General features: G+C 38.5%; 1 protein-coding gene across 2 annotated transcripts; it reads right to left on the bottom strand.

Annotated features, from left to right (window-relative positions):
• Positions 1 to 9456: 9456 nt before the first annotated feature.
• On the bottom strand, positions 9457 to 56284 carry klhdc3 (kelch domain containing 3). 2 transcript variants are annotated; one of them, XM_041251971.1, is made up of 12 exons: positions 55997 to 56284; positions 52274 to 52520; positions 50914 to 51090; positions 48978 to 49093; positions 48634 to 48705; positions 47149 to 47362; positions 44823 to 44909; positions 43570 to 43678; positions 43178 to 43231; positions 12814 to 12887; positions 11492 to 11570; positions 9457 to 9686 (listed from the first exon to the last, which is right to left on the bottom strand). In XM_041251971.1, exons 2-12 carry the CDS (start codon positions 52425 to 52427, stop codon positions 9620 to 9622), a joined length of 1203 nt encoding a protein of 400 aa, XP_041107905.1. In that variant the 5' UTR covers positions 52428 to 52520; positions 55997 to 56284; the 3' UTR covers positions 9457 to 9619. The 2 variants fall into 2 exon arrangements, with proteins under 2 accessions (XP_041107905.1, XP_041107906.1); XM_041251972.1 differs by lacking the exon at positions 43178 to 43231 and having other exon boundaries at positions 9458 to 9686; positions 55997 to 56283.
• Positions 56285 to 72089: the final 15805 nt, after the last annotated feature.

The raw sequence follows: 72089 nt of genomic DNA on the forward strand, positions 1-72089 counted from the left end.
TTAATATATATATATATATATATATATATATATATATATATATATATATATATATATATATATATATATATATATATTATGTACTACAGTTTTATTACACTTTTTGCAGTTTTATTGTTGATGTTTTAAACGGTTGTATTCTGTTAAGCTCCTTGAGATGGCTCTGCCATGAAAATGAAAAGCTCTATACAAATAAAGTTTGATTTGATTGAATCTGATTTGCTTCTACCAATTGTATGCCCTTCTAACTAACAGGTAACTAGCCACCTAGCACGTACAGTACCACCAAGCTAAAAGCCTAGGGCCTACTACAATGCTTTGCCTTATGATAGTATCCTTAACAGTTTCTATAACATTGGCCTCACCCTTGATAGTTTACACATTTATTGCAATCGTTTTAAAGTATTTCCCACACGTGCGATTTAATTCAGGTTGTTAGGGAGCACAGTTTGAGGAAGGTTTAGTCAATGTGGATTTCACATGCTGTTGCAACCCATACACTGATCTGCAGTGTCCTGCACCCTGAGACAGGTTTGCGAAAGCTGCGGCCCTCTCCATGGGTGCTGCCTTTTATCTACAAAGGTGGTTCTGCAAGGTATTAACCTCTCGTGCAGAGGGAGTCCTTGGCACTATGGAGAGTGACCTCCTGCCTGCAGAGATAAAGAGGCACAAGCTGCTTGTATCACAAGATAAGATATTGGAGGCAAATGCTGAAATCCAGGAGCTGAATAAATCACTTGCATACCTGATGGGTGGGCAAGGCTACTGTATATCATGATAAGTTTCTTCTACTGCTTCCCACTAGTAATACAGCCACAAATCCTGAGCTGTTTCTTCCTTCCCCAGTCTTCACAATAATCCTCCTGCAAAACCTTTTTGGCTGGATTTTACAAGTATGTTGTGTATGCATTTGCACTTGTCTACTGTGACGGGAAAATATAATGAGGCTCATAGCCTAACACATGAATATGCATTTTCATAGAAAACAGCGTACAGCCAAGCATAAGTCTGTGCAACTATTAACGTGATTATATGATTCTTAGGTTTTGCACCACTTTTTCTGAAAGGAAAATAAGGTTACAAAACTAGTAAGTATCAACTTTAGTTATTTATTTGTACATACAGATTTCTTTTGACAAATTAAAACATTAATTCAAATTATTTTGATTCATGCAAAATTAATTTGGCAATGCAACACTCAACCAGTTTCTTCCATGTTTTTTTTTTTTTTAGGTCAAAACACTAGACTGGATCAGAAAGACAAGGTTAAATTCTCAAAGCTACGTGTAGTTTTTTTGTAATTTAATAATATATTGGTTTGCACCCTCTGGGGTACAGATGTGCTTTTTATGTCATGTAAACAGTGCTTGCCACAATAGACTTCCATCTGTGATCTATACAGTCAGAAAGCAATCACCAGCATACTGCAGAGATTGCTTGTTTATTATTCTGATGTCTTGGTGTTTAGCCATTAGGGTGGTCCGTGTGTATTTTGTGCATCCAGTTCAATTAACAGCATGATCTGATGACAGTTCTCCTGGATATAGTCTGTATGCTGTGCTGCCATCCCTCCCAATTCTTTAATGGTTGTGACTATGGGTGTCCACAGGGGGGGCGACTAGTGAATGACCCAACGCCTTCACATTCCATTTCAGCGATTACTCGTCAGGAGCATGTGACCACTGTACAGTACGTTAAATCCTTACCACACATCTCTGGCCTGAATTAAATGTGGGCCTATGAAAATACAACAGAAAGATAATTGAATCGCTCATTCAGATTTTATACTGCTCCCTTTGTTCATCTGATGGCCCTTTCAGCTTAAACTGTAATTTTTAATTTGAGAATAAAATACAGTGCGATATTCATTACACTTACTAACTTTCTTTAACAGTCTAGAACAGTTTCATGAATAAACTGTATTGTATTCATAAAATAGACCTTAGCAAGTTTCATCACAACTGGATAAGCAGTTCTTTAGACATTACTATAATTTACAATTTATTTTGATAACCCCCTTCATGTTGGCACCTTCCAAGTGCATTAAAACAGGGAACATACTGTCATTGGCTAGGTCCCAGTACACTGAGCATCTGAAGTCTTGAAACACTACCACTATAATTCAAAGGCTTAATTTAATTGACCCCTCATTATCAACTCTCAGTCTTGCCATGTACATTGTTTCTGACCCACCTGATGCTGTAAAATAAGGGGCCCTTTTTTAAACTACCTTACTAACATGTAAATAACTGCTGTTTATTATGTATTGATAGTGAGTAATTATTTATTATACTACTTATAACCCTAATACATACTTATAAACTAATAAAACCTGAGCTAATTTGCTTAGCATTACTTCAGTAACATCTTCAAAAGTGCCTTTGAAAAATGCAACAATGTTTCATGTATGCCGTGATGGCTTAGACCCCACTACCTGTCCGTAGTTACCCCAGGATTATCGGGGGGGATTTTAAGGGGGTATTTTGAAGTTATGCATCAATGTATGTTGAACGATTCCATCTCACAGAGGAGGTATGGGAGGAAACCACTGGCATTGCACTCAGTCAATTTACAAAAGTTCACAGCTGGATTCTTTCAGCGTTTTTTTTTTGCACTGGCTAATCACTGTTGCTCCATCTTCTTATCGGTTGTTTTTCTATTATCTGTATACAGGCGTAATTTACATGGGAGACAGGGGGACATGTCCCCCTCACGTTTTCAATGACGGGGAAGTGTCTCCTCACATTGCATTGCAGTTTTATTCCTCAATCATGTATTCCTATAATCAATAGTCATTTAACAGTGAGATTTCTCAGTGGTGACTCGATTTCCGATGTCTCTAGTCTCAATACTATAGCCTACGAATCTTTTCTATTGGAACACTGGGAGCTTATTGTCGTAGAGTGGTTGTGAAATACCCCCTCCTGTCCTCCAAAGAGGGAGTTCAAGGCGACAATTGATATGAAATGAAAGTTTATTTTTTATTGTTATTGCAACAGAAACTGCCTCCCGCCTGTATAGATATACAGTATATATACAAACACACACTTCTGAAACAGCTGTACAATGATTCTTGAGGAGGCAGACCTCTGGCCAAGTCTTAAGAAACTGCTTACTAAGTTAAACAGGCTGTATTTAATCACTTACATTTTTTCCCTGAAAAAGAAAAAGAAAATACAAAACCACACCTAGCTCTTTCAAAAAATGTTTACACCTGCATGCTTCTGTCACTTAATTTATGCAAAACCTATTTAGGAAAATTACCATGTGGCAGTCGAATAATACATTGGGAGAATACTTTGGGATTCTCAACTCATAACTTCTTCTACTTTGGTATTTATAAGAGGATGTATTTTAGTACTTAAGCAATTGTAACACTTAGTATTAATGCCTACAGTAGGGTTGTATTTGAAGAAAATTATGTCTGTTGCACTCATTAACCTTGCTGCCTCAGGTTCATTTTAAACAAAGGCTTTATATTTTTAGTAGCTGATGACATTGCTGAGAGTGTCTGGTTTTCACAAAGTCCCAGATGTGTGTTTTTAAAATGACAAACCCCCCGTTATTAACAAATGCTCGTCTTATGAAATTCTAGTCTGGCGGTATTTGTTGATAGCTGTCAACCAAAATGCTGACGGCATGAGCACGAGCCAGCACACTGTCAGGCTTCAACTTTAATGGGATGAAAGAAAAAAATATGCTGATTTATGACTTCATTAAAAAAAAAAAACCCACACATTTTCAATTAAAAATGCTTCTTTTTAAAAATGTATTTGTATTTATTATTACTGAAAATATTTAAAACAGCAAGCAGTAAGATCTGGTTAAAGATATTTAACAATCCTTAAGAAACCAGGGCATAAGTTTGTTAAAACCTTGCTCAGTGCCCCAGTTAAAAAAAAAAAAAAAAAAAAAAAAAACAACAACCACCACCAAACACTTACCAGAGAGCAAAAACTTTGAAACTTAACAGCCTGTATATAATTACATGGCATGCATTCTCGATACAGGCCTGCAGGTTGGCTTTCAAACCAAAGGGAAATTACAAAGCAGTCGTCTCTATACGTACTATTTTTTTAACACTTGGAATGGCCACTCTGATTGGCGCTTGATAGAGTTGGTGCAGGCCCACTTCCTCTGTGCCGCAGCGAGTTGTTAAAATGGGACTGTGTGTCTCTTTAGCCAGTCTATCTGGCCTCCCGTCTGCAGCCTGCTCTTAACACTGCAGATAACAGTCACTTTACAGCACCACCCCGGCTCTTAGCACGCGGATAGACACCAACAAACTGCTGCATTCAGACACACTGGTTTTCTACGGGGGGGGGGGGGGGGGGGGGGGGGGGGGGGCTGGGGGGGGGGGGGGGGGTGTGCTTTATCAGTAGTCATGCCGGCTGGCTTACAGGTTGCATACGCGGATAGACTACCGAACAAGATGCATGGCTGCATTCAGGACACAAACTTTTTGCCTTTTACAGATTTTATCGAGTAAGGGGGTGGGGGGGGCGGGGGGTGGGGGGGGGGGGGGGGGGCGGGGGGGGGGGGGGGGGGGGGGGGGGGGGGGGGCTCTTGCCATATTTTGTATCTTGCATGTATGACCCATGTGCAAGGCCAGACCGGCACTATGCCTAACCCCAGTCTGGTGTCAAGACGTTGAATAAAGATATGAACACTTCAGACAACACACCTCTCACTACTCAAAATCAAAAGATCACAAATAAACCTAGACTACTTTTTTTTTTTTTTTTTTTTTTTTTTTTTTTTAAATGGCATTCTGTAAAATAAAATTGTAAATTGTATAACGTTTTTTGTATTTATGAACTTGTTTTTCTTTTCAGGTTATTTTTTGTCAAGCACTTTGAGGGCTTCAGCTGTGAAAGGCACTGCAAATTCAAGATAATTGTTGTAATAAAAATAAGTCGTTAAGGACTGCAGTCAGAACGAAGGAAGTTACCCATGTCGTCCCCAACGTCCTTACTAATATTTGCAAATAATGTACACAAACTATTGAAAAGGGAATCCCTTATATACATACATACATACATATACACACACACACACTTCATTGGGCTTTGTACTGATTTGCAGAAATTATTTAAAAAAGTTACCCAATAAATAGAAAAAAAACAAACATGTTATAAGTGTAAAAGTCCTTCACACTGATCTGGAATCCTTTTAACAATCATGACGGTTCTTATACATGCAAGTGGTGCATTTTTTTTTATTAATCTTTTAACTAAACTTTTTTTTTTGTGGGGGGTGGGGGTGGGGCAGATAGCTACATTATTCTACTTACTTCAATCAGCACTACAATGCAATTATTCTAACGTTTAGGCTATTAGGTTAAAGTAATAACCTGGCAAGGCAACAGTGGACATCGTGCAGCAATTTAATAGGGCACAGGCAGCAACCATCAAGAAATAATGACATTGCCACTTAACCTTTAGCTCTCATGCTGAAAACAAATTGTGGACACAGCAGCCGTAATCCCAAGCATTGCATTAGTGATTTCTTCAATTCCACAATTCTTCGAATCATACAGGTGCTATTTCAGGTTTCCACCACATCAGTTAGAAGTATAATAAGCATACTTACAACGCTGCATCGATTTCGCTAGGCCTTCGTTGTTCTGATGAATTTTAATTTAAAAGATTAATGTACTATTCTACTTTTATGAGCTTTCACATCATTTCACAATATACTGCCAATTTCATATACTGTAAACTTTACTTAAATTTGCCAAGACACCAACATGCTTTCAGTTACATAGAGAATAATAAATGGCAGGCAGTGAATTAGAGCACTGTAATTCCATCCAGGAAGAAATGAAACAGCAATCCCAGAGATGGAATTGCACTGTTAAAACACTGCTTGTTGTTTGTTATTGGTTATATACCGTATACCTTTTAAACTTCCCTGACTTGCGCAGATCACTTTGTTACATAGCAGAGAGCAATATGAGTTCCATAAATAGTAGATACTAGTCTCATCGCAAGGTACAGTACATAGTAGAGCCAAACAAGTTGTATGCCCACATACAGTATAATATTAAACTCATTAAGATGTGCTTAAAGATCAAACACCTTAACATCTAGAGCAAAAAAAAAAAAAAGGAACAGAGAAACAATTTATTAAAATCGAATCCTTTTATTGATTATACAGTTAAATAGTATATTGCACTGTAAAACTTGTTTCAACTTGGCTGACAAAAAAAAAAAAATCAACTGTATGTCTCATGGGCCTACTAGCCAATATTTAACTGGAAGTACCGAGACAGAGTGGCTCAGACCTGTTTATCTGGCACATTTCCATAAAAATGCTTGGATACAGAGGGCTTAACTTCCCTAAATTTGTAGATTTTACAGTGGAGAGTGAAAATATGTATTTTTTTGCATGGCTACCTTATAATCTCTCTGGGCATTATTTATATAAAAACTAAATCACTACTAATGGAGGCTTCCCACTTAACAACTCAGGTTACAGATCAGATAGGAAAATTGATCAAATTTCACTGTGCCCAGTTAAGTTTAATTTACTAAATTTCCACTGGAACTTAAAACAGGCCTCAAAAGGGTCACACAGTCGTCTTAATACACTATTATACCATAGTAAAAAATTATAATGTGAAGCATTCTGTATATTTAGATATCCGTTTGGTTTCAACCCCCCCCCCCCCCCTCCAAACGTTTATTGACGAGGAACAATTTGAACTAGCTACTAATTCTTTATTGTTCACTTCTTTTTCTCTTTTTTTATGCAGATCAAAGAAATTAAACTATGCAAGTAATTGCAAAGTGAGGTAATCCAAGACAATTTTCATTTAAATAATAATAATAATAATAATAATAATAATAATAATAATAATAATAATAATGTGAATAGTAAACAAACATAAATGACTAGGATATACCCACATGCTCCATATGGCATTTTACTGTACTTTGTACATTCATCATACAGTACATTCATATTTACTATACATGTTAAAGAACCATTTTAACTATCACTTGCAGAACTGAGCAAGATCCACCTGGTTGATATGGATGAATCTGTCAACTTAGTATAGTATTGTCCTGTACCGAATGTCACCAACCTCCATCAAAACCTATTAAACATTAGGAATTTTGGAAGCATAATCATGGAGAAAAAAAAAAGTGAAATGGTATGTTCAATATTCAGAAGAGAACCTACTTGATACTAAGCACAATTTACATTTATCAAAACCACAGGATATTTGTGTGGGATGATGATGAAATACTGTATAAGCAATATCTTCCCTTGAATAATACAGTGAGAAAGGAACATGTGTAACAGGAACAAAAATTGACACAAAGAAAAGTACATGAACTTCTGCAAGCTTTCGTTTTTTCCTTTTCAGATTATTATTATAATATTATATTATTTTTTATTGTTTTAGCCAAGTCTCTCTTATTTTCCCAACTTTTTTTTAGTAGCAAAAGCACTTGTTTTTGAAGACTGCATGCAATTTGTGAAGGTCTTTTAAACTCCAAAATCCACTTTTATATAGGCTTTAAGTGTGTTGACACTTTCAAAACACACAACATAATCCTAAAAGTGTAGCGTTTGCCAAAAGTAAAAAAAATGTAACAAAAATAAGGAACAAAATAACGATAACAGGTTTTGAGATGTTAATAAATTAAAATGCTGTAGAAAATATTGGAAAAGGGAGCAATGGAGATTGTCATGAAACATTATTTTGATCAAGGACTTATTCTTTTCTATTTTTAATACGCACATTGAAAATATGTATTTGTAAGATCTGACAATACTTGCTTTTGTACCAGAAAGGCACTTGAACAAATTCAATCTCACTAATGTACTCACCCAATGCTAGGGCATTAGTTTAGACTTGGAAACAGTTTGTACTAAAATACCGACATGTTTTATCCCACTGAGTTCTTACTTTTTCAGTGAGCAGTATCGTTTATTGCTTTAAAAAGGTCACAGACCCTTTGAATATTGCTGTTCTGGTATAAAACTGCATGTGTATAACATGTAGAATAGTTTTAAATGAGACAGTTGCAGTAAATGGATTATGCTCACCCAGAACACAAGGATTCAGTTATTCACAGGTGGGTCGGAAAGCCAGATTAGTTTACAGGCTCATTGCTACCTCAACAGGCAAGTCATTTACCTTGATAACTACTGAAAGGCAAGAATGGCTGGTAAATCACAACTAAAGTAAAATCAACCAAAACACTCCTTTAAACAACTGTGTGAAACCTTGTCCATGAATCAGAAAACTAACTAAAAAGTACTAAAACCAAGCAAATTCACAAATGCATTTGAAGAATGCCCCATAACACAGTATAATATTTACAGTACACTGTGTTAACTCAATAGAAATCCAAAGTTTCCTGCTGTGGATTTCACATTCAGTATTAAACAATAGAAAAGAAGATTACTTGATGTACAGAATGTTACGCCCTAAAAGTGAATTACAGCAGGGCAATGTATAGGTTCAATGTAGCATTTGCATATAACCAGTAAGTAGGTGTATTCAAGGCAGATCTGTCCGAATTTTATGGAAACATGCATGTTCACAGTTTCATCTTGTGTAAATATCTGTTAACCCAGTTTTATGAATTACTACTGTAATTTACTACAGCACAAAAACAAAACCTTTTAATAAGCTCATATATTTCCTTAAAGAAAAAAAAAATCATGTTTTATTTGTCTGCATACTTCTTGCAAGTCTTGATTAAGTGAAATACTCAAGATCAATAACCACGGTAGACTGAATACTGCTGTTCCTTAAATGAACATGGAAGGCAACACACCCCACCTCAGAGTGTGCCTAGGGCTTCTGTACACAGCCCATGTACAGTATTCACTAAACTGTTACTATTCTGACACCAAAGAAATGATGCAAAGGGTTAGTGCAGGTGTGCTGATTAATAGCACCAAAACGTGCAAGAAAAAACAAAGAAAACCATGGCAATCACAAAAGATGCACGTTTTAGGTGTACTTTTTTTTTTTTTTTTTTTAATTACGATATTATTTATTTCAGTGTCTTCACAATCAAAATGCAATGTTCTCATCATTTACCTTGTTTCCTATGTATCTTGTCTGCAATCTATAGTTGTGTATGCTGGTCTATTGGATGAGTCAGTTACTCAAGTGGGTGACTTGTGCCTATTTCCAGAAACACTGAGGTTCAAAAACTCAATTTTGTCAGTTAATTCCCACGTAAATGAAATAAAACGAAACTAAACTTCAGCTCATTTTACGAGGTTGGGTTGAGAACACTTTTTGTTAGAACTTCAACACAACAGAATATATGAGAAGACACAAAGTCAGCTCAGTTTTGTTCAAAAAGCACTGTCATACTGAAATATTATCTTTTATATTAGACCACACTCCTTGCTTTTCATACAAACACACACACATATATATATATATATATATATATATATATATATATATATATATATATATATATATAGACACACACAAGCTAGAAATCAAACCTTGCTTTAAAAAAAAAAAAAAAAAAAAATTCAGCATGAACAGCAATTTTGCCATGAATACACCCCAAAGTCCACAAAAGTCCTCATGTGTTTCTTCTGGTTGGCGTATTGTTGCACAGGAGTTGCAGGATCAGCCGTGAGAAGAGAAGATTGGCCGGCTGATGTTACTGTTGGTTGTCATAGCTGTCAACTCCCACCTGAAACAACATAGAAAACAAAAAGGAATAACATCTATCGAAATAAAATTGCAGGGTCTCTTCCTGCAAGAAATTCCAACTACTCCCAGTGCAAAAAAAAAAAAAACTGAAACAGATTAACAAAAAACACACATAAAATACTGTATTTGCTTTAGAAAGGCTAACCTACAAAGAGTTTGGGATTTATATTTAATGTAATGTACTGGTAGCAGACTTTTTCTACAGGTGTTTGATCATATTGATTTTTGCCAACAGAGATAACCAAGGAAGACGGGCAGTCCCTGTTGCCGGGAGAGCGAATCAAATCCACAATATGTGCTGTTAAAAATCTTGCTGGAACGGCATTGGAATCTATGTACATGGCCAGTGGCAAAAACTGAAGATATGCAGGATATGCTAGGCCGTGTGGTGGATTAGACTAATGTTGCCCCACATCTTTTCACTCACTAACCTTGCAAAACACAAGTCAGCACCAAATACAACCTAGCAAAGACAGTTCTGAGAAGCCCAGGCCAGATGAAACCCTTTTCACATCTTTTTTGTGGGAATGTGAACCCTGTGTATCCCATCACTCCACTAACATTAGTGGTTGTTCTTCTGGCTGGGCAAAATCTATCTAGGGCTGTCTCCCTTGGAGTACCGGCACATTGTTCATGTTTTGCTTTGCATGCAGTGTAAAATGAATGCAACCTAGGAAGAGAAAGTAAAGTTTAAAGTAACAGCCAAATATGCAAATTGACAGAGGTAACGCTCAGATATGACTTGGACTTAACATAAACGTACCTGCATGGATATAAACCCACCCCTGCCTCTCCTTTTTAAAACTGGGTGGCCTTGTTATTGTTTTTGTGACGTAAAGCTATGTTGTATCCTGTAGTGTTGTCTGTTGTCTTTCTGGGCCTTGATAAACAATTCAAAAATTGGCACAGCAATTGAAAAACACAGCGGGGGGGGTGGGGTGGTGAGTAGCAACCACTTTTCTTGTTGAATAACTATCTGTGGTGGGTTAGACACATTGCCTGCCTCCTTGTCCACGTAACATTTCTGGAAAGCTTTAACACTAAGTTGCTGTAATCCGATAACCAGAAGCTGACTTGCTGACGGGGTCTAGTGGTGACCTGATGAGAGGTGAAAGGTCGGGGCTCAGATTGTTATCTATGGATCTGGTTTCAGATTCCCTCAAACTCACTGTGTGTACAGTGGCCCAGAGGACTGAGGGAGTGGGTGCCCCTTCAGACAGGTTAAGGAACGGTTAATAAGGGCGAGGGGGTTAATTGGACTCTGACCTCATGCTATGTCACAGCATCTAAAAGCTTCTTAAGGTTGAAAATACAGTTGACACCGTGTAAAATGTAGTTTTGGTTTTTGTCTTTTTCTAATTAAATTGACCCAATAAAAGTTCCACATGCAAGACATTTATGTATTTTTTTTTTTAGGTGAATTAAATAGGGATGTGCTTTTGGTATATTTTTTGAACATTTAAATGCTATGCAGGTGTCAGCGTTTAAACATTTAAACCTTATCTACATGCACACGATTTTTCATTTAAAATTTGAAAACAGTTTGTGTAAACTAGGAGTTCCAGAGGTTGCCCTGCCAAAACTTTGAAGAAACATGTATGTACTATAAAATGTAATGCATTTCGAGAGGAAACTTATCATAGTACAATTATGGACTCTGTGACAATGATATACAAATAAGGTTTCCATACATTACGTTAAGAAATTATCATTAAGCTATTTATTTTATGAGTATGGGATGACAAAGCAACATACCACACTTTTCTTCTGCAATAGTTTCCATACCTGATGTCATGAGGGAGGCAAGACTGATCCAGGCTATACTGAATGACTGCTAGTTTGCATAACGTCTTCAGACTGGGACCTAGAAAGACAAACAAGGACTTCAAACCGCCTTGACATACAGTGGACATACAGGGTTTAGACAGAAACTCCCTACATTTTTAACAATGCTCGTTTGCATTCATGCAAAACATTATTCAGCCTTGACACACCAAGGCGCAATAAACAAGATGAGTCTTCCACGGCTTTTTACAAACTGCCAGTGGTCACCAAGTCCCAAGTGCAGTTTTGTGGATGAGTGCAGAATACCGACAACGGCAAAATAAAAACACTGGTGTTTTAACACAGATTAAAAGGCATGTTTTAGTGGAACAATTTCCAGCTTATCAACATAAAATTTGCTATTTTCAGTTAGCAACCCACAGCAATGGATTTTGCTGAATTGCAGATGGACATTACTGCAACAGGACAGCCATTTGTAGTGACCCACCATGGTAGATTTTGTTTATACTTAAAACGATGCAGCATTTCTAATGGGGTGGGCAGAAAAAATGCATAATGTATTCAATGATGGGGTGATTTGTAAATATGCAGTGATTAGTTTCATGCCCCAATGTACATACCATTATGTTTGTCACAAAGGATTTACAACCTTATACTGCCCCAAACAGTTTTAGATACTACACTGGGTAGGATAAGGCTTTCTAAGGAGTGGCTGTTAATTGTATCCAGTTTAAAAGTCAACATTATAAATATTAATTATTTTTGAGATGTACAGCAATCACCATGTAGTCAGCCAGAACAAATCAATATTGCAACTTTGGGCCCATACCTGGTGAATCACACCTTTCAGACAACTGATCATATAAATGTGGCAGTCAGGCGCTGGGTTGAACTAGAAAACGTTTGCAGGAACTGTATTTCTTATAAATGTAAAAAAACAAAAAAAAAACAGAAGATTTGCAAGGATTACCTGCATACCTCTGTATGAGGGATAATTACTGAAAGTAAATCACAGCAACAAAAAACCTCAGTGCAATCATACAGAGTACGAGATCAATTCCCCCAAGCATGCATATTGAAACAAAGGTGTTTAAAAATGACTACAAACAGTCCCAGAAATGCAATTTGGACACAGACCGTCGCCTGTGTCTTGCTTACATTTAATCCATATATATTATATCTAAGGAGGATATCTATATATATATATATATATATATTTCACTTTCATTTTCCTGACGACACTGCTGTCTCGGCCCTTTCTATTAAGGGCAGATAATTAAAAAACAATATAAAAGAAAATTAAAAAAGGAGAATTCACATACTGAAGTCCAGGATGTAGAAGTCAGAATGATCCATGAGGTTAAATTCATCTCCCATTCCCTGTTCTGGACACGGGCTGAGGGGGGGGGGGGGGGGGGGGGGGGGGGGGAAAGAAAGAAAGAGAAATACTGTCATGTTTGCATTTCATAAAAGAAAGGAGAGATCGGCAAGGAACTAGAATTTCTTCTCAGGGTCCTTTTTGTCACTACCTTGTGCAATCTTAAGTGTTTCAAACTTTTCATGGTGATCACAGATTTCTATGAAATTTACCCATTATCAACTATATGTAGTTCCCTGTGAAAATTTGAATCGTGTAAATATACATATTTGTCATTTAAAAACTCAAACAGAAAACATTTGCCTTATAGACGCATTACCCGTTACACTGCATTTAGGAACCTGGCAGCTGCTGGTAAATGATTGATTGAACACTGTGTTCTGTAACCAGCTGCATCAAAGACAAAAAATACTGCTAAAGATCACTCTGTCCAGTAGAAAAAGGAGAAATTTCACATGTGTGTTATTTTTTCACATTTACTTCTGTTTATTTTGTTTGATAATTCACCGCTGGTGAAAAGATTGTCTTTAAAAAGGTGGACATAAAAGGAAATATTATACAATTTGGCATTTACTGTGTTTCAAGTAAGCATTTAAATATTTAGGAACATTTGTTGCATAACAACGCTAGAGAAAATTATCAATTTTAATGTGACAACACTATTTTTCTGCTTTAATAAATATGTTAAATATACAAAAAAATCAAAGTATCTTACGATTTTAAATAAATGTTAAAAAAAATACAGCCCTAGTAATAATGTTCAGACAGTTATAAAGATCATATCAGGTTGCATTCATAGGATTTTAGGGTACACCTAAGAAAACATTTGGCAGTACCAGCTTTTCTCCATACTGACCAAGCTCAGTGAGAGAAAAAAAAAAAAAAAACATTACAGTAAGTGAAAATATTTTTAGAAACATCAGTGTTATCTTAAAACTTGAGACAATCTTTCTGTTTAAATAGCCTTTTTTCACTAGTACCTTGAGCACTTAAAGAAAATATTTTAATGACACATTCACATGGACAAAATGAAAGTAAATGTCACAAAGCATGCCGATCAAAAACGGCAGCATTGTGCATTACTGAGGAGCACTCAAGCGTCAATTTGCATAAAATATTCCTTTCCAATGTTAAAAAGCCCCTGTCCTAAAAATGGCAATGCTCTAGATATAAAGCAGAATACATTTTACTATTGTGACGTCAAACTTCAGGGAAAAAAAGATTAGTCAATGAAAGGACATATAAAACAGAAACAGTATGGCATACAGTACGTCAAACATTTCTTATTTTAAATGAAGACCCAATTATTTATTTTTTTTATTTAAAAACAGAATAAAATAAAATAAAAACAACAACTTTTATGTCAGTAATATCTTCAGATGTATGTTTCCAGAATAAAAAAAAGTGAAGCTTGAGTCATTCTTGAACGTAACTGATGTTTACACATGCTGTGTCACCATCCTCTGTCTTTAAATGGCTCTGGCGCTACCAGCACGTTGATTTTTATAGCAGTTTGCAATCCTTAGTCTTTCTATTCTGGACAGCAGTTCATGCTGGGAGTGACGTGTCTTTCCAAGTGGATGGGTGACATCAGCAGAGGTGACTTTAGACACTTAAAAACAAAAAGGCCTCCAAACAAAGTTTTTACTCAGTGAAACAGACGATACACATCCTTCCTTAAACAAAAAAGTAGGGCTGCAAGACTATTTTTGATTGAAAACCCTATTATTCTTACAGGTAAGTCATATACGTGGAATAAAATGTTCACATGTACTTTAAAAATATGTTATATAAAACAGTAAACCGTGTTTTCATAATAAAAATAAACAAAAAAAAAAACACATTAAGTACACGTAATTGCTGCTTGCGATATACTGTATACAGTAAGCTTGCATTGCAGCAGTACCAGCTGCAGTGGACTAAGGCAAAACAAAGCTGTATTTAACAGTCACTGTTCCAAGCAGGTTATCAGTCACACTACTACTACCACCACTACCACTATCGGAAACAAGTAACCACGGCCCCTACATTTCCATAAAGACTGACAGAGAAGAGTCTGCACCTGGTTTAACCAGCCAGCCAGGAAGATCCGCAGACGAAAGGTGCGCCAGGCTAAAGCCCGCCAAATTGCCCTCTTGTAATGTATACAAGGGACTCCGGTATTCAGCTGAACTTTTTATTTGTCTGTCTCGCTCACAAATCAGCTTGCTACTGCTTCCCACCGCCATGACACACACAATAATCTAACTCTACCAGCCTAATGTCCTATACCCTTACGCTGGCTGCAGGTGGCAGTAAACTCCATCCCTCTTTTTTTTTTTTTTTTTTTTTTAGATTTAACACTTTAAACGGACAAGGATTTGCCTGACTGCTGGGTCGAGGTTCTGCCTGTTCAGAATGGCCATCAGTCCCATTTTGCCCTTCAGCACAATCGTCTCCCTCTGATCTGTCTCATAGATCTGTTATCTGAGAGTTTCGTCCACTGAACCGTTGGATGTCAAGCCACTTTTTAACCTGAGACATATTCCTTTTAAACTGTCTCCCCCTGTTTTCCAGAGTGGCACAGTTCCCATGTTTCTTGACGATCAGGTACGGTTGCGGAGCAAATGTGGTAGACAGCTTGTTGACGACTTGGAACTGCCTCCCGAAATCCGTCTGCATATCATTTCCCTGCCATCTTCTGGTTAAAATCGGACTGTCTATGAGCAGTGTCTGCGGCAGAGTGGGTGTGTGATGTAGACAACTGTGGCACTTTAGTTCACAGCTGGCGATTAAACAGAAGTTCGACTGGACTCTTTAGTGGCAGTATGGCGTCACACGTCTATGGTTAGTGCCGTGGCATTTCAAATACTTACTGGATACAAACTGTGATATCAGTAACCATGGTCTCTGGTAAACAATGTGACGCAAGCATGTGTGGGAGACTGTCAATAACAGCTATTGCTGTGATTTGTCGCAGAATTCCAACGTACACCAAACGGGAATAATAATCCACAGTAACTAATAGGTACTCTCCTGTAGGAAACAGTCCACATAAATCGACGCCTGCAGTCTCTCACGGCTTGCTGTGCACGTCTGTTTGAACTACTGGTTCAGGTCTTGACGGTTCTCCAACAAGCTGACAAGCATGACATGCTTTGAGCTGTTTCACTTCCCTGTCAATACCAGGCCACCACACTTTCTCTCTCAATCACTAATTTGTTTTCACGATGCCCTGATGACCCTTGTGAGCAAGCAAGAGTGTCCAGAGCCATAACACTAAGTGACCTAATACTGATAGCTCGTTTCGAATGGCTTGAAATGGAGACTCACAATTACTCAATTTGCCTGTTCTGATGCAGTTCTTCAGGGTGGCAACATGCTATCAGCAGCAGATGCTTCTTCAACTTAATGTAGGGTGAAAGCATGTAGGACTGTACTGCGAGCTACAAAGTAAATGTACTCCTCACCTGGATTTGTGATTACTGGCAGGTTGAGTGTCAGCCTTGACAATGAATCAGCAGCATTCTCTGCCCCAGGTTTGTACTTGTGAACTGTGAACCGGTATGGTTACAGACGCAAAGCCCATCTCTCTAGTCTTGCTGGCGGCTTTGATTTTGGGGATAAATGGTTTCCAGAGGGTTGTGGTCAGTGATCATTACAAAATCTAATCCATACATTTTGTGAGAAACATCGTTCCACATCAATGTTCTAGTGGCATAAACTTAGGATGGCACTGAGACCCACCGGACTGGCATCTACAATGATAAAAGTCTTCGCCCCCTGCTTAATATAAGGCATAGTACTAGAACACATTAACCTGTTCATTAGTTCTTCAAATGCTGCTTCCTGCTCCTCATCCCAAACCAATCTGCTGTTTGCTTTGGTAAGTCATCGCAAAGGCTCCCACACTGTAGCTAAGTCAGGAATAAGCTGGCCACAATAGTTGACAAGACCAAGAAAACTTTGCACCTCAGCAGCTGTTTGTGGTCTGCATGTGGACAGAACGTGGCCCATGAATTCCATCTCACCGATTCTAAAAATCACATTTCACACTGTTTACTGTCAATCCTCTTGCTTGTAGCCTTTGTAGTACTTGATGTACACAATCGTCATGCTCTTCTCTAGTTTTCCCATAAACAACGTCATCCAACATGAACACCCTGGATTCCTTGCAGCACCTGTCTGATGATGTGCTGGCAAGTCTCAGGTGCTGATGAAATGTCCAACATCAATCTTTTATATCTGTATAAGCCTTTAAGGGTTACAAACGTATTCATACAGCGTGACAAACTCCAATTCAATCTGTGGATAGCCCCATTTTAGGTCTAACTTTGTGAACACTTCGGCCCCAGTCATGTCTTCAAAAATGTCGTCTATTGTAGGAATCTGGTGCCTTTCGTGAATCCCTGCTTCATTCACAAGATGCAGATCGACACAGATACGGACGTCTCCATTTTTCTTTGGCATGAATACCAATGGAGAGACCCATGAGGTAGGTTCTTCAACCTTTTCAAACCACGTCCATGTCTTCCAGTTGCTGTAGTTTCTCTTCAACAGCCTTGCAAACGCTGAACCTACAACCGGCAAATAGCCTATGCCACAGGACTGACACTGGGGTATATGTACACACAATCCTTCAAAACATCTTTTATACTTCTTTTGGAGCTGAGTGTGGAAATCAGTTGATTTAGTGTGGTGTATTGTGTTGATGCTGACTTTAGGTCCTATATGTAGAACTCTTAGCGCTGTGACAGTGTGTTTTCCTATCAGTGGCACTTGGGCTTCTCCTACAACCAAAATGTTGGCATTGACAACACCTGACACGCCAGGGACCTGCATTGCTGCATTAAAGGAGCCAGTGACTGCTAATGGTTGTTTAGAACCATATGCGTATAATTCCTTTGAAGTATATTGCTGCTGGCCCCTGAATCAATGAGCATCATGACAGGTTACCCTTCAATTTGCATTCCTCCATCTGCTGTCACACTGGACAATGTAAATACATATTAATCTTCAGAATCAGGAGAACGTTTGGACATCATTGGTTTATTTGCAACAAAATTTGCTTTAGCTTTCGTTAGCTAAATGTCCTTCTTTACCACTCTGCCGACACTCTTTTCCTTTCGTAATGGTACATGGTTTGCCTATGTGGCCTCTCCTGCCGCAGCGGTAACAACTCACGTCACTTGACCCGCCTGTCCGTTTCTCCTTACTGTATCTATTCTGGCTGCTGTGTGCTGTGCCTGGTTTTACTTTCGGTTTCTAGTCATTCTTTCGCGGCCTTGATTCTACTGCGTTAAGACAGTTTCTCCATTTTAGCAGCTTGTTGATCTGCTGATTCCATTGCTCTGGCAATGTCTTGCAAGCTTTTAAGCATCAGGTTCCTCTTGTGCAGTAACTGTCTTCCGAGTGCATCTGAATTACATTTATCAATGATGTGATCACGTAGCGCTCTAAATTCACATGAGCGGCTAAATTGTTTTAATCTGCTTACAAACGCATCAAATCGATTCACTCGGCTCTTGGCACGCTTGCCGAAACAAATGTCTTTCGTAAGGAATGTTTCCATTAGGTTTGCTACTATTCAATTTTTTTTTTGCCAAATCGACGATTAATATCGATGTTTATTGTAGAATGAATTTACTAATGCAGAGGTCACAGTGGTCTGACAATGAAGACAGTGTGTTCTTAGCTGATAACATGACTTCTCTCTGCAAGAGAGTGGTTCAGCTATCCACTACTGAGTATTATCTGGTAGCATCTGTTTCCTGTTTAAATCTGTGCAAGATTCTCTAAATTAACACCTGCTACACTTAGGGAAAGTGAAGGGCATGGAGAAAATTAACCAAATCTTTAAAAAGAAAAAAAGAAAGTTCCAGCTCCTCCATGGCAAGAAGAAAACTTTCATGCCTAGTGTAGACATTTGTGTCAATTTCTCCCCTGCCCCCAATGAACACAATGTACACAAAGGTGTCAAATGTACTTCCCAAAGCTCTAACTATATAACAGCATGCCTCTCTCTAATGGACTGGAAACCAAAGAGCTGGGGATCAATATGTCCCATATTTTCAATCCAACTAGTACATCATCCATACCCTGCCAAAATTAAAGACATCAGTACCATGAAAAATAAACTACAGCACCATGACCTATATCTATAATATGCACAAGGAGAAATGTCTTGAACTCAAGAGAGACGGAAAGATGCCTCCATATAACATAAAATTATGATACACTCAATAACATGCAAAAGAATATCCTTAGCAAGTCACATACACATTACATAAACTGTTACCTAGTTGTACATGTGCGACATGTACGCCCTCTTGTTCATCTCCAGTAGAGAGAATATGCTGTATCAAAATAAGTTTCTAAAACCTAGATTTTAACATGATAGCAGGCGGAGATCACCTCTAGCATTCAACCCCTTATTTATCCTTATTATCCTTTGCGGGATAGCAATAACAATAATCACACCGCTAATTTCTCAGGGTGTTTACTGTCCCTGACTTTATCACCACATAAAATTACCATGTGGTCGAACTATGTGGTCCATTTTTTGGTCACATGTATATTACAGCAACATGTGGAAAAGTGAAGTCTTAAATAAACATGCAATAGTATAGGATAATAGAAAGCTTCTAGGTCAACTATAACAGAATAATAAAAGAGAGGTCAGAGCCATAAGACTGAAGGTTTCACACTTTAAAAAGGTGACTAACCAGAGCTATTTTAATAATTAGCAATACAGTTGTTTACTGTAAACATATTCAGTGCTGTTTTTAGAAGCCAAACAGATAATGGTTAGTTTAATCTCAAGCTCTGAATGCAAATGACAGTAGAGAAAAGCTTTAAGTGATGAGGACTTTTCATTATTGATCTGAAGCACCCGAGGTTTACCATGGCAACACTCCAGTCGATACAAATTTGTGATAAAGGGCAATACCTCTTAAATCAGTCCCCAATCTGTACTAAATAGCCTGTAAATGTACCTCAACCTACTGTCTCATTAACAATTCTGATATGTTTGATGGTACATTCAGTACAAATCGTTACTATTAACAAAACCACAGATTGACAATAACCATTATGTTTTAGGAGCCTAAGTGAAACACACAGCCGAATGACAATTGCAGTACAAGTAGGATTTGAAGTAATTGTCTTATTATTACCCGTGTGTGTCTCAAACATTTTTCCAGCCTTGGTTTCTCCATTTTACTAATTTTCTTTCACTGCTGTTATCAGCATAACATTTGTTTATTTCTGATTTTTTAAACCAAAAGGATCTGTAGAAATGAGGTGGCCATTTTAGCATGGTAAAGCACCCTACACTTTATTCTCTTCAATTTTAAATAACCTGCTTGCCTGACAGCCATGCGTTTTACAAGTCTCTTCCAATAGGTTGCACTTGTGAGGAATAGTCTCTTGCTTGCTCTGTTACAGCATCAATTAATTTAAACAAGATGTCATGGAATTCTATAAATTGTAAGATAGTTACTGGTCATGAAAAACTGTCCCTCTCAAGCCCTAGACTTTTTCCAGGATGTTGTAGGGATTTAACATTACTAATCTTACCTAAACAAACAAACCAGAAGTAAAGCACACCTCTGAACAGAGAAGCACGACCGGAGGGGTCCAGGGCCCCAGCTGGGGAACTCATTACATGCACAGCTAACCAGGAGGTCAAGCACCAGGGACTGAGGTGGAATCTTTATCAGCTTTTACTTGCTACAGAAGAGAAATTTTGTTTATACCCAAGGAGGAGGGTTAAAAATTAAGCTAGAAATTGAACGTGCAAGTATGCCTCAACCATTCTTCAGTATTCCCTTTTAAGTGTTTGTAATTCAATGACCTTTTATTGCAAGAAACCTCTCCTGAAGATGTGTCTACATTGGCCCAAACCGTTTCAAAACATCAATGCTTATAAGCAAATAAAGGAAAATCCTGTAACCCAGTGTACTGATTTTGGAACAGTAGACACAGACAAGCACGTGTGTAAAAAATATTGTAAGAAGCCAAACTGCTAACATCATCATGCTTATTAAATGTACATAGTGTTGATAATGTGTATAGTTTCTGCATTTGATAAAAGCACTACACTGCAGCAATACAGAAATTTGTAAGAAAAAGCATTCACTGAATTCAACTGCATGCTTTTATATTTTTCTTTTTTGTAAAGTAACGTACTATAGGTACCCCTTCAGTCAAACCATTATTTAAAGTAGCAACACAACTTTTGATATGAACCTGTCAGTATTCATTGCTTAATAGCACATTGAAATATGAATGCAGACCAAAAGTCTTGAAAGAGCTTACCGTACAGAGCTGTGCTCTGTAGTACTGTTTACCAAATCCCCCATCAGCACAGTGTCTAGAGAGTGATTAATCATAGAAGGTAAGGTTTGTTAAAATCCAGCACCTGTCTGCAACAGCTCCCATCTGGTCTGGAAAAGGATACCAAAATGTACACTACAGAAATGGATACTTCCATACATTAGGAGGAATATCTTATAACCAGGGACATTGTATGTACAAAAGAAAGACCAATAAAGCAACAACATAATTCGCAAAGATCTGCCAACTGATGATAAAGTCTTACAACCTGACAAAGAATTGTACTTCATCATTAACTGGTATTATTATCACTCGGGTATTCCTGAAGACTGCATTCAATTATCCATTTCCACAAGGAGAGTTTCTACATCTGGCCAATGTCAAAAACTGACCAGCTGAGTTTACATATTCTCCAAGTGGACAAGTTGTTTTATAGAAGCTGACTTTAAATCACTAAGGCAAAAAGTAGACAAATCAAAATATTCAGAATTTGTATTCTCATTAAAAAAAATGTAAAGCACAATTATTTGTGAAAAGAGCAGAAGAGTTCAGAAATGCTGATCAATACAAAAATGGACTATTAAGAAACTAAATCTAGCAAAATGGCAAGCGATTATATGTGTGAAAACCCTGGGATTAGCTCAGTTGACTGAAATGTGATAAAACAAGCAATTTCTCTCACTGATCGGCTAACAATCATTAGGTGTGAGTTGGCCTTTATCCTACCAATTGGTCACGCTGGGAATAAGCGAAAGATCCTTGACCCACTGAAGACTCTGAAGAAGAGATACTTTGGGTAAGGGCCCGAGTCACAGTCTGTTATAAAAATACTCCTTGCTTTTAAACACAACACACTGTATAAGGGTGTCTAATTGGGGCTTCCAAATGAGGGTGTTTTCCTTAAAGTTCACCCTTATGCCTCTCTTGGGGCAACATACTTGTGAAGTCTTCGAGAACTGCTGTATAGGGTTACAGTAAACTTCAAAAGTCAGTAAACATGCTTGTGAAGTTATACTGTGTACATACATTCTTGCGTTACAATACAACACCACCACCACCACCAAGTGCAATTAAAGGAGTAACAAGTAAGGCTTTACAACTGCTTATTAGCATTAGCAACATTATCACCACTGTTCCCTTTTCCCTTTAAGTTAGATGGCCTATTGATTCTTCGGTTGCTTTTTATACTTTAAAATTAGTAATATCCAGATATTTCAGTTAGTTATATATAAACACTAAATTGTTTTCTTGTACCTAACCCTGAGCTGTATGTCAATTTATGTATAATATGTGACCTACAGCACAGGAAATTACTACATACCAGGAAGCAACAGTATATTTCTCCGATTTACACCACGTTCAGTGATATACCGGATATACCGGGGGAGTGCATACTCCCCCCCCCCCCCAGAGAGAGAAAAAAAAAAGAAAAAAGAAAAAACAAACCCAAAAGAAACATGATTCTCTTATTTGTTGTAGTTTATAAATCTGATATTTTCATACAATCCCCCCTCCCCATCCTCTGTTCAATTGTGACAGTGGAGGAGATGACACGATACTTACCTTATAGATTACATAACACAAAGCCCAAGCGGAAATTAAATTAATGTTCATGCTTAATGTTATAAGGGTACTGCATAAAGCTTCACATCATGTTGTCTCGAAAGGTAGTGCTTTAACACAGCTTACACTACTTAATAGGAATGTACTGCCTAACACAGCAAAAAAAAAAGACAATCATTTCATGATAAAGTACATCAGATAGGTACTGTAGACTTGTTTGCCTTCTTTCCCCCTGTGTACTTGAAGTCATATCCCATCACCTTGTCTTGCATATCAGCAGTGCATCACACAAAACAGCCTGTTACACCCCTTGTCAGAGGGGTCAGTCAAGTTTATCTAATGGGGTCTCTCTGTTGAGGGTGTTGTATCACAAATCATATGTGAGACAGTTTTACCTGCAATGCATGCAAGACAGCTATTTAGTAAAAAGTGCAATTAATGCTTCTATCCTGACAGTAATGGTAAACATGTCAATATGCCTATTAGCAGCCACACTTACCACAAACAATGTCCTCCCATCTATTCGATTGAAAATCACTGTTAGCAGTCATATTTAATTTTTTAGCTGTCATTATTTATGTTTATCTTGGTTTCCTCTTTCTTGGCCATTTGCATGACATAGTAATGTACAGTAGGAGCAGCTAGTTCCAAGACTATGGATATTCTACCTTCCACACTACTGTTCTCCTCCCTCACAGTAAGTTAAGTCAGATATGTTTAAGAGTGTTAATGATAAAAATGCTTGAAGAAACAGGAACTGCTGTTAGATGAGGAGTATGCCCCCATCAATCGACTTCACTGTTAAAATAAACACTGTAGTTATCTCCCCTTCCATTTCTGCACTGTGCTGACCCCTCCAGCTCTCAATGTATTATTTCTTCATGAGTTTTATCTTCAGAGAATTTTTTATCTGTGTCCCTTCCTTTCCCTATTTCCTGAAGACCTCTAGCCCTCCGAGAGCTTGGGCAGTAAGGAACTCTTCACGTACAATAACTTCCTGAAAAGCAGCTTATCTGGTGAACCAGACGCATGCTGCACCTGATAGTCCCAACACATGCTCATACTCTTGCTAGTCTACATTTCATCTTCCATTTCAAACTCAGCCACGTCCCCATTAGCCTACTTCTGGACCATCCAAACATAGTCTTCAAGCTCAAGTAAAATACAGTAACATATAAAATGAACAAGTATTATGCATCTTATCATGTATTTTAACACATACACATCAATTGTTTTTTGTGTTCATTCCAACACATGCTGACAATTTGCATCCTTATCAAGGCATTGCTTTTGATATGCATGTTTAACATGACATGCTATGCAAAACTAAACTTAAAAAGGTCCTTAATTCAGTTAAATTATCAATGTCATCTTCTAGGTAGCATCAAGTAGTTCAATATCTATTTGAAAACAAACAAAACTTTAGTATCTCTGATTTATACAGGAAACACAGGCTGTTAAACAAGTCCCCTGTGACCATCCTCACACTGCAGGCTAGCACCATGGGGCAATGGAAAAATAATACACTTCCTGCAAAAACACACCAGTCCAGTTCTTAACATGGCTTCCAAGGTCAGCGAGGAAATGGAAACTAAAAAGCACTGGATGTAAAACAGGACCTTTTTCATGGAGCACCCCCATACTAAGAAAGGTAATTAACCAAGAGACAATTCTGTACAAATTGACCATTTAAATAACAAAAAAGTGTCTATATGAAGGATCATGTATGTGGACATGTATGGTCAAATTATATATTTAAAGAAATAAGGTTTTGTAGATTAAAAAAAAGGAATAGTGTTTTATTAAATTACAAACCATACTTTACACAAATCTGTGTCACTACTGAAACAATCTTCAAAAACATAAAAAAATAAAGAACACGGTTAACGAATATATTATGGATAGGAAATGTATATACATTGTTGATTCCGTCTGCCTGCCTGTTTATATAGCCTTCACAAGCGATGTACATTTGGCTGGATAATGCATGAGTGGGAAACCCTGTTCTAAAAATAAATACTGTACAGGGCTGCTCGCTCTGTTACAGATGCCTAACCAAACAAGTCAATAAATTATGCTATAAAAATCACCATGTTTTCCTTTTATTCCTAAATTACATTTTCTTACTGCACATCCCTTAAATTGGGACATCAACTTAAATGACAGGCCATTTTTAAGGGAAAATGGAAGATTCTCGAAAAGCCAGACCTCTTCTGTGGGAAGTTAACTAATCACGCAACATAAGCCGATTCGAAGTTCTACCACAGAGGAACATGAACGCAAGCTCTCCGCTAATGTCTAGGGTTGAAATATAACATTTAAGTATAAAATAAACATTTTTATACAGTTCTGCACTTTGTGCCTCCACCCTTCCAACCTCCTCATTAACATCATAATACCTTTTCAAGAACACCTGGTTTAAGGAACTGAGTTCTTGAACTGATAATTGTTTGATATGTCCCTTTGTAATAATATAAATGTTGTAGTCGTTTTGTAAAACCAAACTAAACTTAACAAGACATTTTAAAACTGTTACTTGTATACTGCATTACTGTTTAATTGTTTTAATTAAATTACAATTTAATTAAATTATCTAACATTTATAAAATGGGGATCTTTTACCATGAGACACAGAACTCACAAAAAAAACCCCACAAACAATCTACTCCACTTGCTGTACATACAGACACACGTTTTTATCCAAGGATATCAAGCACTTCAAAAGCCCTTGGAAGCTTGTTTAAAGTGGTTATTGGGGAAAAAAATAAGGGGGAGGATGGTGCACTTCTAAGATAACTTAAAGCTTGCTCCCTTGTGTGTGTTGAATACTCTCTTATTTGCTTATCACCAGCTGTCCCAGGTCCGCTGTGCCACGTGCAAGATGCCCCATATCCTGTTGGGGTCACCTCCAATGTTTGACAAGTAAATCTGCAGCTCCGAGGGGGCCCTGCGCAAACTAATGGAAACTTCTGCCATCTCCACTGTGACAAGAGCTAAAAAACGTACAAATAATCCTGATGGATCACATTTCGCAAGTGTGTGTCGTTGCTTGATCTTACATGGATATCTCCTCAAAAACACGGTCCTCAGAATGAATAAACAGTGATATTGATAAACAGAGCTAACACGGAAGACAAAATAAGTAACCCTATATTATTAGTCTGCACTACCCTCAGTTCCTGATTAAAAGTACAAGATAAACAAATAGTACAGAGTACAGGTATTAGAGGTTGTTTTACTGCTGGTTAATGTAATGTGTAGCAGGGTTTAGTCTACATTCCAAATGTCAAGGTTAATCCCCGGATGTCAACCAGAGGGTTCACGCTGATCTTTCTGGCTGGACAACAAATAAGGTTGCCATCCTAGGGTTAATAAAACACATGAATCAAATGGCAAAACATACTATATGTATCTCTGGATATTCAAACTGTTAAAACTTTTACTCTAAGCTTTTCAATAAAACTACCCAAATAAAATTATTTGATTCTGATAAACTCACATCTGAGGCACGTATTTTTTAATCCTAGTTTGCCATTGCCTGTTTTGTTCTTGACATCTGTGTATTTCTTTGTCGGCAGCATGCACTTCATTGATCCAGACACTGCACCAAAAATTACAAAAAAGCATTTCAACATTGGTGCGCTCTCAACACCACAAACAAATTGTTTGGTTCTCAACTCTGAACAATATCAGTGAAAACTCATAATAAGCAAATTGGTTTAGTCGAAATGCTAGGACTGAAAATCGGCTGGAATCAGTGTAACAAGCAATCAACCAATGCAGGCTACATGAATTGTGAATAAAAATCATATCGTTTAGGAGTTTGGAGAACCCAGGTGCCTTCTGCACCCACCATCACAATTGCCTAGTTGGCACCTGTGCTGGCAGCCTCCAAGAGCAGCTCAGGATTGGATGGGCATGGTCAGTCTCTCACCAACTCAGAGGGAGGGGGTGGGAGTACCTGCAGCAAGGCAAACACTCTGTGGTAGGGCAGACTGAGGAAGCTTGCATTACAAGATTTGTATCTGTATTCGGTGGTTAAGGATCATCAATCTTGTGACACCAATTCAGCACCTTTCACAAGCAATGAAAAGAAAAAAGGAAACAGTAAGTAAAGTTACAGGAAAAAAACAACTTTTAAACCCTGAAGGGCAATTATCATTTAGGCGGCTATAACAGTCTGACCTGTAAAAAAAACAAAAAAACCCCCAAAAAACAAAAAAAGTTCATTCTTAAAAGGAGAGAACTTGTTCCTTAAGGGATCTATCAAATCTTATGGTTCTTCTCTGTTTTTTTTTTTGTTTTTTTTGACTAAATGAAAGGTTATGTCCACGGCAATCACTCACTAAACTCACCCGTGCAGCTGTGTCCAAACAGTATCCCTGCTGGTCCAAGTCTTTAAATACAACAAACACAACACTGTGTGTTTGGAGAGAAATTAAACCCAGCCAAATTATAAAATGTGGACTTCTAAACAGGAAATTCTGTCACTCTCCTTGAAAAGGAGTACCGGTACTTCATTTATACGGATTTACCAATTCTTTCCGCTTTCCCTACTGCCAGAGAGAGGTCTCAGGTTCCTCGGAAGGATCTTCTCTTTGTGTGGATTTACAGATTCCATTACAACTTGGAGAACAGCACACATCAGGGAGCTAGCGGTATCTCTGCAGCAGAGTCGCCAACAAGCTTACTCAGCCACTTCTCTCCTACCTTCTTTTGTGCCACAATGCCACAATGCTTCCAGGTGTTTAGCTTTGGACCGTACAGATAAAAGGATTACAATCGCAAAACTCTCCTGGATTGTTGTTCCACACATCTCTGCAATGTATTTGAAAGTAAACCACAACAACCTACAACTGTGACAAGTAAAAGTGGGAATGGGAACTCATTAATTAAAACACTTTACTTAATTTACTAATTTACCCAATTAGTACATGGCCTACAAATTATAAATGTAAATCATCAAAATAATCTTAGAACAGGAGTAGAGAAGTATTTGTACATTAACAAAAGTATTGAAAGGGCAGTTTTAATTGCATGTAAAATGCTAGGTCCGTTAAAATATTGTACTATTTAAACATTAGAAACGCAGAGATTTTGGACTGGATACAACCACCGCACCCATACAATGCGAGTCTCCATTTTAAAACAGCTTCGACATGAAAATGAAAAGCAAACTATCAGACACAACTTAATAGACATAACATTTTCAGAGCAGAAACACTGTATTTACATTGAAAATTAAACTTCTGATTTTCAAAAAGAGCATATATACATAAACATGAAAAGCTGTAATAAAATAAACTATGCAATAAAATTCTGTGTAAGCAGGTGTAGAAAGCGGTATGCACTTATACAATTATAAAATATAAATAACTAGTTATAAAAATAGCATAAAACAAACATATAACAACTTATGCAACATGAAAGTGTTTTGAGTGAAACAGAGTTCAAGGGCTCCATTACAACTTTCTAAGTACAATCTACGCAGAAAACATGCTTTTCAACTGTACCAGTGCATTTGCCACAGACTGCCTTTTCATAACGGGTGCAGACATCAAAAGTTCTGTTTTTATTGCATTTAGCAACCAGGCATTGTCTTTTATTCCGTGTGCCAGTGGGCGCAGCACTGGCTGAAGGTTGAGGGGCATTTGCCAGCTGGCTTACGTGTCTCTTATCAAAATGTTTCTGCAGTAGCTCCAGGGCAAGCTACTTCAGAGTGATTGTCTTGCCACTTGTACAAAACCATAGCACTGATGGCTGCCAGGTCCAAAACATTATAAAAAACAGACACAGGCCACCTGCAAGTACCACCTTTGACAGAATACAGCCGTGCCATTTGATCCAGTATATCCACACCGTATTTTGTTGTGTTGTAAAATGCAACAGTCTCTGGCTTTCATTTAGCATCAGTCCTGATGGTCACTGATTTGTGCAGAGAGCTTAGAATAAGCACATTCAGATTTTTTTCTATACCTGTACAAACTCAGGGTGACAGTCGTTTTGCCTGAGGAGTGTAGTGGAGTTCAGGGGGGCTCGCACGGATTGAGCTGTTGGTGGTAACTCGTGTCTCGCCTTGTTCACAGTCCCGACCAAGGTGTTTTTTTTTTTAAATTGTGATTCAATTTGTAGATTTTGTGACAACTGCTAATAAAATAAAATAATATCATTATTATTTTTATTATTATTATTAAAAATACATTGTGTAGAATGACTTTCATTAGTATTTCAGCACTCGACAGGAGTATATAATACGTTACTTTACAATGACTTAGATTTCATTACAAAGCCCAGACTAAATTGTCAGCTATATAGTATTAATTTCAATATGCCGCATAAACTGCGGGTCTGGTGGTTGAAGAAGTAAGTGCTTATAACTTATAATTTTTGCTATTCTGCAGCTGAAACACGTATGGGTATTTAATTCAAATATTTAGTAACACTTAAGAACGGACATGCACGAGATATTCACACACACAGAGATATTTAAATTAATTGCAAAAGCCGTTCAAAAAGCATTTATGGCGGTGCTAGTGTTAAAATAATGTTATTGTGCTGAAGACCTTGTCAGCTTAAAACAAAACAATTTGTGTGACTTACAGGATGTCCTGTCACCACTATCTTGCCTGAATTACTATAGAAAACAAATTATGCTAATGAGGATGGTAACAGTTTTCTGCACTGTGTGATTAACTATTTTGTGCATTATATATATATATATATATATATATATATATATATATATATATATATATATATATATATATATATACACACACCACACACCACACACACATACATACACATACCAACACACACACACATTAGTAATATATATATAGTTTATATATATATATATATATATATATATATATATACTAGTAAATTAACTGAATTGTCTCATGACACTTTGAATGTGCTTGGCATTCCTGTTGAATTTTGTTTTTTTTTTAATAAAATCTAACAAATTATTCATTAGAACAAATGTGACTATTTCTTGTACACCTGATACTGTAACTGGATTTCAACTTTAAAATCCTCCATGGACATAATTAAGCTACAACAATTATAGACTGGGTTCTGAATATAATTCATATAAATGTTTCCTGTAAAGTGCAAGTGACCGAGTGCAGACACCTGAAATAAAGACATGACTTCGCTTTATATTTACAAAAGAGTTTCGATTTTACAAACAAGTCAGAATTACCTACATAAAATCGGAGTCCTTGCTTACAGATTGGCAAAGTGGTAGTCAAAGGTTTTTAAAAATGTACTTTGGTTGTTTTGAGTAGTTTAAGACAAGTGAAGGCACAAAATATGCTCTAATTTAACAGTGTTGCTCACATATTTAAGATGGTTCTTAAATTATAAACTAATGTTGAAAGACATTTCATATAAAATGCAATCATTGGGGGAATATAAATCAAACTGAAATGTCAACAACAGATATTTATAAATTGTACTGAATGCTAAGCTACGGTCTATGGAAAGAAATCTACCTAATCTTTACTGTATTTACCTAATTTAAATACACCAAGAACATAACCGCAATTATGCAGATTTAGGGAATCAAAAATAACACTTATTGCTCTGGTTTCAAGATTTTCAGGGGTTTCAAGACACAGCAGCCTGTCAGGACTTAGTAACCATGGTGCTTCTCTGTGTGTGGTTCATGAGTATGAAGTCAAGGATTCATGGAGGATTAAAAGCTACATGCTTTTAACGATATAAAAATTGACTGGACTAACAACTTTAAATGACTAAAGTAATAACAACCACCCGCAAGAGGGTAGGGTACACAAACGTCAGGCTTGTAGTAGAGTCCTCAAACCTTGAGTACCGACTCAAGCTGAAGTTTGTGGATGTTGTTTTTCACTTTGATAGATGCTGTGATCTGGACTATAGAGCGGGTGTAGTGTTAGAATGTGGTACGCGTACCAAAATTTGCGCTGTTTAATGTCAGAATGTGGTACGCTGTCAGATTTTGGAACATGTGTAATCAATTGTGATCTGATGGGTATTTTCCTATCGTCAAAATGAGGTATATTTACCATTAATTATACATATATTTTTTTGCAAAGTAAAAATGGAAACAGACAATCAGTTTCTCTGAAAAGAAAAAACAATTCACGGGGAGTCAAAAAACCAAAAAAAAAAAAGAGACTCAATTTACAGTGCCTATAGGAAGTATTCCCCCCCCCCCCCCCCCCCCCCCCCCCTTGGACATTTTCACAACCTGATATCTTGATGCATTTAAATGGGACTATTTTTTCCTTTGACTTGCACAACCTGCTCGACACTTTCAATGTGTGAAAAAATGGAGGGGTAAAAAAACGAACCAATTAAAAATAAAAACCTGAAAAGTCTTCATTAGATAAGTATTCACCCCCTTTGCTATGACACTCCTAAATAAGCTCAGATGCAACCAATTCCCCTCAGAATCCACACAATAAGTTAAATGGAGTCCATCTGTGTGCAATAAAAGTGGTTCACATGATTTCAGGTGAAAAAAATTTCAACGGCATTGAATATCCTTTGGAGCACAGGCAAGTCGATCATTAAGAAGTTATACGGCACGGCACCACCCAGATCTGGCCTGTATGGAAGAGTGGAAAGAAGGAAGCCATTTCTGAAAAAAGCCCATGTAAAATCCTGCTTGGCATGTGGGAAACTCTGAAAAGATGTGGCAAAATATTCTGTGGTCTGATGAAACAAAAATGTAACTATTTGGAGTAAATGCAAAGAGTTACGTTTGGCGCAAACCCAACACAGCACATCACCCAGGTAACACCATCCCTACTTTGAAGCATGGTGGTGGCAGCATCATGCTATGGGGATGCTTTTCATGGAGCTAAATACAGGCAAATCCTTGAAGAAAACCTGCTTCAGTCTGCAAAAGTCCTAAGACTGGGACAGAGATTCACCTTTAAGCAGGACAATGACCCCAAGCACGCAGACAATGACATTGGTGTGGCTTAAAAAAACAAGAAAGCGAATGACCTAGGTGGCCCAGTCAAAGCCCGGACTTGAATCCGATTGAGAATCTGCGGCAAGACTGAAGATTGAAGATTGCTGTCCACCAATGATCCCCATCCAACTTGACAGAGCTTGAACAATTTTACCAAGAAGAATGGGCGAATATTGCTCCAGATGTGCAAACCTGGTAGAGACTTACCCCAAAAGACTTAAAGCTGTAATTGCTGCCAAATGTGGTTCTACCAAGTAGTGACTCAGGGGGTGAATACTTTTCTAACCAAGATATTTCAGTTTTTTTATTTTTCATTAACTGTTGGTTCACAATAAAAATTATTTTCCCTCTAAGTGTTGAGTAGGTTGTGTAAATCAAAAGGGAAAAAAAAATCCCATTTAAATGCATCAAGATTGTAACACAACAAACTGTGAAAACGTCCAAGGGGAGTGAATACTTACTATAGGCACTGTATTGCATATGATAAATATTTGCATACTATTTTCCTAATGGTGGAAAAATGATAAATTGCATTAAAAACAATGTAAAAGACAGAAAACAGCATAATGTACCAGATTTGAATGGGTACTACCGTGCTTTCTTAGCAAAAGTTGTTTTAGCATGTGCGAGCAAGGGCAGTGCAAATTTGATGCTGCCCAGCATAATGTTAATGTGTTTTTCACTCATCCATAAATTATTTTCATTTTGGTAAATTAAGTGGCATTAATTTATTCTGTCATTTTTTGTTGCTATCAATCAGTCCTTTTGTCATATCAGTCTGATATAGGCAATTTTTGATTTGAGACTTCAGTACCTAGTTTTACACTGTATTTGCCAGGTGAATTCATTGACGTTGCTTGCTGACAGCGATGTCGAGCAGGGGTGCTGGAACTGGGCAAGGGGCACCCTCTTGGCTTTGCGTGGCTTCTATCATATATAGGGGTTACAGTTTTGTTCAATGGCTTTCAGCACCCCCACTTTAAAAACTGTTCCAGTGCCACTGATGTTGTGTGCTGGGAACGAGTGGAGATTAGAAGCAAAGCACAGAATATTTAAACACACGGTGAATTTCTGATGAATTAAGAAGCTCTAAAAGTATGATAACTTACATGATTATTCTTTTTTTACTCATTTTGGTTTTCAGTAAACTCAAAATTAAAGGTGTCCAATGTTCTACTGTTTTCAGTGCAAACAAATACCTTGATTTCCAGAGATTCAGGGAGCTCAGCTAAATCAAATTACATATTTTTCAAAAATGCAGTTTTAGAAATGTATTTCTATAATGGTTAAGCTTAGAACATGGTTTAAAGTAGTAAAGAGAAAGGCTTGTTAAAAGCCAAATAATTACTTACTTGTTTGCCATGCTGACATTATTTACTCCTTATAAAACTTTACCTTACAACCTAATCTCACTTCCAATTTCTCATTCTTACTATGACTGGCTGCAAAGACAAAAGGGCTAAATCAATTACTGGACTATGTTTTGTTGGGTGGGTTTTTATTGTGCACACTTTCCTAGTAACTGTAATATTACTTGTGCATTAGAAAATAAAAAGTCTGAGATATTAACGATGAGTTACTGAGCCCGAATGGTCAAGTCTGAGTCACACGCAGTCGAGTCATACAAGTCTGAAGAGTAATGTTGAAACAATTCTCTCTCTTGCTCTACAATTAACTTAACCTCTATTTTTTATTTTTGCCAATTAACACTCAGCAAGACTCTGATCCTTAACCCTTTTTGATGTCTGGAGTGTATATAAATAACAGGACTAAAGAAATGCACTCATTTAATAAAATAAACTTTTGGTACAACTTATTAAAACATGTTAGACATGTGTTGTAAATAAAACTGATAGCCAGATAAGCCTTGAAAGAGCCACTACTTTTGTACAGCAGTGACTGATCAAAATAAATGTGATAGATAAGTAATACAAAGCCAAGTTATAAAAATGTGTGGAAAACTTACTCCTCTTTTTATTGTCAATACAGTGCTTGGTGGCAGTTTTCGTGACCCTGTTTCAGTGACTACTGACCATCCAAAAAAAGATTACAATTTAACACGTTACTCTCCCTAATGAAAAACTCAGTGTTAGAAATGGACTGCAGACTAGCACTGAATTATATGAAGAAAAACGACCTTTTGGGCATACCAGCACATGGTTGCCATCAAAATGCAATAACCATAATTGCAATGTATTTCTATCAATCATTTAACTTTGGGTTATTTGTATACGCAAAATGGGGTAAAACTGACAGCTGAGCGTCTTAAATTTACAGAAGACAACCCAAATCTATTACCTTATGTGATTATATATTCCATCACAAACGCTAATGTTATTACCATATATGGTAGGAGGTACAGTGTACTGTGTTACCCTTTACATCTCTATCAATGCATTATTTAACTAGATGCACATGTGGGCTGTAATACCATAAAAACATACTGCAAATACACAGCACAAAAGCATTTCCGAACACATTATTCAGTGCCTGCTACAAGTTCTTTGTAAGCTTTCCAACATATTGTATGATATTGCATTGGGTATTTTTCTTTAGTTTGTTAGTAATCAATTTATCAGAGCAATATTGTTAATCTAATCTTTGATAAAGCAAGATTTAAATAAGCAATATACAGCATTTACTGTGAGCTAAATTTAATTTCAAACTCAATTTTTGACGCATAAACGAAAAAGCAGTCAATTTTGTGACTATAAAGCTACATAGGATTCCTGAAAAGGTACAGTTAGATATTCAGCACCTGCATGGACTGTGGATGAATTATTCAAGTGTGGCTGGTCTGTAACAATGGCTTTGATGCTTTTAGAAGAACCAGCATACGGTGTGGACGAAAGAATCAGCGCAAAAATAAATGTCCAAAGTGCAGCGAACGTAAGCGGACAAGACATCCAGATATTTTAATACGTATGGACACTCTTCCAGTTAATCAGGGTAGCCCCGCTGTGCACAACAAACCCATCTTGTAAATGAGATAAGCAGAGCTGCAATAGCTGGGTAAGGTTGCAGCATCTGTGATTCCAGGCTCCCCAAGGTAATAAATCAAGAGGTCCCAGTGAATTTCACGCTGCTCTGAAACCCAGCAGGACTGTTTACACTAATGTAAGTGGCGTTGAATGGCCGGGACATAAACACTGAGCTGCCGCTAACACAGAGGCCAGCATTCTGAGTGTGCAGAAGACATAGCTCTTTCACTGTGCAGTAATGTGCTGGAAGCGGCTCCTATCTGAAGCTTTCAAAAAAATGACTGGCATAAAGAAAAAAAATAATGCTGATGTACTGTACTAACATAGGAAGAAGTAGGAGCAAGATAAAGTGCTTCATATGTCTCGAATTATACACACACACACACACACACACACACATATATTTATGTGTGTGTGTGTGTGTTAAGGGCGAAACCCAGTGGACTGGCAAGTCTAGTTTTGCCAAGGGCTTCTGGGCAAATCCTGAAGTTACTACTTTTTTTTCGGCACTCGCCCACTTCCAATCGGGCGAATCTAGATTCGCCTAGAACTGGATGGACGAAACCCTTTTTTTTTCAACAGTTTTCACAGAATTTCAGGGGTTAACCGGGCCGAGTCTAGTTTCGTCCAACGCTTCAACATCGATGCTGGACCAATCTGGTTCGCCTATGCCATTAACCATGACGTTGTTGGCTTTATTAAGAACAATTTAGAGCAATTTCATTAAAACAAACTTAAATAATTAATGTTTATCTTCACCTTGTTTACCTTCCAAACTTTGTGTTTCTAAATTATTGCAAAAGCATATTGATACCTTATGCGATTGAAAATTTGAGAATTTGTTTTTAAAAGTTCATAAAGTTTCTGGATGAAATGCGATGACCTCCTTTGTAATGGGGTACACAGAGACTGAATCTATCATAGCACCACTGAAGTAATATTAAAACTTTCCAAATGTAGTACTTTATGTGTGCACGATACCAAACACCTGTGTATTCCTTCACTACATTTACAATAAACTAAAATCTAAAATGTAGAGGTATGCCTCAACTACACAAAATGTTTCTTCTTGGTTTGGAAACTATGGTATACTATAAAGTTACAGTATACACAAGAGAAACAATGTGTTCTGGACTGGCAAAAACAGATTAATTAAAAAAAAAAAAAAAAAAAAAAAAAAAAAAAAAGATTTTTTAAAATGTCAGATCACTAATGTAAACTGTATTAATGTCATAAGCCACAGGAAACTACTAGTTCATAATGACTATCCTGGTAATCATTCACTCCCTCCACCATTACGAATGGATGGCGCATTAACTTTGATCAGTTGGTGCGCTACTTCAACAGTTAAATGTTCTTACATTGTTGTCACGGTTACAAGATATTATATTATACAAAATGACTGTCAAATGTGACCTCATGGCCCGTTACAAGAAAATACTGTTCATGAGCAAGTATGACATACCTTGGCAGTGGATCATGACTTAAACCCACTATACTATATGTAAAAATGTAAAAATGTAAGGTACTATTGGATGGACAGGACAGGTTTTTCCATATACCCAAAGATTCCATGTGTCTTAATAACGTGTCAGACAGCTGCAACTAGGTTTTAAATCAAAACTGGAAGAGGTTTTCAAGAAGTAAAATAAAAATAAATTTAAAAAGATAAATAAATACGCCAGGCTTATGTCCCCAGTTACTAGGGTTGCACACCCCCAGCAGATAGTAATATGTTACTCTGAATGTTGTTTCAAACCAGGTTTTATCAGTTCGTGACTAAAACAAAGCCCCCTTTCACTAGCTTTCTGGGCTATCTAATAGTGTCAGAAGCATGGAGTTTTCCTGTTGGGAGGAGTGGCACTGCTAAACAGGGCAAACTACTGCTCTTTGCCACTATACTGATCTACCTGTTCATTGTATTTAAATGTCTTTATAATATATGTGCTGTGCATGTTTTCACTGGAATAATTTGTATTTTTTAGGAATGCACCTAAGCTGAATATGAAACCTAAGGTCTGCTGTATCGGCAGGCATGATAATAAAACTAGTCCAAAGCTAGCATCAATGCTAACTCTGCTCAACAGTGGACCTAAAGGAACACAAAGATACCTACTGTAACATGCCGTTAAACTCTAAAGAAAACAAAAAACTAGCTTTCAGGTGCACACAAGCTCTGTGCGGTCTTGCTGCTCATTGCTCGTAAGGATTGTGTTCTAATTTGTACAGTAATTGGAAACACCTACATATGGTACAGGCTTACAGAACCACAATAACACACTCTTTATTTCCCTTACTTTACCTTGTGTATTTAAACATTCTTTCATAGAAATACAATCAGATGAAAAACACTGAATAGCTGCGTGTCCAGACTTCCCCTTTTAGCTGTCCTGATGTGAAAAATGATTAAATCTTTTTGAGTTCTATCCTTGAAAAGCACTCAAAGTCAGAATCCAAAGTATTTGATATCCTATTGTAACATGAGACATAATTAATTAACACAAAAAACAATCATTTACTATTTAAGTTGGAGTTTCTGTTCTCTTTTGGACAGGAAATCATGATGCCTGAAAACAAATACTACTAGTGTAATCCCCAAAGGAAAAAAGAACGTAGGCACGTCCGTCTCTGCCTATTAATTGTAACAGTGTTTCATTTTATTACATTCTCTTCCCTTATTTGTGTACTACTTGTCTTATCTATCAAATACAACTGAATGTGGCTATTTTATAGATATTGTTTCCTTAAAGCTAATCAGAGGGTTTACTTTTAAGGAACACAAAGATATTGTCTTTAACTGATCTGATGTTCTTGTAGGTACAATTGATTAAACATCTTGCATGCTAATCAAAGTACTCCTTCAAACTCACAACCATATTTGCAGCATTTTAAATGATACCGTCAAGCACCAAACTTAGCATTCACTACTATGTGCATCAGTCTAGCATAGACTTCAAGATGTTCAAAATGATAATACTGTATAATTTGTGAGCAATATTTTACAAAGCAAGTTAAAGAGCACTGCAGCTGATCAATTATAAATACGCTTCAGAATTTTAATGAACTTATTTTCAGCATAATTTAATAACCAGTAATACATTATTCATATTAGAAATAAGTTAACCAGTGATTATAGTATTCAGTAGAATTTGTGGTCTGGATTTATCCAGTTTCTACATTTTACATATTGCCAAATTAAATTTTAAAAAAAATAAAATTAAATTAAAAAAGAGGATTGTGAAAAAATCTTTTTTTTCAAATAAACTTCATCCAATGTGTAAAACAATGGCTTTTCACACTTAACTGGATTTAGTAGTAATTTGGAATTAAGATTGTCCATTAGGCTAATTGCTGCTATGAACATCCAGTATTAATAGAGGGTTCATTTCTGTTATCAATACTGCCTGATTCAGGCTATCCATAGTGCCCAGTAGGGTACATGTGATAAGAGAATAAATGGTCCTCAGACAGCTGATAAGTGTCCCTTGATTGGGCAGATGAGGAGGGACAAGTCTGGTCCCTGCTGCTTACTACCTTGTTACGCAGCTACTGTATTATCAGAGCTGTTCAGAAAACAGGTCTTAAGGCAGAGATCCCTTCTGCTAGTTATCACTTACTGGCATCTACAATGATGGAGATACAGGAAGCACAACTAGAATGACAAGACTCCAAGTCTCCGTTCTGAAGAAAGGAATCTCTACAATTCAATAAAAATAAAAAAAATTTAAAAAATATAAAAAACAGAATATACACCTCACAGGATGCACTTCACATTTCTATATCAGTTCTTTAAAGCAGGAAGAGACTAACTGGTCCTTTAGCATAAAAAGAATACTTGTAATTCCATTCTTTCTAAATTTCTGAATCTTCCTTTTTTTCCCCCTCCCCAGAACTTAAAAGTGAGTTTGCCAAAAACAAAGGCACGTTTTTTTCTTACCTCTATATGAGGTATTCTGCAAATAAATTTTTGGAAAGTTAAATTTTAAAAGATGCCTAATATAATATACATCTATGCACTGGTGTTCTGTAATTTACATCCAATTATCTTGTTTGTACATAATGAAACTAAACAGACTAATTTTCACTACCTTTGAGGTTTCTCCTCCAGTCCATAAAGAGTATATAAAAGACAATACATTTTTTTCTAATTGTTGCCATTTTCTTCTAATTGTTGCCATTTTCTATATAAAAACTTTTGCATTAAATCTGTGTTCTGACACATTCATTTATTCATTCACTGGGGTTAAATTAAAAGATTTGGTCGCCCAGCAACTATGCGCTTCAACTTTAGTTTAAATGCAATATAAAAAAGTATAAGCATTGTTATGCCACAATTCTTGAAATTACTTTTAAACATCAGGTATAACTAGAAAGACAAAGTTCTGCTATTGCACGAAAATATAACTATAGCAATTTGTCGCATATCCAACTGTGGTAGGCCCAGAGTAAGGGCAGATATGTAAAAAGGTGGATGAATGAATCCTATTTTAAATAACATTATATACAGCTGTAACAATTACTATGTTCACATACTTATTGTTTTGAGATCCAGCTTTTATTGGGGAGCTCCGTTAAATCCCTTGTTTAGAAAGATACAGGGTGTTAATGCTTGTGACGGGGTAGCCATCTGCCATGTGGATGCATGCATTCTCTGCTGAGTGACAGACAGGAGATCGAGATGGTAGTCGAAGCAGATATGCCCCGCAGCCGAACAGAATTTATTTACATATCAACACAATGAACAGCTCACGTGACACTACCAGCAATGGCAGTGCACAGATCACATACAACACTGTGTACGAAAATGTTGGTAGGATCTACACTACCTGAACTAATCTTCTCTGTTCAATAGTAAACTAACGTTGCTGAAGAGGTTGATCATGGCGGATAAACAGAGAGGGCGGATACGTGACGGATTACTGTGTTACATTGGATTAGTCATTATTATCAAACTACTGGCAAGACTTGGTGATGTCCAAAACGGCAGTGTATTTAGGATAGACCCATCACCACAAAAATGTTGGTCTTGCCATTAGTCTGATACTGACATTAACATTAAAATGGGCTTACTTCTTTCCAAATAACACCTCACATTCACTTCTAAATCAGGCCCAGTATCACTGCATCTAATGAATAGCAATTCAACAACCCTGTAGGAGGCACCAGAAAGGACATAAAACCTGTCTAGAAAATTGTGACATCTGGCTCACATGGACTCATTACGAACTTTAAGATGAAGTAGACAAGCATGTTGAAGTGTTTTATAAAAAGAGCCAAGACGTTAGATTATGTCCAAGATGAGTGATTTTATGATAAGAGACAGTCATTAACAATTCCAATACAGGGACTTCTGCCAAGGTAAAAGCACCAACTGAAACTGGTGGTCTGCTTGAAAGAGATAACCAACATTTATCATGAAAGCAGATGATCCTGAGTGAAATACAAGACTTCAAACATGAGCTCTCAGACTGCACCTACCCCAGACGTGGCTCCATTTAGAAAGCACCAGTCATAGCTAGGGGTCTACTTAAAATCACAGAGAAATTGAACATTTTTCGTAGGTCTATCACGGCATAAATAGCAAAATTTGCGGATATTTTACGGCTGTATTCATACAACATACCAAATACATTTATTTTCGAAAAAAATAAGGTATATAAATGGACACTGACAAAAACATTTTTGGTTTCTTTTTAATCACTCGATCATTCTTCCTTGACCATGACATGCCTGGGTGACTATGACTGAAGCATATGCACTTAATCACCTAATTAGCGAGACAGTTGATTGGAAGATTTCAGCTGTTGAATCGCAAGCTTGAATAAAAGCAATAAAAGAATCACAGAAAAAAAAATATGCCACGTCCGTCAGGAGAGCAGCGCCTCTGTGCAATCGGCATGTTAGAGGCTGGTCTAGGACAGCGTACATTGACTCGCTGTCTTGGGTGCTCATAGCTAGCAATTTTAAACCTGGTGAGACGGTGTAACCAGACACACTGTCAATGACAGGCCATGAACTGGGAGACCAAGAGTCACAACACCTGCCCAAGATCGACAGATCATTTTGCAGCATCTTCATGATGTCAATTGTTAATCAGCACAATAAAAAGTCACTGCACTTGCTCTAAAACAGAGTTTGTCATTTTTCAATCACATCCAGTGAATTTTATCCAAATATAAGTGACAAGTTTCTTTTGAGGCTCAGTGTATATATATATATATATATATATATATATATATATATATATATATATATATATATATATACACACACACACATACATACACACACACACACACAGTACATATATACATATACAGTACCAGTCAAAAGTTTGAGTACACCTGCTGGAAACTAGTTTTTTTTCGTAACTGACAATGTTTTACGTCGTATATGTTTCTGTAAATACTTGAAAATGAAAACACATGTTACAATACACAAAACAAAACATAACATAAATATCAAAGCAATGTTCAAGAAAATTGTCTCTAAATCTTGGATTCCTCAAAATAGCCACCCTTTGCCTTAATAACAGCCTCATAAACACGAGGCATTCGGTTAACAAGTTTCAGCAGGAAATCATCCGACATGTCTTCCCAGCTCTTCTGCAGCAATTCCCAGAGATGTACGACACTTGTGGGTAGCTTCTTTTTGACTCTTCTGTCCAGTTCGTCTCATACAAGTTCTATGGGATTGAGGTCTGGAGACTGGGCAGGCCAGGTCATTAGATTGAGTTGACCTTCACTTTCCTTCTTCGCCAGATAGTTCTTGCACAACTTTGAGGTGCGTTTCGGGTCATTATCTTGCTGAAGAATGTAATCCTGATGGAATGGCATGACTCTGAAGTATGCTATGATAGCCACGCTGGTTGAGCTTGCCATAGACTTGGTAAAGATCACCAATTTTGTCACCAGCAAAGCAACCCCAGACCATGACACTGTCTCCTCCATGCTTGACAGTGGGAACCACACATGCAGAACTCATGCGCTCACCCTCTCTGCGTCTTACAAATACTCGGCGGTTGGACCCAAATATTTCAAATTTTGATTCATTGGTCCATAAGACCAACTTCCACTCCTCAAACGTCCAGTTTCTGTGTTTTTCGGCACAGGTAAGTCTCTTCCACTTATTCTGCACTTTTATCAATGGTTTTTATGCAGCAATTCTTCCAGTTAGGCCAGCTTCACGCAATCTCCTCTGAACAGTTGATCTGGAAACATCTGTACTTCTAGTAGCATTTAGCTGAGCTTGTATTTCAGGGGCAGTTAATCGCCGGTTTCGCAGACTTGTGACTCGAATGAACTTGTTCTCTGATTCTGAGGTGACCCTTGGCCTACCTGACCTTGTTCGGTCCTCATGAGTGCCAGTTTCTTCAAATCGTTTGATGGTCTTGGCCACAGCAGTTACAGACACTTGCAAAGTTCTTGCGATTTATCTTAAAGATTGACCTTCATTTCTTAAAGTAAATTACTTTGCTTAACTGAGCGTATTTTGCCATTTTCTGCTCCCTTACATTCAGGAATGACAAACTTGTGCCTATGCTTCCTATATTTGTAGTAATCATGGACCCTCAACTGTTAACAATAATTGTTGACGAAAGGTTAATTAGGTTAACTCTGAGAACATCTAACAAAGATACTTTTATAATTAGGCCAGTGTTCTAACACCGTGTTATACACATTTCAGACTTTTAACTGACCTGGGCTTTAGACTGAAATCCCTTTGCTTTGGGTGACAAGAAAATTGACAAGATTTACATTTTCATTTCAAAATTACATTATTGAAAGCAATTCACTTATGATTATCATCTTATATAAGTAAACGTATCATATAATGAAATATTAAGTGTTTATAGGCAGGTTTATACAGTTAAAAGCATAGATAATCATGAAAAACCTGGTTTCAAGCAGATGTACTCAAACTTTTGACTGGTACTGTATATATATATATATATATATATATATATATATATATATATATATATATATATATATATATATATATAGATAGATAGATAGATAGATAGATAGATATAGTACTGAATATCTATTTTCAGTTGCTGATCAAAGCTATAAAAAGAAATAGGCTCATTTAATTGCAACAGGTATTTGCACATTTATAAACATCATTGATGGAAATAAGACTATTATACTGTAGGCTTATTTTCTAGGCTTCACTATAATCTCAATTAGACAAGTTACCTTAACATGTTGGTTAATTAAGAGAACAGGAGAATCTAGAATGGATTCAGTCCAATTTCCATCTTTCATAAGGAAACATGTGAAAAGAGTTGCCATCGAACTGCCTGTATAATAAAACTTGTTCAAAACAAGGAATTTTTTAAATCACCCAAAGAAAAAAGAAAATGAAAGGAATGGAAACAGTGGGCTTTGACTTTATCTATACTTAGATATCCAAATACTTCCAAGTAAAAAGAATCACTACTTCCAAGAGTGGGATAGAAAAAGCACACAACTCACTTGCAATAATCGTGGAAGTTGTTGGACTGCCAACCTCTTGTCCCTCTGATGGGACTTCATCATATTTGATAAAGCCATGTCAATACATAAAAACGTTGTATCAGTAATGAATTTATACAGAATGTATTTATTTACTTATAGACATACACAGTCCTGGTAATGATCTAAACAGACACCAACTATTAAAACTGGTTAAATAACGATTTTTTAATTTAAGCCTGAATTAAATAAATGCATTATAGCGCCGCTATAGATGAAATAGTGCCACTGTAAAACATTTCTCTATAAACACTAGCACGGCTATAGCGGTGCTATAATTTCAATTTAATGCAGGGTTTATTGTACAGTAGATCAGAACTTTACAGTAAGTCTAAAGAGGAACTGCCACTTACCTGGTGCCTCCAAAAAGGATAATCTTTTCTCCAACCATACAGCAGCACTGTCTCCTGCGTGGACATGGACCTTTCCCTTTGGGCTCTATCTTCTTCCAGGTGAAACTCTCTGCAATTCACAAAATTATTCTCAGGAGGTGTAGTAATTTTTATATGCGCAGTTGCCGAGAATATATCAGAGTACAAGTAGAAAATATATCTTGGAAGAAAAACCTACTGCAATGCAGTAACCAGGCTACATCTTACCTGTGGCAATATAGAACGTATAGGGACATTACAGTCAATAAGAGGAAAAAGGAAATAGGACAGGTTTCTAAACAGTAGTATTCCCTTGCCAATGTATTCTACTATATTCAATATATGCTTGCAACATTTCAATTGCACTTCCTCGGGCACAATTTTACTACACAACCCCTAAATAGGTCACAAACAATGAAGCTTATTTTTTTCTTGGTTGTAATCTATTTTAATAATTCAAGCACTGCAACAGTGACAGCTTCAGCCCTTTATAGGCATTTTGATTTACTATTTATTAAATCATTTGGTTATATATGGCTATGTTATGTCTTATCTAATATGTTCTAATACCTCTCAATGTTATATTTCCATCCTTGTTGTTATTTTAAGTATATAGCCAAAAAAACTAAGTAAAACAGGACACATTAAAGACTGAATTTGTTACCGAAAAGGAATTTTTAACTGAACTTCAGTTACAAAACCCCTTTTTTCTCTGTTGTTTTTGCTACTGTTGCACACATTCCATATATGGTAGGGACCACTATCCTCTTGCTGTTCCACTGTTCAACGTTAGCATCATTATCATTCGGTTTCTATGACAACAGAAGCAGTTCATTCTTCCCAGATGTAGAACATACACAAGATGCTAGGTGCTTACAACAGCATCTACTGGCTACAGATGCCCCATGTCATATTTACTATTGAGAGGTCAACTTGCTGTCAAATACTGGCAATTATTCCACTTGGTTTACTTAAGGCTCCCTATTAACACCTAATTTGTGAATTTCTCAGTTTAGCCACGTACAACCTTGTGGGGCATTTAATGTATTCTAAGGAATCAAATAATCAAACATTTTATAATAACGACATTGATGAGAAGCTTATTAATTTTGACCCTATGCCTCTTATTATATACATACTAACACACATACACACACCATTAAAGCTACTATAGGTCTATACAGGATGATTAACACGTCACAGTAAATTAACAGATTTATTAAAACATGAAATACCTGGATTAAATTGCCAGAGATCACTAAAGTGTCTGTCAAGTCGTGCATTGTATCCACCAAATATATACAATTCACCACTGTAGGAAACTGAAAGACAAAAAAGAAAGAAGAAATTACAGCTGAGGTTACCAATGTTGCAAAAAGCACAATACCCACCACTTTACTATAATAAATAAATAAATAAATAAATAAAAATAAATATATATATATATATATATATATATATATATATATATATATATATATATATATATATATATATATATATTTTTTTTTTTTTTTTTTTCTATGAAAATGACTGACAGAACCGTTTCTTATAATTTATTTGTGACTAAGTTATAATGAAGGCATGTTTATAACCTTTCATTTAAAATACTCCCTAACTTACTATCTCTTGAGATGTGAACTGAAATGATGAAGACAAACTTGTTCATACTGAAGTGCCACTTCATGTGGGTTCAAAAGTATTTTGGGGTCACCAAGAACAATAATAAACATGTCTCTTGGGGCGTTACATAAATCATTGATTGTTTAGGTCTACAGGCAATAAAATTATAATACAGCTCAACATTAAAGCTGTGAATGCCACACGTACAAACTAAACTGAATAAAACAGACCCTCTGAAACAGGGCTCCTGTAAATGACAGGAGCATCAGATCCTGGGGTTTTTACCAGTTAAAAATAGGACTGGCTTATTTGTTGGTTTCCTATTATTAATCAGCTTTAATGGATATGCCTTTTATGAATACAATACATACAAACATTAAATCATTGGGAATATTGCACACTTTAGGTTCTACTTTACAAAGAATTAGATTTTTTGTTAGAGTGGCACAAGAAGCATTCAGAAATACCCTTCATGTAAAATAAGGTGCGGTTTGGTTTTCTACACATGAAAAAGGTCATTATTGCACTCCTATTAAAAAAAAAAAAAAAGTGTCTGTATATTACCACATCCTTCCTACATAGCCTTGGAATACAAAAAAAAAAAAAGGTGTGAGATAGCGCCCCCTTTTGGTAATGTGTCGAGGCTGCTATCCTCACTCAGTCAGGTAATTTCAGGGGATTCCAGGTTATAGGCAGACAGGTATAAGTGTTTTTTTATTCAAAGTCCAAAACAAATAATAATAATTAAAAATGATATATCAGTGATGTATGCATGTTGTGGTAAGTAAATCAATTTATGTGTTTTATCATTATGTTTTATGCAGTGATTTCCGCATTGTGCGTTTCACAGATAGTGGTACAGTATTAACAAGATGCAATGTGTGCTGCTGCAGCTGTCACTGAATAATTTTTTTTTTTTTTTAAAAGATGGTTTTCATAAACTCGTGTCTAGTTTATGTATATTACATTCCAAAGTTATGTAATCTGTTTGGAATAAATATTTAGTAACACCTCTGTAGTATCTTAAACTTGCTTTAGGCTTCTTGCTTGTTTTTTTCTGACACTACCAAGACGTAATTACCCCTCGCATTCAATTGTTGTGAACAATCTTTTACTTAACTGCAATGACATTAAAATAAATCACGTCGGGGAGGAGAGGAATGGAGCGAAAATATATGTGGGCTGCACAATCGACATTGATTCGAACGATTCAACTTTGTGTGCCCAATTAATCGATTGCTATTTGGAGGTTTAACTGCCAGCTCCTTGTCTGCAACCACACCCGATGCGAACACCTCCAACCAATGACTTTTTAAACTGGTCTTTTATACCAGCCTTTACTAGTTAATTGTAACCAGCTGTACACTTAACATTTGTTATACCCAATTGGCCTCATTAGACCACTGCCTTCTGGGAGTTGTAGTTTTCTGTGCCTCTGAACTACATCTCTCTGTCTCCACTGCACCTGCAGTGGTACATGAGGTATACGCTCCATGCAAAACGGGGACCAACAGATCTCCCTTCTACTAGGTCTACCCCACACTTTACCAAAATGTTATAGCCGAAGATTTTGCCACTATATTGTTTACCAAAATACTGGGAGATTTTAAAAACATTTTTAGCAGTATACTTAATGTATACAAGAGATGCATATTATAGTCCACAAAATGACTGTTTTACATTTGAAATTTGACCTGGATTGTTTGTTTTCAATACAATTAACATATTTTGCTCAGATTCTCCTGAAAATACAAGAACATTGCTTGACTGTTTAATTCAAAAGGGTCTGATTAACTAATATAAACTTAAACTATTTTAAAACAAAAGATAGCATACAAATTGTCAAATTCTTCCAGAAGGAATGAACACCTGGCAAAATAGAAATTTACAATTAAAAACCAGTTTATACAGCAATATAAGGAAATCCCTGGTACTCACAAGCTGAATGACTGCGCCTCCCCTCTGGAAGGAGTGGAGTGGCAGGAGAATCTAACCAGCAGTTGGTTTCCGTATCAAACACTTTAATTTTATTGCAGTATATTTCATTGTTGGAGTGGAATGGTCCGAACCGATCGGCCCTGCCGCCAAACACAAACATTTTACTTCCGATCATTGTGGCAGAGTGGAAATCCCTCCAGCGAGCTGGTGTACCCTGTAAACATAGAATAAACAGTGTTCTCAAAAACAAAAAACAAAAAACATGAAATGAAGAAGTTAGATGAAAGGCACAGTAAGCTGTGGAGACCAAGACTGGCCTAAAGTTTTACCAATACTAAAGTTTTATCATCACTTACATTTCATCATTACTGTACCTCTGGAAGACACAAGTTAAAAACCTGGGTTGCCTTTAAGGATGAATGAAACAGTTTCGCAGGGACAAAACCTAAATCTGTGCCAGAAAAGTGTACTAATTGATAAAGACAACACTATCAAGCCCAGTGTACCTAGGATGCCAGTATGAATAATGTGAGATTCCAGATTTTAACCCTGATTTTAACCCTGATTTTAAGCCCCTCCCCCCATAATTCCCAGCGTGGTATATGAACGGTATTTTTTTTTTTTTTTTTTTTATAAATAACCACATTTTTGCAAAATGTCAGCCAATACCTCCAACAGACAAGTACAGCACTATGGTTTGTTAAACAACACTGCCACCTGCTGGGTGACATAATAATGTACCCTAAATCTACAGGGATGTTTCTGCTACCTATTATGGCAACAAAGTACTAGAGACTTAAAGAACATAAACGGTGTCATTTTTAGAATGGAGCACACTTACTACATCTTTTAAAAAATACAGAGCTACTCATATGGCAAGCTTAGGTACCAACAGATAAAGAGAAAAACATTTTTTGTTTAAATAATCTTTACAACTTCTTTAAATATTTTATGTGTCTACATTAAAAATAAGAGAATGAATACATACCCAGCAGTGAGATACAATAAGTAATTACACATTTAAAAAAAATAAAAAATTGCTGAACTCACTGGCCACTTATCAAGGCCCCTACAAGATACCTGAAACAATGTGTTTTGCAGGATTGTGCCAATTTCTCCAGAAGTACCGACTGTAAGTAAGTCAAGGAGGTAGGCTTAGGATTGCAGCCATGAATGGTTTACGCCAGTTTATCCCACAGATGCTCAATTGGATTGATATCCAAGGATTATTTTGGCAAAGGAAGATGCCTGTCTCGTATTTAAGTACAAAAGGAATGTTATTTAGCATTCCAGGTGACGCAAATAACCAAGCTCTAGGATATAAAATGAATTACAAATGTAGTTTTGGGGGAACTGACTTCCTAAGAATGTCAGCCCCCCCACTGTTAGATAATGTGATCCCTATATGCTCATTTGTAATTATTGTATCTGTTTTCTTCAGTTCCAGCACAAAGCACATGGTGCAAATAACACTACACCACTTACCCTGGCATTGATAAATGACCATGCCATTGTTGTAGTATCCAGCTTATGGATATCATTGGAAAAACAGTCTCCCTACAATTGGAAAAGAAATAGTTCATTATTTAAAAAAAACACAACAAAAAGGAATGCTTTTCATAAAAGCTCCCTAAACAGCTTGAGTTAGCTGTACTGCAACTCCTATTTAAAAAGGTAGAGATATGAATTAACCTTTACAAAAATGTACAATTCTTTACAAAACATGCATAAAGAACTGATTTATTATGTCACCCACATCCTCTCTGAATTTACCAGTAATACAATAAAACAGTGTGTACTTAATTAAACAATTTTAAAAATCTACCTACAAGTTGCTCGTATCCTCCAAAGATGTACATGCACTTTCCCAGGACGCAAGCTGAATGGCCATCTCTTGCTCCCGGAACTGTCCCAGTGATTTTTGGAGTGAACCATCTGTGATTGTCTTAAATGGAGAAAATAAAATAAATTAAATAGAGGAGCCTGGCTCAATGACTAAAAGTAAATTTGATAAATGATGCTATCTCAATTGGCCTAGCCCTTTCCTCCCTACTAAATAGCTACTTTATATAAAGTTGCATTGTTCAGTCTGCAGGTTGATCTGGGACCCAGAGTGGAATATCGAGGTTACTTAAATGGGAAGTCTCACTGGGGTGTCGCATGACTTATAGTTGTATAACATTTTATTTGCGACAACAAACGCATATCTGAAATGTCTGCTTGCATTTAACTGTTATAGCTGTTTAGATGTTCCAAGTGGTACACTGCAGGTTCCCAGCATGTTGTGCAGCTGGGCTCTCGTGTCGCATGGAAAATGACATTGCAGTGCGATAGAAACCAGTAAACATTGAAAAGTCAGCAGTAACATTTTGCTTTCCTTCCTAAAACCTGTGTAGGCACTTGAACTGTGATAAAAAAAAAAAAAAAAACATGTTTCATCTAATTGAGTTCCCTTCTCATAAATGTTCTCATTGTAATTATGTGGATATTCAATGCTGCATAGAGGCCATTACTTTGCGAACAGCAGCTGTTTTCACATCTCACAACTGCACAGGCACTGAAACAGGAGTCAACCTGGTTTATTTAGTCTAATTGAATATCTTAATATAGTATTTTTCACATACCGCTTTCACATAGTCATGCATACTGATAAATCCTCTCCTGATCAATCATTTTCTCACCAACCTCCTCAATAATGTGATCCAAGTCATTATTTTTTTACTATAACATCTCAAAAAGCTCTGCAAATGTTTGTGAAATTCATGGACAGCTGGATGCAGAAGCAGCTATCTTCTTTGCTTGTGTCCGTGTTATCTGTGGTGCAGGGGCTATGTGTGCTGCTCAGATATGCCCCTTTTTTTCGGCTTCATTTGGCACCTATAGCTCTGACTTCCAGAGAAAAAACGATTAGAGACCTGTGCTTGAAGTCTTTTTGATGATGTCGGACAGGGTACTACATCGGCCTGGAAAGGGAACATTGTAAAGTCGGACCTGGTCCAACATAGGACCGCAAAGGGGTAAGCATATATTTAGAGGAGAATTCTCGACCACACTGAAACATCATTTTCCAATAGGATTCTGGGAAGGAGAAGCACACTGGCAGTCCTTAGGTTTACACCAAGATTATATATATATATATATATATATATAATCAGCTAAGAAATACAATATGAATGACACTGCCCCTTTAAAGCCAGATAAACAGGAAACCGAAAAACAAATACGCAAAGGTTGCTTATGAAGATTCTCTATACATCTGATGCAAGATCAGGAGTTCAGTTTAGTGGGATGCAGAGGCTCTGAGCGCAACTGAAATTATAATTAAAATGTTATTGAAAAAGAACAACTACACAATTAGAAAATAGAAGAAAAAGCGTGTTATTTTGCATCTTTGTACTTTGCATATCTGTCTAATTTTGCATCTCTGTACCTGCCATTTACAAAAGCTGTATAAAATATATCTTCACTCTTTCCTGAGACAGGACAGAACAATGTGTTATATTATGCAGCATACACTGTCACCTTAAGTGGATAAAGCAAATTTGAAAGAATTCAATAATACCACAAGAAGTTACTGAGACGTGGTATTAGAATATTAAATGTAAGATTATAAAGGCCTTTCTAATACAGCGCAGGCTTAAAGAAGATGCTGTTTCACTTTTGACTGGAACATCTGAAAACCAGTGCACTTACACTTCTAAAGTAAACCCTGCATTAATGTGTTGCACCGCTCTGTATTGAGAGGAAGAGGAAAATCCTACTTACTGACTTCAAAAGCATAGAGCACATTGCAGGCACCCTCAGTGTCATTCCTCCCTCCCCAGACGTAAATAGTATCGTCCACCAGTACTGCTGTGTGTCCGTATCTCATGTACGGTACTTCCCTGGCATGTTCCCTTCCACAGGTTCGTACCGGAGGCAACTTCGTCCAGCGAAGAGATACTGAAGAGATAACACAAAAAACAAAAACGCAAATGATTCACTTGTCTGCAACTTGTACGGTAAACCACTCTACTCCTGGAAGTTGAAGTGACTGACAGAATGGGCCTGATTTATAAAGTTTTAACTCCAAGGGCTTTTTTACAGCAACAACCATCTTAGAAAGTTGTATATCAAAAGTTTTTTTTATTCATAAAATATTGATGTTATCACTGGTGCCCTACTATCATCTTTTTACTTTAAATGGGGAAGTAGATATTTTCAAAACCACCATTCCTAAAACCATTGTTTCTTCGTACCAAAAACACTGTGCTGTACATCAGTCTCACGTCCATGGTCAGGGTCTGGGGGAATGCGACAGAAATATAATGAGTTCTGGTTAGAAATCTCTCTCCCGACCTGTGAGGGCACTAAGTAGCGAAAGGGGAAGTCTTTGGGCGGACTGGCCTCACAGTTCATTTCCTGGGTCCGGAAGTCGGTCAGCCTAGAATGCGAGACTCTGTTGCAGGGACGTATTGACCCGGAAGGTAAACGAGGTAGCAGCTGTAAGCAATAAAGACAGCTGCAATCGCTTACCAAGGGGTCATGCGTGACAGCATAAAGGGGCCGGAGAATCGTAAATCTTTTCCTTTGCTTGGTTTATATTGAGAAACTGGACGGACCGTGTGAGACGCAGAGAAAGCATTGCAAAAGTATTTTCGTGTTGTTAGTAATTGTCTTGTTTGTTAAATCACCAGACGGCTACACACAAATCCGGAGCTGTCGCCACGGGCCAGCACAAAACCGGATCAACACTGCACTAGTCACAGTTAACACTGTTATCACCACTTGTTCACAAATATAGCACGTATTATATTGTACTTCACCACAAGCACTGAGAGCATTCACTTTGGACTTGTGATCGTGTGTGTGTCTAATTGTGTGCGTTTAGTACTGTGCTTACTGTTTATGGGGCTGCAACCCTTTTCACTACTGTGCAATACACATTGTTGTGTATTGCCAGCTCATTATTATTCGCTGGCTGGTCATCAGACCATTGGATCAATAACCATTAAACAAACCATTTCACCCGTACTTTGTTGTCTGTTTGTTCTTGGGATTACTGCACCAGCACTGCACCTGCTACTAATTGCCACTTTGCCATAGGGAGTTAGTGTAAATTCCCTTGATAAACATTCCACCCTACCCGCGTTAAACACATGAATGTCGATCTGGCGCAGGGTTTCATAGTCCTCCCCTGAACAGTAGCCCCCAAAGGAGTACACTTTGTGCCCGACGGCAACAGCAGCATGATTCACCCTCCGCGGCCCTCCTTCCAGGTGCACCGTCCACCGTAACATTCCCTTCGCAAGAGTCTCCAAAGAGAACACAGCCTCTTTAAACCATCATTCCATCATCATCCTGCCTTTATCATAACAAAGTCATCGCTGTTCCTGAAAGACAAAAGTAAACAAATTTCATTTCGACACTCTGGGACAAATGCAACATTTTTGCTTGAGCACAAAGTTTTCTCCAAGTGGAAAAAGCGTTACAGTTCCAAAACTAGTTTATTTCTAGTTTCATTAAGCCCCACCTTTTACTTGTCAATGGGACAAACTGAAGCACATTTCTAAAGATGTTACACAACTTCTTGTTAGCTTTGCTGTATCCTGTGTTGCTCGTATCATGTTTAATGTTCACAAAATATGAGACTTTCAATCACAGCCTAAGCCCTTTTGCAAGAGGAGGGAGCATGACTAGAATATGGTGCAGCATTTACAAAAGCAATCCTTTTGAATGCTCCCAAAACGAGAACTGCATTCCTCAGTTGATTGAAGACCCATTACTTGTAAATAAATAGCTAAACAATCAGCATTATGTTGAAAAACACTTTGCTGCAATATGGACAACACAAAGGTTTATGTTTCTTGTAAACAATGCAGGGTGTTCTCTAACACCAATACCTTCATGGGGCCGTACTGTGAAGCAAGTAGGAATAAGACCACCTTAACAGTAATAAACATCTGTGTTGCAGAAAGAGATAGAAATAATGAAAAGAGTAGTTGCTTGTTAATTCTAAACTTAATTATCATAAAAACAGATTTTATTTCTCTGTGAAACTTTGGCCGAGAACTTGCTTCATTATAGGAGGCCCTCAGGTTTTTTTTTTTTTTTTTTTTTTTTTTACAACTCTTCATTCTCCCTCTTCTTTCCTTTCAAGCACCGATTTAAAAATAGGAACCGTTTATAACAGCTCAACACAAGAACACTTGGTATGCACAGGCTGCATTGTATCCACGTTGGGCAAACAGTCTCCATGCTATACAAGGTTTGTGGACAAAATAACATGGATCATCAGTGCTTACATTCACCGACTTCAAATCAAAAACCTTACAATTTAATACAATTCAAACTATAGTATGCACCCCACACCCTGTCTCCTTCTGAAATCCAAATGTAACATACCTAAATAAAAACCAACTAAACAATCAAATGTTTGAGTTGTTTTAATGCTCATTAATTTATACACAATAAAGCTTAGGGTTATAAATTCTGACAGCTCATGAATGGCTTCACTGAGTATCTAATGGCTAATTGATAAATGTAAATGACCTGTTGTTGTGACAGTATGGACAGACATACAGAATACAGTAAAATAGCGTACGAATGGATGCACTTCACCGGACTTGTAATAAGTGCTCTGCTGAACACAAATCAATATCAAATTCCATTAACAATACATACTTTGATTATTGCAACAGGTCGCCAACATTTCTGGATCAAAATATGTTTTATGGGTGTGATTTGCCAAATAATTTTATGGCTTTACAGTATTCAGAAAATTATGGACTTAAACTATGCATGAAATATATGTATTTTGACTAGGACCAACTGGACTTAGTAAACAGAATATTTAAGAAAATACTAAGTAAATCTACAACCTATAGATAAAGGCAAATGTTAAAACGAATACATATTTAAATGCTACAGGCATACCCTGTAATGTATTGATTTTGATCCACTTCTCATTTGGACGCAAACCTTTATTTACACTTAAACTTGGGCACTGTGTATTCCACATAGACTACTATTCTATTTCAAGCACATACACCATGCAATGGAGAACCACATTGCACAGAACAAGCCTTAACCTGACACCTGACATTTATAAATGAGGGCTTGTTAAATTTAGCAACAGAAAAGTAGAGGGCCACCAATAGCTTTTAAATGTGCCTGTTTTAGCAAGTTTCCCCGCTCTCAGAAAGTGACTGGATTTAAACAATAATAACACTGCATTCGAATTTTTTTTTTTTTTTTTTTTTTTACAAAGGTCACCTTTTTGGCTGGAAAATGTAATGCAATGCAAAGGTGCCCGTGCCCATGCCCATGCACCCCCCCCCCCCCCCCCCCCCAGTTTGCATTATTATCCCCATGGAGACAGAGACATTGTAGTTGTTTTAGTGGGTCTTGAGCCAGCTGCACCTATTAGCACTAGTGAAAGCCCTAAAAGCTATGGTATATTTAAAAGTACAGAATCCATGTATTCAACACTGCCATGTTGTGCAACTCAAAATAAAAATAGCCTCCGAACTCTAGTAAAATTGTTCTAGAGTAACAAACATCTAGAAAGCCTAGACCAAACTGAAATGTAACCAGACAGACAATCCCATACTGAGCCCTGACAGAGCACAGTAGATGGCAGAAGCACGAGCACCCACGATAAAACAGAAAGACAGATACACACACACACACACTTCTGGAGAAAGTGGCATTGTCTGATGTCTTTCTGCAATCGTGCAAAATATCACTCAGAACACAGCCCCTTCTTTTTACAAAAGGTACCAAACCCTTCACTCAATATATGCATTTTCTGTAGTTTGTATGATCCAAACGTGTCCAATAGAAAATAAAAACTGCATTGTGATTTCTAGTTGTCCTTCCCCAGTCACAATACAGTTTAGTCCGTTCAGGAATTTGGCAACAAGACCAAATGAAAAGCACATTCCGTACATCAGTTGTTTCTGAAGCAACTGAAGCAAATTGCCATTCTTTCAAAGTGTGAGTGGGTAGGGCGCTAGGTCACGTCTTACTGCATTAGCAAAAAACACCTACTGACCAAAGTGTACTGTTCAGTTGTATCTATGATAAAGTAACTTCTGAACCCCATCCTGACCTTAATTAGGCCTTAAGGCAAAATAAAGTATGTAAAAATGGGGAGGGGCATAGTCACTTCTAGTTTTAGATTTCTGCTGATCATAAACTCTATCCCTATCTGTACTACTGACAATAAGCTATACAACGACCTTCACCTTGAGGTTATGTTAGAGAGCACCGAACCTGGGAGAGGGAAAAAAAGGCGGATAAAACCAGAATACGTCACCCATTGATAACAATGTTGAATGCCAAATTGGGGTCAAAACTCCAACATACGGGACTCGCACTTCACAAACTGTTATTTGACTGCGAGTTAAAATAATCCGAAATATCTGATAATCAACCCCTCACATCGGAGCTCACACAAATGAAATGTGCGTGGAAAGCAAAATAACGTTTAGTTGTTTTTTTTATTACCGTGCACAAGGGCGTTTGGCTAGCAGAGGGCGCCGAATTAAAGTACATTATAAACGTAAAGTCTGGCTATCTAACTAGTAGTAATGCGTAAGGTGCAGAAAACGTGCAAACATATCAACCACGTTTCAAAATAATACACAGAGGACGTGTTTCATTTGGTTTCATAGACTGTGTTATTATGCTAGTTTTGATAATTCAACGGAAATATATCAGTATCGGAGACTGCACGGCATTCCTTGCTGTATTTATTTGTGCAGGATTATAATCAGCAATAAACCCAATCTTACACACACGCTTCATGTACGGAATAAACTACTCATGGCACTCTTAAACGAATTTTAAAACGTGAATCTCTTACCTATGGGTTTATGCCACACTCCCGTTTCGGCCTCTCAGTCTGTCGTTTGTTTACGAATGATAGCGAATGGCATTGATTAGTTGCCTGTCAAAATCGTGAAAATATGTAACGATTTCCTTTGGAATGACACCTTAACAAACAAACAAAAAACCGTAGACAAAGGGTTTTACCAAACAAAAAAGGTAAAGTAGGTTATTAAAACATAATTACTAATTAAACTTTGCCAAAAACTAAAAGTAAAATAAATATTTCGATTTTTTTCTTTCTCTTGAGCGTGACACTCGACCGGACGCTTGCGCAATAAAAAGAAGTGCTGCATCCTGGGAATTGTCGTTTTCCCTCAGAGGCCTGAAGTAGCTGAATTATACTGTCTGGGTTTTAGTAAAAACTTTGCCTCCCACAATCCTTTTCGTAAACTTCCGGAAAGTGACCGTTTCAAATGCTAAAATAGCAGACTGTCCTTACAAAGGTATCGCCAAATGTTCCTGTCAGGACACTGCATTCTGATTGGTTATCATATTATAGTTAATAAAACAATGAATAATCCACTCCCAACACCGAAACCCTATACCTAAGGCCATTACACATCTAAAGCAGTTCATGTTTGGCAGTGAATAAGCGTTTTTGTTACTTAGAAAAAAAAAGAGAGGGGAGGTGCTGACTTCCTCAGTTCTCCTGACAGGAACATTTCGTGGTACTTTTGTAGGCACTCCAAATAGTAGCGTCTTAGTGGTTTTGCCACATTGATAAGGTCACAGCTTGCACATTGAAGTTTGCGACAGTGTTGTCAGATCAGAGATCTTCCCTCCAGATGTAGAGGTTTCACGTTTCTGCACAGGGCAATCTGGAGGTAAGAAATGGGCAGAGCTGTTTTTAAAAGTACATTTTTAATTTTACAGGATACAAGTTTTTGTTCCATAATGTGCAAGTCCTTCCTCTACTAAGATGGCGGATGCGCTGTGACGTCATGCCAGTTGGTATAACTGCGGCCGCTGATTCCTATAGAATTTCTCCACACGTTCGGTTTGCATTGACTGCCCAGTATAGCATCACGTCGTGTGCAGCAGGTATTAGGGCCGCTAGACACACATAGTCTGTGCTGCATACAATTTGAGTGAGATGAATTTAGTTGAAGAGCAGTGTTTAAGTGTTTTTATAATCAGTGAATATACTCTGTATTCTGGAAAATGATTTTTTTTTTACAGTGTAACCATGGTTTCTTATATATAATATTACTGGAGGTTTACGCTTAAAGAATTATACAAGTATAGTGCATTCCAATGAATTTCATACATGATAATTATGTTAACTTAAAAAAGAGAAGCACATGCAGTAGATACCTGTGAATTGCATATCCTGTGTGTCAAAGAGTTTTGTGCATTTAACCAGAATAAAGAACATGCATTTTGAAAAGAAATGCACTTCACAATTGTATGCAGTTATCAGGTAAACAATTAAATGTATTGCACTGTATTTTACTGATAATTGCATAAAATTGTTACAGTTGGCACCTGGGCTATGCAATTAACAGGAATCTACTTTACTAGAACTTGATATGGTGCGCTTCTGATATATTTAAAGTTGGATTTCAGTGCTACTTGCATGAATTGTCTCTTAATAAAATCAGTATATATATCAAACATTTCACCAGCCTAATTGTTTGTGTTTACAATTATTAAAACTGGAACTTGAGCTCTCATACTGAATATCTTTCTAAAGGGTTTCTTGCATTCATCTAGAGGTTTTTGTGGGGGAGGATCTGGCTACAATGCTTGAGAGATATTAGCAGGTGTTTCTTTATTATGAATGGGTTCAGGATGGATGGATGTTGGTTGCCATTGGTCTATTTTAATTATCTTAACAGTGGCCAGTCTTAATACTCTTGGCTCCTGGACCACAGCATCAAGCTTTGTCCAGCTGAAATACTGCTTTGTAGGTTTCTTAAAAAAATAAATTAATAAATAAATAAATACAAAGAAATCTTAATAGTTACTGTTAGGGAATGGAAATTGACGTACAAATCTTGTAAGAAACTACGTCAAGTAGACAAGCGTTTCAATGTTCTTAGCATTGCACTGGACAAAAAAGGTGTGGTCTGCTTGACTTGGTTTCATCTAAGTTTTAGCTTATAATAATTTAAACATCTAATAGGAAACAATTATTACTGCTTCAAATGAAAAAAAAAATGTTTGCATGTTCTCAATTTTACATTGTCCTGGTGATGCGTGCATGTCGCATTTTCACATAATCTCAAGTGATTGTGCAGCGAAGAAGACATATGTTCCTGCCTGAAGCCTGGAATTCCAGGTTTCCAGAAACTATTGAAAAATATATGAATTTGTTTAGTGGTAATGTGTATTCTTATTTTACTTTAATTTTGACTTTGATCATCATATGGTGCTCTCTTCAAAGCAGGAGTGAGAACCAAAGCACCCTGGCTAAATTCAAACACAGATCCAAAAAACTAATATATCCCAACATAAGCCCACCCTCTAATTTTAGGGGTGTGCTGATACTCATTCTCGTAATTGCCTCTAAGAAGTATTTATCGGCAGGAATGAAATAAACCCATTCATTAATCTGTTGATTTCAAAATAAGAAAAGCTGTCCTTTTCTCACCTTTACAATTGAGGACCAACCAATGGCAATTAACTTCTTCATAGAATGTCAGTTTACAGCCTTGAAGTTAATTGCCAGTTTACGTCCTTGGCACAGCAGTACGGCAGTAACACTATAAGTGTTAACAGTAACACAGAATAAGTTAATTGCCATTGATTGAAGGGTTTGAGTTTCTTTCAGGATCGCGGGAATCGCACATTTTCCAAGTTGCTCCTGCATATCTGTAACTTTTAGTGTGAGAAAATCCTACAGAGATTATTAAAACACCAAGCTACTGTATTTTTCGCAGTGCTTACAAAGGTACAACAAAATGTTCCTGTCAGGACAACTGAGGAAGCCAGCACCTGCGCTTATTCACTGCTAAACATGAACTGCTTTAGATGTGTAATGGCTGCAGTATAGGACACTGACCTTAGGTTTAGGGTTTCGGTGTTGGGAGAGGATTATTCATTGTTTTATTAACAATAATATGATAATCAATCAGAGTGCAGTGTCCTGACAGGAGATTTTGGTGTTACCTTTGTAAGGATAGTGTATACGGTACTCCTAGCTGGAACTACAACTGCCTGAAGTTAAGCCTCTCATCATGTGACAGAGTTCACAGCTTAGGTTTCATTTTGAGTCTATTGCTCTGTGGCAGCTAGACTGAAAGGGGCGGTATCGTTGGAAAGCTTAGAAGCTCAGCTTTCCCCCCAATGTTTGTTTCATATTGAGGTTCAATGGTGCAGTGTTTTTTTTTTTTTTTTTTTTTTACATATATTCTCATTTCTATCACATATGGTATGTCTGATCCTGTTATATAATATGAAAGGAAGTTATGAGGCCTTTCATTTGATATGTTACATGCATGCAGTGCAAACTATTCCAATAGTTAAACATACATAAATGAAAACAGTGAAAAACAAGCGGAAACAGGGCTGAGTGTAGAGTTTAAAAAAAAACAAATGGAGCGCTAGTTAAAAAGAAAAGCATATTTTTCTTGTGCTGCATGTAAAAACTTCGTCAGGCAATGGCAAAAGCAATGGAGAGTGCTCCGTTTCACAGTGATGAACAGCTGTCTCCTGAAAGCAAGCTATTTTAAAGCAACACCAGTGTGAATGATGATACAGTAAAATATATATAGTTTTTGTAAGCAAAAGTGTCTTTTCTTTTGCCATTCCCCCTGCAGCATAGAGTGGAAATCCCCCCAGCACACAAAAATGAAATTCAAGCACTGGAGTGGTACTCGATTGTAAAGGTGAGGGAAGGACACCTTTTTTTGTTTTGAAATCCCCACGTTGATTTATTTAATACCTGCCGATAAATGCTTCTTAAAGACAATTATTAGCACACCTCTAGTAAATTTGGTAGGACCTTCCCTAAAATCAAGATTGTATCAAATTGGGTGAATTCTGTGTGCATAGCTTTAAATAATATTAACTTGAGTCGTTTAATTGATTCAGTTGCATGGAAGAAGAAATATGGTTATTATATGTAAGCTTACAAAATCTTACTATGGTTGTAAATTCCTAATGAGCTGTTTATTGAGACTTGCAGTAAAGATGCTGTGGCTGTTCCATCCAAGTGCCATGTTTTCCTCCCCTATATTATTCATTAAAAACATTCAACGAGGTGCTATTCCTGGTGTTCCACCAAAGGTCTTTTCTACCTCACAATTTATTTTTTCTATAAAAATAAATCAAGTGTTGTAATTGATATGGTGGGAAACCAAGATGTGTTGTTGGAAAACAGACAACAACATTCTCTTAAATGCAGTCGACAAGGATACAGTACACTAGCTTGGATTTCTTCCGAAAATGTTTTGGGAAAAGAGTACATCTCTGTAGCCTTTCTGTTGAAAATCTTTATTACTGTGTTATTTCCAACTGCTCTAGGCTAAAATTGCTCGACTGTTTCCCTCTGGTGTCTGGTTTAAGTCGTAATGACAGGAGTTTTTTCCTCCGTTTTCATTTCTTTTTTTAGAAACAGCAATTGGGAAAGTGAGGGAGTTTACTAAAACAAATTAAATTCAGGAGCTTACTCTGAAAACTGTGCCTTGGAAAGAAAATTGTAGAAATGGAAATGACATGATTCTGGTTTCACTTTACCATCCTGGTAAATATCTTTATTTATCATGCTGGCATGTAAAAGACCGGCTCTTGAAGGTGAAAGCACATTAGCGCAGATTTGCTGCAGTGTTAAGTATAAGTGATTATTTACTTCATTTGAATGTAATTGTAAATCACATGCTTGTTTATTTTTAATTGTATTTGAATTACAGTGTTACCGAATTAAGTGACTCTCACACTGGTGGGCATGTCCCATCATGTTCTGCTGAGCTCAGACCAGACAAAGGTCATGTCTAGGCAAACATGATTATTATTGAGGACTGGTACTACAGTACTGTTGTACTGTGAATGAGTGTGTGCTTTCAATGTTTTACCACTAGTGGGCTCCCAAACACTTATAAACTGATCAAAGCTTAACACAAAGGAAACAACCACTGATATATTACTTAAAATAGATAATAACAGTATATTACAATTATTTCAGAATATTCCAAGACTCATCCCCTTAAAAGTCCATGTGGCAGTGTTCATTTCTGCTGTTCATGTCTGGGGGTTCTGTAGTGGTCTGGGGGCCTGCTGTTGTCATGGATTGATGTAACAGTACAACAATACATGGAAATGGTGGCTGGCTGACCAGGTCCATCCAATGATGCATTGTGCCATATGTGTCTTGCCAACTGGTCTGAAGAGCATGGCTTTGCCTTCTCCCCTGGCCTGCCGGCACCAGGTCTCAATGTTATTAAGACTTTGTAGAATTTTTTCACGATCATCTTCCTTGAAGGAACTACAGGTGCTAATCATCCAGAACAATTTAAACTTACTGCCTGTTCCTACACTGGCCCAACACCATATTGACAGTGTTATGGCAGGTGGTTGCTACAGTATGTTTGCAAATGTACTAGTCAGACAGCAGTTGCCTAACAAACAGCTGTGGTGCAAGTGTGGTATTTGTGTTTATGTAATGCATGATGGATGCTTTTTCATATGCAGAACATATTTCAAGGATTAGGTAATTGATATTCAAGAGTAAAAAGTTAACTAATTCTATGAACTTCATTCATTTTGTAGGACAGAAAATTCCCCTTTTGTAGAAACAAGGTTATTTTGTTGTCCTGGCATGTTAAATGAAACTTTTTTTTTTTTTTTAAATGAGGTTTTGTTTTTTAAACTTCCCTGTGGCAGGCTGGCGAGTGGATAGAGGCCCAGAGACAGACTGCAGTTCAAAAAAATAACTATTTTATTATAAATAAACAAAAATAAAGTGCACACGGGCAAAATAACAGGTATTCAAACACAAATAAAGCAAAAACAAAACTCACAAAAATAACAGTTTCCAGGCTGGGCAATGCCTTCACTTTTTCATATGCAGAACATATTTCAAGGATTAGGTAATTGATATTCAAGAGTAAAAAGTTAAACCCCATCCCTGCCATTTTAAAAAGGGCAGAGCTAATTCTATGAACTTCATTCATTTTGTAGGACAGAAAATTCCCCTTTTGTAGAGGCGCCGGCGGCGGACCGGCTCCCTCTGGTGGCGGAGGCGGCCCGGGGCGGCTTTCACAGGTTAATGGAGTCACGGCGTCGGCAGGCGGCGGCGGACCGGCTCTCTCTGGTGGCGGAGGGCGGCGGTTCCCTCGGCGGAGGCGGCCGGCCCTGCCCTCTGGTGGCGGAGGCGGCGGCGGCCCCGGCTCCCTCTGGTGGCGGAGGCGGCGACGGCGGCCCGGCTCCCTCTGGTGGCGGAGGCGGCGGCGGCGGCCCGGCTCCCTCTGGTGGCGGCGGCGGCGGCGGCGGCCCGGCTCCCTTGAGAGCCACCGCCCTGGCGGCGGCGGCTCCTCCCTCTCTGGCTCTGGGGCGACGGCAGATCCTCCTCCCTCTCTGGCTCTGGGATCCTCCTCCCTCTCTGGCTCTGGGAGCGACGGAGGCTCCTCACCCCTCTCTGGCTCTGGGAGCGACGGCAGCTCCTCACTCCCTCTCTGGCTCTGGGAGCGACGGCAGGCTCCTCCTCCCTCTCTGGCTCTGGGCGGCGACGGCAGATCCTCCTCCCTCTGGCTCTGGGAGCGACGGCAGATCCTCCTCCCTCTCTGGCTCTGGGAGCGACGGCAGATCCTCCTCCCTCTCTGGCTCTGGGAGCGACGGCGGCGATCCTCCTCCCTCTCTGGCTCTGGGAGCGACGGCAGATCCTCCTCCCTCTCTGGCTCTGGGAGCGACAGCAGATCCTCCTCCCCTCTCTGGCTCTGGGAGCGACAGCAGATCCTCCTCCCTCTCTGGCTCTGGGAGCGACGGCAGCTCCTCCTCCCTCTCTGGCTCTGGGAGCGACGGCAGATCCTCCTCCCTCTCTGGCTCTGGGAGCGACGGCGGCTCCTCCTCCCTCTCTGGCTCTGGGAGCGACGGCAGATCCTCCTCCCTCTCTGGCTCTGGGAGCGACGGCAGATCCTCCCCCTCTCTGGCTCTGGGAGCGACGGCAGATCCTCCTCCCTCTCTGGCTCTGGGAGCGACGGCAGATCCTCCTCCCTCTCTGGCTCTGGGAGCGACGGCTGATCCTCCCCCTCTCTGGCTCTGGGAGCGACGGCAGATCCTCCTCCCTCTCTGGCTCTGGGAGCGACGGCAGCTCCTCGCCCCTCTCTGGCTCTGGGGAAGGCGGCTCACCCCTCTCTGGCTCTGGGGAAGGCGGCTCACCTCTCTCTATCTTGTCTGGAGTCTACCGCCAGGGATCAACCATGCTCCCCCTCTCTGGCTCTCGCGGGAAGGCAGGATCTCTTTATTGGAGTGACCGGGGCATCTCCCACCGCCAGGTAATTAACCAACCATGAGGGCAATCTCTGGGAAGGAGGCCGGGTGGTGCTGTTCCTCCCACTGTTCCCACCTCTCCCCATCTCGACGCCACAGCGTGTTGATAACTATGGGGAGATCGTGGACGAGGTCTGCCTCAGGGTGCATCAACCAGTCCCAGATCTCCTGGGACGGTGGTGAAGGTGGTGGTGCTAGAGGTAGTGGGGTGGCCCCTGATGCCCGGGGTGAACAAGGCACCTCTTCCTGGGCCTGGTTGTAGGGGCATCCTGCCCAGTTGTGGCCGTCCTCCTCACACCGGCCACACCAGTTTGCCGGTGGCACGTCTGGGCAGGACCGCCAACGATGGTCCTCCTTCCCGCACCAGGAACACCAGGGGAAGAGGCTGGCCGGGTCCTCCAGCGGTGGCTGCAGCAGCTTACATTTCTTCAGCTGCTGCTTTTCCTGCCTTTGCCGCTGTCTGCTCTTCTTTCCCATTTTTTTTTTTTTCCAAAAAAAAATAAATAAATAAATAAATACTGCTCTGAGCCTCTAGGTGGCGCTATCCCACTTCTGACACCAAATGTGGCAGGCTGGCGAGTGGATAGAGGCCCAGAGACAGACTGCAGTTCAAAAAAATAACTATTTTATTATAAATAAACAAAAATAAAGTGCACACGGGCAAAATAACAAATACTCAAACACAAATAAAGCAAAAACAAAACTCACAAAAATAACAGTTTCCAGGCTGGGCAATGCCTTCACTGGATTCAAGTTTTCTACACAACCAAAAAAACCAACCTGCTTCCTCAGCTCCCTCCTCCCAAATGAGAAGCAGAGGCCTCCTTTTATATCAGGTGGCTGGGCGCTGATTGATCGTTAATCAACCTAATCAACTAATCAACCCCAGCCACCTGAACATAATAAACCCAGGCAGGCAGGGGAAGTTAACCCCATCCCTGCCAATTTAAAAGGGCAGAGCTTTGCTCTGCCACATTCCCATATAAAAAAAAAAAAGAATGTATAACTATATGGTCTGTCAAGTGCACAAGGAAATTGTGGCTCTGAGGCAGTTAGTCAGGAAAGTCAGTCAAAGAAACCAGTGTTAATACATGTTATCTGGAGTTGTTGTGTCTTGTAAGCAGGAGTCTAAAATGACAAGCTTCGACCTGAAGTTTAATTTGATAAGGTATCAAACCCTTCCAAGCAGTATTAAGACCAAGTCAGAGCAAGAACCTTCTAATTAATGTTACAAAACAGGATGCCATTGAAAATGTGTACTTTTACTTCAATTATAAGAACAGATTTAAAAAAAAAAAATCCCACTAGATTTTGGTTTTATCTTCCAACTTCTTTAACATTTAATGAACATTAGTTCAAATATCACAGTATTGATCTTGACAAGACTGCAGCATATTGAACACCAGTGAATACCATTTTTGCTTTGTTTACAATAAATATCCAAAAACACAGTTCTTGTTGAAATCAGACATCACAATTGTCCACAGCGTCTTTTATCTACAGACTCTGCTTATAGCAAGGAAGCAGCAAGCAATAGATTTTAAAGCCCTGGTACTGTCATAAACAGCAACACAGAGAGAGAGATGACCATTTTGGAACAAACAAATTATATTTAGTATCTGGGTAAGAAAAAGAAATCTGGGTAAGTTTGTGTACTTTTAAAATGGGTTCACATCTGGCTTTTTGGGTACATTTGAGAACTCTGTAAAGGTGCTTTTTCCTGAGTTCACCACCAATGTGTCTTTATATTGTCAAACGCCAACACCCTCTAGTGCATATCTGTGTACTGACAGAATTATAAAATGATGCTTGTACCCATGTTCACGCGGGGTGGTGCTGCCATTTCTGCAGATACTTTGGCTGATCCAGCCTGTGTAACATGCACCAAAGACCAGCTCTTGAAGGTGAAAGCACATTAGCGCAGATTTGCTTCAGTGTTAAGTATAAGTGATTATTTACTTCATTTGAATGTAATTATAAATCACATGTTTGTTTATTTTTAATTGTATTCGAATTACAGTGTTACCGAATTAAGTGAGTCTCACACTGGTGGACATGTCCCATCATGTTCTGCTGAGCTCAGACCAGACAAAGGTCATGTCTAGGCTAAAGCCCCCTCTAGTACACAGTGAGGCTCATTATCTAAAGGCATTCGGACAGTACCAGCTGTGGGAGCATCCCTACAAAAACAATGCAGTGATTGTGTGGGCCTATCCCATAGAGCAGCTGCATCAGGCTAGTCCTGTGACCAACACCCTCTCTGCTCAACAACCAACCACATGCCGCTCAACAGCTGACATCAAAACATATTTTGAAAATAAAGCTGTAAAATAACAACTTGTCCTTGTTATTCTGATTGCATAAAGCACAATATTAGCAGTAAAATAGAGCAGCTGTTCAGTAAGTGGAATGGCTATTTCAAGTGAATGTATGTTATTATGTACTGTATTTGATGTATTTACTACGGAGAGCCATTCATTGTAGTAATTTCAAATAACGGCCGCAAATTCCTATGCATTCCAATGCATTATTTGCTTTTCCTGTGGTGTTCCACTTGAATGTCATTATGAATGTCTGGCTATATATATATATATATATATATATATATATATATATATATATATATATATATATATATATATATTATATAACTATAGAAGTTTTCAAAACTAGACATTACAAAATAAGAACAAAACATTTGTCATTCAGATGTTGTTCCAGTGCCATCCTATGACACTCTAGCATAAGACATTGAAATTCACATTAATTTGCAGCCAGTATTTGAAAGTGTTACCAATATTTTTTTTCCAGTCCTGTTTAGCAGATGTTTGAAGCAGTGCATATCTATGGATATACTTAAAAATACTTAATAACTACTTTCACTACAAGTAGACTCACATTTTGTTGTGTCAGTGCCTCAGAGTTTCATGCATTGTAATTGTAAATCACATGCTTGTTTATTTTTAATTGTGGATTTTTTCCACTTATCTACACACCATACTCCACACTGTTAAGTGGAAAAAAGTTTTTATTGAGAAAAAGATTATATGTTAAAAATACAAAACTGAAAGATCATAATTGGATAAGTCTCCACCCCCCTGAGTTAATATTTGGCGGAAGCAGCTTTGACAGCAATTACAGCTGTGAGTCTGTTGGGATAGGTCTCTCCCAACTTTGCACACCTAGATTTGGCATTATTTGACCATTCTTCTTTACAAAACTGTTAAAGCTCTGTGAAGTTCCTTGGGGAGCGTTGATGGACAGCAATCTTCAAGTAATGCCACAAATTTTCGATTGGATTTAGGTCGGGGCTCTGACTGGGCCACTCAAATACATATACCTTTTTGTTCCTTAACCACTCCAGTGTAGCTTTGGCTGTGTGCTTTGGGTCATTGTCATGCTGAAAGGTGAGCTTCCGTCCCAGTTTCAGCTTTCTTGCAGAAGGCAACAGGTTTTCCTAAAGGACTCTGTACTTTGCTCCATTCATTTTCTCTTCTATCCTGACAAGTGCCCCAGTCCCTGCTGATGAGAAACATCCTCATAACATGATGCTGCCACCACCATGCTTCACAGTAAGGATGGCGTTCTTTGGATGATGTGCTGTGTTGAGTTTGTGACAAACATAATGCTTTGAATTTAGGCCAAAAAGTTCCATTTTAGTTTCGTCAGACCACAAAAACTTTTGCCACGTGGCTTCAGAATCTCCTGAGTGTTTTTTTTTGCATACTTCAAATGGGATTCAAGGTGGTCTTTCTTGAGTAAAATACAGGCCAGATTTGTGGAGTGCTTGGGATATTGTTGTCACATGCACACTTTGACCAGCCTTGGCCATAAAAGCCTGTAGCTCTTTTAAAGTTTCCATTGGCCTCTTAGTAGCCTCTCTGATCAGTCTCCTTCTTGCTCGGTCATCCAGTTTGGAGGGATGGCCTGATCTAGGCAGGGTCTTGGTGGTGCCATGCACCTTCCACTTCTTAATAATAGTCTTGACCGTGATCCAAGGGATATTCAAGGCCTTTGATCATTTTTTTATACCCACCCCCTGATCTGTGCCTTTCAACAACTTTGTCCCGGATTTAAACTGCACTACCCAAGCGAGGGAACCTACAGGAACTGCTGAATTTATCCTGAAATGTAAATCATTTTAATTCCAGGCTATAAGGCAACAAAAGGTGAAAATTATGAAAGGGGGTGTAGAATTTCTATAGGCACCGTATATATATATATATATATATATATATATATATATATATATATATATATATATATATATATATATATATATATATATATATCACGGTGCCTATAGAAATTCTACACCCCCTATATATATATATATAGTAAAGGATTAGTTAGGAAAGGAACAAAATGTGGAAAAGACTATGTACACTAACTGGATGGCAAACAAAGTAATAACGTCTTGTTTGGATGAGACCATACATGGGGGGCATTAGGACCCAGTAGAGGTTACTGTAATCAGGAACCAATGCCCAGTTTAGTCAGTGGAGTAATTAGTGGATTAATTAGTTAGGTTTAAAAGGATGTGAGTGTGTCTGTGTGTTTGGTGTGGGTGATGGTAGGAGTTTGGTTGGAGAGAGAAAGAGAGCAGGTTATTGTGAGTATTGTGAAACGGGAAAACAAACTATTGTAAAAGGTATTTGGATTACGATTTGGTTTTGGTGACGAGGGAACAGGCTTAGCCTGCCTTGTTATTAATTAGGGAAACATTTGTGTAGCTAGGGCCCGAGATCGGGTTAGGTTTTGATTTGTTTATTTTATTTTTATTGTAAATAATAAACACTTGCTACATCATTTCCTGGTATCCTGTGTCTAAAAGTGTTTATTTGAAGAAGGAAAACGTGTGACCAGAGGGTAATCCGTAACATTGTGGTAGCAGAAGTGGGGTGTTGTCTGATAACAAATTTAGGCTCGTACCCTGGGTTATCTACTGTGAGAACTGGATAATGGAAGCAGCAATACAGGCACTGTTAAAGGCTAATGCTGTACAGAAGGAGGCCAACCACCTGCAACGAGAGTCCCTCCGTGTACAGCAAGAGAAATGGTTCTGCCTCCATGGGAGGACTGTTTGCAGCTCCCACCTCCACCAGCAGAGGACGCATGCCTGCTGGTTTCCCCACTAGAGCCAGAAGGGGAGGAACCCCTGCCACCTGTGCCTGAGTGGTCAGAGCCCGAGCGGCTAGAGCCTGAGGGAGAAGCCCCACTCTCTCCAGAGCCTGAGGGAGAAGCCCCGCTGTCTCCAGAGCCTGAGGGAGAAGCCCCGCTGTCTCCAGCGCCTGAGGGAGAAGCATCGCTATCTCCAGCGCCTGAGGGAGAAGCCCCGCTGTCTCCAGAGCCTGAGAGAGAAGCCCCGCTGTCTCCAGAGCCTGAGGGAGAAGCCCCGCTGTCTCCAGAGCCTGAGGGAGAAGCCCCACTGTCTCCAGAGCCTGAGGGAGAAGCCCCGCTGTCTCCAGAGCCTGAGGGAGAAGCCCCGCTGTCTCCAGCGCCTGAGGGAGAAGCCCCGCTGTCTCCAGAGCCTGAGGGAGAAGCCCCGCTGTCTCCAGCGCCTGAGGGAGAAGCCCCGCTGTCTCCAGCGCCTGAGGGAGAAGCCCCGCTGTCTCCAGCGCCTGAGGGAGAAGCCCCGCTGTCTCCAGCGCCTGAGGGAGAAGCCCCGCTGTCTCCAGCGCCTGAGGGAGAAGCCCCGCTGTCTCCAGCGCCTGAGGGAGAAGCCCCGCTGTCTCCAGCGCCTGAGGGAGAAGCCCCGCTGTCTCCAGCGCCTGAGGGAGAAGCCCCGCTGTCTCCAGAGCCTGAGGGAGAAGCCCCGCTGTCTCCAGCGCCTGAGGGAGAAGCCCCGCTGTCTCCAGCGCCTGAGGGAGAAGCCCCGCTGTCTCCAGCGCCTGAGGGAGAAGCCCCGCTGTCTCCAGCGCCTGAGGGAGAAGCCCCGCTGTCTCCAGCACCTGAGGGAGAAGCCCCGCTGTCTCCAGCGCCTGAGGGAGAAGCCCCGCTGTCTCCAGCGCCTGAGGGAGAAGCGTCGCTGTCTCCAGCGCCTGAGGGAGAAGCCCCGCTGTCTCCAGCGCCTGAGGGAGAAGCCCCGCTGTCTCCAGCGCCTGAGGGAGAAGCCCCGCTGTCTCCAGCGCCTGAGGGAGAAGCCCCGCTGTCTCCAGCGCCTGAGGGAGAAGCCCCGCTGTCTCCAGCGCCTGAGGGAGAAGCCCCGCTGTCTCCAGAGCCTGAGGGAGAAGCCCCGCTGTCTCCAGAGCCTGAGGGAGAAGCCCCGCTGTCTCCAGAGCCTGAGGGAGAAGCCCCGCTGTCTCCAGAGCCTGAGGGAGAAGCCCCGCTGTCTCCAACGCCTGAGGGAGAAGCCCCGCTGTCTCCAGCGCCTGAGGGAGAAGCCCCGCTGTCTCCAGCGCCTGAGGGAGAAGCCCCGCTGTCTCCAGCGCCTGAGGGAGAAGCCCCGCTGTCTCCAGCGCCTGAGGGAGAAGCCCCGCTGTCTCCAGAGCCTGAGGGAGAAGCATCGCTGTCTCCAGAGTGAGAGGGAGAAGCAACAAGAGAAGGAAAAGTTCAAAGGATGGAAAAGATAAGGAGTCTGAAAGAAAGTAAGAAAGGAGGTGAAGAAGATACCTCCACACAGCCCTGACCACCACCCCTCTGGTCGCACATTTTCCTTCTTCAAATAAACACTTTTAGACACAGGATGCCAGGAAATGGTGTAGCATGTATTTATTATTTACATTAAAAACAATAATTTTAAAGTTAAATTCCTGATAATACAATTTAGTCGGAAGCACATGTAATAAATAACGTAACAAAAGTGTTAGCACAGTGTTGCTACACTGCAGTTAATGTACCTGACGTTTTAAGAGTATCCATATATAAATCACACTGATTTCAGCATAGTCTCTCAATAACCTCTTCATGAATATGTCCAAGCACTTTGAAACAATGAATTAATGATCAACATATGCCTGGGATAGCATCACATCCACTAAAACAAATCTGTCATGATATGAAACAAATGCCCCTAAAAAAACCTCAGACCAGATGCTGTTCAAATTAGCTTTAAAAAACACATGCACAAAAGAATACATTACAATTTTCCTCAAACGTACATCAATGAAACTTGATCGAAGAAATTGTTCTCAAGTGGAATCATGTGTTGGTTTCAATGGAAAAGCATTTTACTCCACCACATGCTTCCTGCTTAAACAATAGTAGGTAAAGTTGTTTTCCTGGGGCAACAATTCAGCAACTGCATGATAAAGATTTAGAACCTGTTCTTGACACTGCCTGCCTTTTGAAACACCCAATGCACTAGAAATGGGAAGATTATTTATCTTGAAACTCTGCTAGTTAATCTGCAGTAGGTCTCTTACCCACATCACAAAACTCTGCAGCTGATCTATTAATTTACCATTTCCTCTGACTTTACATTGACGGTCAGACTTACTGCAGCTTAAGCTAATGACCGAAGTACAAAATTAAGGTTAAAAGGATCAGTTGCTTCAGCTATTTCTAAACTGAAGAGAATGGCTTATTTAAATAGTGTTTGTGTAACCACGCTCTGTGTGGTGCGCCATTATTTGTTTTTTTATAAACAATCTTGTGACTCTTGTGTAGTAAATGTTATATGTCAGTCAGGGTTTACATATATAAATTATTTTAAAATAATTAAAAGTAAAATAAAGATAAAGAACTAGTTGAGGAGATTTATCATTTTTGGATTTTTTGCTATGTGCTTACAACTGAACAGATACTGAACCTTTCTGGTGCAATAGCTTGCTTCGATTGCACTGCAAACTCTGAAAACGACACATTCCCAAGGTGGACTTGATACGTCCCTTAGTGTATGAGGCAGGACAGTCTGTGTTTGATCGTTTTCTTGTATGGAGGTGACTGTGACCAGAATCTTTTTAAATGAAGATAACTGCAGGATTTTTGGTGTTGTTGATCCCTTTTTTATACCAGTCAACCAAAACAAAAACAAAAACCACAGGACTCTACTTGAGCTCCTGCTTTTTCTTTCTTTTATTTTTTACTTTAAAGGTACGTACTTGATGCAGTTTTTAGCTGGGTAGCAAGCACTACCTGTTACCAAATGTGTACATTTCATCAAACATCAACAAACACCAGCATGCAGCTTTACTTATTTTTTTTAAATAACAGATGTTGCTGCTGTTTGAACACAGTATAAGGGTCTCCTGATCGCCGCTGAAAGGTTGTGTTGCAAATATGCAGGAAAATAACAACTGCAAACCAACAGTTGCTTTTAAAGCATGTGATGGGTGTTTCAAAGAGCTACAGTCTAGCAGGAAATAGCTTATTCTATTTTTTTAATTCTTCTATTTAAAAGACTGCAGCATTCTACTTTCCACCTCTCTGCCTTTATTTGGAGTGTCGTGCTTTAGGTGGATCAAGTGGAGGATGAAAGGGAATTAAGGGTCAAAAAAAGAGTAGATACAAATCATGCAAGCGAAAAGATAGACTACATAGTACACTTAAATAATAATCCTATCCTGAAGTCTATGATAACAAAATTTGGAGCAGAAAATCCAAGACAGTTATCCTGCTCACAATATACACAATGTGACAGACAGAAAGACACAATCGGTGCATAAAGCTTCGTTTCCACGCGATAAACGGCAAGATAA

This window comes from Polyodon spathula, chromosome 6 (assembly GCF_017654505.1).
Source record: "Polyodon spathula isolate WHYD16114869_AA chromosome 6, ASM1765450v1, whole genome shotgun sequence".
Classification (NCBI taxonomy): Eukaryota; Metazoa; Chordata; class Actinopteri; order Acipenseriformes; family Polyodontidae; genus Polyodon; species Polyodon spathula.

What these genes read in the sequence shown, in the direction of transcription:
- klhdc3 (XM_041251971.1), bottom strand. Translation starts at nt 52,427, where the DNA reads ATGTTACGGTGGACGGTGCACCTGGAAGGAGGGCCGCGGAGGGTGAAT. An exon ending in GCTCTATGCTTTTGAAGTCA is followed by an intron (nt 49,094 to 50,913) that starts GTAAGTAGGATT and finishes TCTCCATTTAAG; the next exon opens with ACAATCACAGATGGTTCACT. An exon ending in GAGGCGCAGTCATTCAGCTT is followed by an intron (nt 44,910 to 47,148) that starts GTGAGTACCAGG and finishes TTTGTCTTTCAG; the next exon opens with TTTCCTACAGTGGTGAATTG.